This window comes from Cryptomeria japonica, chromosome 3 (assembly GCF_030272615.1).
Source record: "Cryptomeria japonica chromosome 3, Sugi_1.0, whole genome shotgun sequence".
Classification (NCBI taxonomy): Eukaryota; Viridiplantae; Streptophyta; class Pinopsida; order Cupressales; family Cupressaceae; genus Cryptomeria; species Cryptomeria japonica.
Genome location: NC_081407.1, coordinates 335,452,282 through 335,524,370, shown reverse-complemented (window position 1 = coordinate 335,524,370; position 72,089 = coordinate 335,452,282).

The following is a 72,089-nucleotide window of genomic DNA, read 5'->3' as shown; positions in this document are numbered from 1 at the left end:
ACAATTTTCTAACCGCTTAATCTCCTTGATCACATATCCCATGATCAATCATAGCCATCAGATCTTTAAACCTGACCAGGTTCAATGTATCCTTCAATCTGAAAGTGTTTTACCTCGCCTTGGAACTTGCATACATTTTTTGGAACTTGTGCTAAGGTATTGTGGTTCAATCTGAGTTGTAGATCTTTCTATCGATCTTCTATTGCCATAGATTCTTTTAACAAACTTCATGCACGGCATACCAGTCATTTAATCTAATCCAGTTTATCAACTTCCTTCATTAAATAACACTTTTAATCATTTAATGCATTCTATTACAGCTTAGTTGCAACTCGATAAATACTAAACTTCACTCGGTAGACATTTCGCCTTCATTAACCGATAGTGATAACCTTAGGGTTTACCGACTAGGTTCCTTAGGGTTTACCGACTAGGTTCCTTAGGGTTTACCGACTAGGTTCTTTGCTCAGTAACATAGTATAGTATTAACCTTTCAATCAATAGCATATGTAGGATATCAAAAATATCTAAACATCATGATCTCATCATTGTCTAACCCGTTAATAGTTGCCCATTGAATAACTTATTTCTCCCCTTATTCATCACAATCTTTCTGTGTCTTTTACCGACATCTTTATACTCATCAAATCATACTTCTTAAGATATGGCAATATCATACTGAATTAGAAAATCAATTTCTTGACATCAATGACAAAATAATAATATTAAGACAGTAAACATCCTTAATTAGTTATATCCATAATCATCAACAACCTTCTCAATATCCTAATTGAAATGCCAACAATCTCTTATTGTCTGTTATAATGCCAACAACTTGATGGAACAAATTACACAATGAGGAAGATTCAAATGAAGACTCATCTGAGATGTCTTGGCAAGGAGATTTGGGAGATCACATAGAATGGTGTCACACCTTATAATCCGAGATCCGGCAACCCTCCTTCGACAAACTTGGACAAGGATCTTGAGAATGATTCTAGAGAAAGAGAAGTCCTCTTGTATGCACGTTATGATCAGCAAATAATGTGATTAACCGACAAATCATCTGGAAAGGCTATATGGGATAAGTTGGAGAGTTTTAAGGAACGTGACCCTATAGTGAATATTCCTAAACTTAATGGTTACCGGGTGACATATGAAAACATGAAGATGGAAGAAGATGAAAGGATTACCGCATTCATGGAAAGCGAAAATGAGATTTTTATGGGAATTCAATATTGTTGTGGAACTCTGAGCGAAGATGAAATTGTTTCTGAAGTCCCAAGAGCCCTACCACCAACTTACAAAATGAAGGCTACTACTATTATTAAAATGAGAACAATGGCTAATATATATGTCAATAGAGATTAATTTGGCTGGGAAACTATCTTCTTTTGAGCTTGAAGAATTTGGACCTTCTGGAGCTGTGAAGTCTAAACCTGTTTTTCATACATCTACATATGCAACTGGTATGCAAGACTGGAAAGCTTTGTATGCAAAGGAATTAGAAGATATGAAGAGAGAAGATGATGATTTTGATAAACTTGAAGAACTATTTGCTAGAAGAGTACCTAAAGGATCCGTAGGAAGTATGTATGAAGGAAAAGCACCTTTTAAATGTTTTGCATATAATAAGATTGGCCATTTTGCATCTACATGTCCTGAAAGTAATTCAAGATTTGAAGAAAGAGTTAGAATATCATTTAAGCCTAACCCTAGATATCAGAACAAGTATAAGTACAATAAAAATAGAGATAAAGCATGCTACATAGCGGATGAGGAAGGCATTATTGATTCTGATGATGAACTAGTAGAAGACTTTGCTAGTGGCTCAACCAATGGGAAGGATGGGTGTTCCTTGAAGGTGTGATGAAAGAATAAGGATCCGGTCAACTATTGAGAGGGGGGGTGAATCAGTATATATAAAACTGATATAAACTTTCACCTATCTTTAAAACAACCTCTCTAAACAAACTCTAAACTGACAAGTTAAACCAGTGAACTACAAATGCAATATCACTGTCAAGTTAAACCGGTTGACTGTTATAATAGACTAACAGTACAACAACTTGAAACTTACAAACATCCAAATACTTTACAAACATAAATAAAACTTCATTTTAGATTGTTGTCAGTTAACATAACATATCAAAGTGGATTTAGCAGTTAAGCAATTCAACCATAGTAAACATAACCACAAAAAAATTCACCACTTGACACAATATTTTTGATGTGGAAACCCAAATGGGAAAAACCATGGTGGAGATGAATACCCACAAGTATTCTGAACTCTTCTGAAGTTTGCCCTGTTAGGAGCCAAGCCTTTTAAAGCTTTACAATAAGTCATGTTAAGAACAGATCCTGTTAGGGACCACCCGGTTAAGGGATTGACTATAATTCCCTATTAGAAGCAATACCTTGTGAGGAGTAACCTCGATAGAGGATTTGAAATCCAAGCTAATGGACCACCTGGTTAGAGGATTTGAATAACACAAAGCTTGTTAGAGCTTACCCGGTTAGGGGATTTTACTATTGTAATTGTTAGAAAACAACAGGGGTTTGTTGATTTGTTTGAATAGAAATACACTTGCTTGTTCAGATCCTTTTCATGCTCTTATTTGCCTTTACACAAACTGCAGATACATCATCTATTTCGTCAACCACACTCTCACTCTCAACTTCAAATTTTGCTAACTCTGAAACAAGACAACTCATCGACCTTATAAACAAATCAATAGGTTGGTAACACAACACAAACCTAATTCTCTTATAGATATTACAAACAAGTCAGTTCAAGTATGACCGTTAGATTACATAACAATCTCTACACATCATTCAAGATAGCCTCAACCGCTCCTTGATCACCGTTTCATCAAACTTTGTAACTCATCATGTGGTTTGCATTACATACAATATACTTTCTCATTCCCAAGATAAAAATTGTTATCTCAATGCGCCAAAAACTATTTGAAACTCTTCTCATACAACATGCATATGTGTCATAATCATTACCGCTCATCATCAAATCATAAACCAATACAACCAATTCACCAAACTTAATTGGTTAGGGTTTATCATATAAACAGGTAGGGTTTACTGGTTGATCTCTCCAATATATAGCAATATCGGTTCACTCCACAAACTCACCTACCTGTTGCAATTCCCTTCACTAGCTCTTCCTACCGGTTACCAAACAACATTATAACAACATCATTACCAGTTAATTGACATCAATGACAATATAATGTTTCATTAATGCAATCTTCATGCAAATGCCAACATTCTTGGCTATCAAGGAAGATGATCCAACACTGGAAGAGAATGTAACTAAAGAGAAGGCACTTGCTGCTAAAATTGAAGACAAGGATGAATGGGTGATTGATAGCAATTGTTCACATCATATGACTCGAGATAAAAGGAAGTTTCTATCTTTGCAAGAATTTGATGGTGGTCTAGTTAGATTTGGAGATGACAAAGCATGTAAGATCAAAGGAAAAAGAACTATATCATTGGATGGTAAGAACAATACTAACAATGTTTATTATGTTGAAGGTTTGAGGCATATTCTTTTGAGTGTATGACAATTGGTAGATAAGGGATTTCCATTACAGTTCAATGATGGAAAATGCAAAATCATTAACAAATCTGGTTTGGAGATTGCAACCGGTACACAGACAAAAGGTAATATATTTTATTTGAACTTCGGTGAGAAGACATGTTTGATTACACAGATTGATGAGAGTTGGATATGGCATAAAAGGTTGTGTCATGTGAATTTTGATTGCATTATGAAGATCAGTTCAACTAAGACAGTTAGGGATATACCTAAGATTATGAAGCCCTATAATCCGGTATGTAAAGAATGTCAAATGGGTAAACAAGTCTGAACCTCTTGTAGGAGTATACAAGATAAATCAAATGATGTTCTTGATCTTATTCATAATGATTTGTGTGGCCCTACTAGAGTTAAAAGTTTTCAAGGTGATAGATATTTCATGCTAATCACTGATGATTATTCTAGAATGATGTGGGTTACTTTTCTAAAAGAAAAGTTTGAAGCATTTGAAAAGTTTAAAATCTTTAAGGCTAAAATGGAAATTGAGACAAGATTGAAGACTAAATGTTTGAGGTCAGATCATGGTGGAGAATTCACATCTGATGAGTTTAATAACTTTTGTGAGAAGCATGGTATAAGAAGACAATTTTCTGCTCCCCAGACACCTAAGCAGAATGGAGTTGTGGAAAGGAAGAATAGAACTATCTTGGATGTTGCTAGAACAATGATGATGGAAGCTAGTCTACCTCATATCTACTAGAGAGAAGCAGTGAGCACAGTGGTTTATACATTCAACAAAGTACATATCAAAGGAGAAACCAGTAAGACACCTTATGAATTATGGTTTTGCAATACACCTACAGTTAAGTATTTCAAAAAATTTGGTAGTAAATGTTATATTAAGAGAGATGATATCACTGGGAAATTTCATCCTATATGTGATGAAGGCATATTTCCTGGTTATTCTAATGAAAGCAAAGCATATAGATATTATAACAAGAGATTGTAGAGAATTGTGGAGAGTGCTAATGTCAAAGTAGATGAGCTAAACAGAAGTTAAACTAGAGTTTATGAGAAGGAACCGATAGTGGAAATAATTATATCTAAACCAGTAGCACCTTTACCAGAATAGAGTGTTGAACCAGTTACTCTGACAGTATCAAAGAATTCTACAGTAACTGAAGAACAGGGAAGAGGATCAGAAAGTCGGAAGACTCCTAGGTATGTGAGATTGAATCATTTAGAGGATCAGATCATTGGGGATAAGAGCAATGGAGTTATGACAAGAAGAAGACTAGCAACTAATGAGGTATGTTTAATTTCACAAGTTGAACCGGTATCAGTAATTGAGGCATGGAAAGATTAATATTGGTTGAAAGCTATTGAAGAAGAATTAGATCAAATTGAGAAAAATAACACATGGACCTTGGTTCTTCGGCCCAAAAATAAAAATTCTATTGGAACTAAAATGGGGTTTTATGAATAAATTGAATGTGGATGGTCAAGTTATAAGGAATAAGGCTAGATTGGTTTGTAAACGATATTCTCAGAAGGAAGGAATTGATTATCGTGATACTTTTGCACCTATAGCTAGGATTGAAGCTGTAAGATTATTTCTTACCTATTTATTTCTTGCCTATGCTACTTATAAAAACTAAAAGGTTTATCAGATGGATGTTAAATGTGCATTTTTTAATGGGGATCTTGATGAGGAAGTTTATATTGCTCAACCTAAAGGTTTTTCACTATCAGATGATACAAATATGGTTTGCATATTACTCAGACTGACAAAGGTATTTTCATCTGTCAAACTAAATATGCTAAGGAATTGTTGAATAACTTTGGTATGGAGATTCTAAACCGATAAGTACACCTGTGGTTACAAGTGAGAAATTGACAAGAAAAGATGTTTCTGCACCGGTAAATCCTACAAGATACAAATATATGATTGGAGGTCTGCTTTATTTGACTCAAACTAGGCCTGACATTATGAATGTTGTTTGTATTGTTTCAAGATTTTAGAGTGATCTTAGAGAAAAACATGAGATTGTGGTGAAAAGGATTTTTAGATACTTGCAAGGTACATTAGAATATGGCTTGTGGTACCCTAATGATGATAACTTTTTACTTTATGTGCATATACAAATGTTGATTGGGCTGGAGATGTTGATGACCGAAAAAGCACTTCCGGTGGAGCTTTCTTTCTTGGAAAGAAGTTAGTTTCATGGATCAGCAAGAAATAGTCATGTACTTCTTTATCTATTGCTAAAGCTGAGTATCTTTATACTACTACTAACTATACACAAGTTTTATGGATGAAGAAAATGTTGAAGGATATAAAGGTGGATTGTGATGCACCGGTAGTTATTCATTGTGATAACTCTATTGCTATTAATATATCAAAGAATCCGATATTTCATTCTAAAACAAAGCACATATCTATCAAGTATAACTTTTTGAGGGAAAAGGTGGAAGCAAATGAAGTTAGATTGGTTTATGTGAACACTAAAGAGCATATTGCAGATATTTTCACTAAACCTTTGCCCAAGGAATCATTTGAGTACTGACAGACAAATTGGGAGTTTCTACCCCTCCAGTAAAGACTTGATTGATGTAGTTTGGCATCAGTCTGGCATGCACTATCAGAGATACTATTCATTTGGGCACTGATGTGGGATGCTACTACTTAGGGGGAGTAGTCAGCTTTGTGATTCAGATGTTTATGTTTTTGCTTTGATATTTTTGTCATATTTTTGGCATTGATGTCAAAGGGGGAGAGATGTTGATGTGAAAAAGACAAAGAAAGAAAAATTCAAAGAGGGAGAGATATTGGCACTCATAAGTTGTATGTGGGAGATTGTTGATTGTCTTCTATTGGGGGAGACTTGTTTGGCATTTCTTGATACTTTGATGTTTTTCACATCTAGTTTTTCTATCAAAGCCAAAGGGGAAGATTGTTGGCCATTTGGTGGAATTTATTATGTGTTGCATTAATGTTTTATCATTGATGCCAACACTAGCTGTTTGGATGCTTTACTGGCACCCTTCTGGTCCTGGTAGGTTGAGTGGTTTCTGGTTGATTTGGATCCGGTAGGCTTCGGTACTATTTGGTGATGGAATTGGCTTTTTCATGATACTCATGCTCATATTCGGTTTGTTGGTTTTGGTCTGGTGATCGGATGCTATCCTTCTTGCTTAGAAGCTTAGTTTATGGTTTCAGCAAGGGTTTCATTGGTAGAGCTTTTGATGAAGATCTTTGATTAATTGCATAAGTGGTGTTGGTGTAGCTTCTGGTGGAGTTTCAGGATGTTGTTGGTGATCATGTTCAATATTTGGCGGTAGGAGATCATTGTTGTAGCGTGTGGACCTATACTGGGTCCCAGTTGATTTAGGTTATGGATTGTCTTTAATATAACATGTGGATTGGACCTCTCGATGTATTTCTGGGATGTCTTATGTATTGGATATTATTTGTTTGGTCTTAGGCCAACATGGTTTGTAATTATGTAATTGGTTTATTATCTAGTGGTTGACCTAATTGTTTATGGTCGAGGGTTTGTATATATAGATGTAAGATCTCATTGTAAATCATCATGGCTATGTTAGAGGTCATGGTCAAAGAATGTAATGTGCGAATAATGTAATATCATTCAGGAAGAGGAGTTGGTCAATATTTGGAGATCAAATTGGGTTTATATAAGAGGATTTAGTCCTCTAGTATTGAGCTTAACCGAAACTGTACTCAGGCATAGGAGATGCTATCTTTTGCAGTTCAGCACTTCTCTGGATTGTAGTCTAGATTTCTATGTAGTCAATGAAGCTCCTTTTGTGATGAGCAGTGCGCTCTAGGCTGTTGGCCTTCCTCCAAGTGTAGGCCCCTCAATTGTAATTCACATACTTATTGCAGAAGTATTATCTGACTATGGGTAGGCTTCCCACCATGGTTTTTCCCTTTACCAAGTTTTCCACGTATAAATCTTGGTTTGTCATGTGGATGGATTTCTTTCTGTGACTATTGTTTATGCTTAATTGGTTTAACTTCTATTCTGGTATTTGGTTTAAGCATTCTTGTATTAATGTTTTGGCTTCCAGTATTAAAGTTATAAATTGCTAATAGTTCCGGTAATCTGTGACAACTGATTCACCCTCCCCCCCTCTCAATTGTCTTTCGGTTATTTGAACTATTTAATAATAATCTACCCTTATTTTAAATTTAAGTGGTATCCCCTTGACCCTAATTTTCAAATTCCAATTTCCTTTCATTCATTATTTTTTGGAAATTGTGTCATTTTCTTCTTTCAACAAAGTTCAAATTGTTTAATCATTATTTTTCTCAAATTTTTCATTATTCAATTTTGTAAACTTTGACGAAGAATTAGAATTGAGTCTTCCCAAGGTTTAATTACCGAGGAGATGGAGCCTAATTTGGACAACTTCTTTAATGAGGATAATGCTAATTCTTCCCATCCTAATCATGTCCCTATCTATCCAAGTGATGAATCCCATGATGAAGAAGAAGCTTTGACTAGAGTTTCCATAGATCAACTTTCAAAATTGGACAATCAATTTGATAACTTTCAACAATGGATGTCCCAAGAATACCCTAATAGTGAGGCTCTTCCATTAATTAAAGGCCTTAAACGCATGATTCAAAGTGATAAGAATGGAATTGATTTATTGTGTGACATTTCTCATATTGGTGATTCCAATGTCATGCCTATAAAGAGTTCTGCCTAAACCCTAGGTTATTCATAACCTTCAACACATGTCAATCCTTCTATTCCTTTGACTACTCCTATGACTAGTATTCCTACTTTTACCTCAAACATCATGGCTACATCAACTCAAAATATAATTCCTACAACAATTAGTCATGGGGGCAATCCCTCTTCTTCATTTAATCCTCCATCTTTTCCTATGTCTTCAATAAGCATTCCTATTGTCCCTCAACCAATCAATGTGACACAAGGGGGCAATTCTTTTAACCATTTTATTCCTCCTTTAAGTGTCTCATTTCCTACTCAATCGTCACCTGTGCCTATTTATCATAATTTCCAACCACCTTACTCTCAATCAATGTCTTCCTTCAATAATATTACACCACCTTCTCAATCAACTATTTCTAACATCAATTCTTCTATCGAAGTGACCATTAACAATCTTGCCCAAACCGTATCTTCCTTACAACAATAAATTGCTTCCATGAGTCAATCCAAGTTTAGAGTGCCCATATTTGATGTTGTGAGCCAACTTTCTCTTGATATTGTTAAAGTTGTCCCACCTAAACATGTTGAGGTTTCTCAATTGGAAATCTATAATGGAAAAGGTGATCCTCTAACGCATGTCAAAACATTTCAAACCTTGTGTACTGATTTTTCTTATGATCAAAGATTGCTTGAAAAATTGTTTACAAGAACACTAAGAGATAAGGCTTTACAATGGTATTGCTCTTTGCCTTCTTATTCTATCACTTCTTTTTAATAATTAGCAAATGATTTTATTCAGAAATTTTAGAACAACATTGGTCCTAAAATCACTTTGACTGATTTAATGCATTGTAAACAAGGTGTTAAAGAAAAATTAGCTGATTTCATTGGTAGATATAAGCATTTGTGTGCTCAAATTTCTTTTCTTGTAACTGATAATGATATTCAAATAATTTTCCTTTCTAATCTATAAAAAGATATTAGGGAAAAGCTTCCTTTGTCTGACTTTACTTCCTTTCTGTAGTTGTGCGCAACACTCCATAATTATCAACTACCTATGAGTCAAATAGAGAAATCTACTCCTATGGCTCTGAGTGATAAGGGAGAAAGTGTTCAACAATCATTTGCGAATTGCAAACCAACAAAAGGTTTCATCAAGTTCAATGATACAATAAACAACAACAATGTGAATGCTAGAACAGGTGTGCTTCTTTTTTCTAAATTTTTCAAAAGAGAAAGATAATTTACTCCTTTGAATGAATCTTTCCATGGTATTATGTCTTAGTTGTGTAGCGTCCTAAAATTGTGACACTTGCAATTTCGATTGCATTTGGGTCTTCACGATGGCGATGCAACACAGAACCTGAATGGAGACCCCAAAACTTGTTCATGACACCAAAAACTGCATTTCTCAGCACCCTGGCCTGATCCTCCTTGCACCCCACTGTCCCTGGAGGTGGGACCATGGCGCCCAGTGCCCTGGTCCTTCAGGACTAGGGCGCCCAGTGCCCTGGTCCCCCAGGACTAGGGCGCCCAGTGCCCTGGTCCCCCAGGACTAGGGCGCCCAGTGCCCTGGTCCCCCAGGACCATGGCGCCCAGCGCCCTGGTCCTTGGCCCTATTTTGGGCCCGGTCTCCTATGGGACTTCGGGTCTTTTTGTTTGCAAATTGGAAAATAACATTTCCTGGTGGGCCTAAGGTCAGGAAAATCAGTCTTTTAACCCTAATTGACAAGTATATAAACTACATTTCCTCTCCCATTTGGGTAAGATGCAAAAAAGGCGGAAACGATATTCAAGCATTCAAGCATTCAAGCATTCCTTCAAGCAATTGAGCATTCTAAGTCTTCATTCAAGGCTAGGTGTTGCATTCAAGACAAGGATTCAACCATTGAAGAGGAGATCACTTACAACACATTACATACTACATACATTACACCTTCGCATGTAAGAATACAAACATTCTTACAACAAGGTATCAGTACTTGTTTACATTACAAATATTTACATTTACAGCATTCTCATTTCTTGGTTAATTCCAAAATCGAGGTTTGACCTAAGGGCAAACCCCTCATCCCTAACCCCCCAATCGTCCTCTCTTTTCTGTGTGTAGGTTGCAGGTACACGGCTGTAATTGAAGATCTGGAATCCTTGTGCAGAGACGAACAGATCCACCTTCGTTTCGCGGATTTTTCGGAGGACCGTGTGCACGTCGGGCGCCATCGTCCTGTCAACTTTCGCTCAAATTTGCAGAATAGCACCGTCTTGACATTTTACTGCTAATTCCAGGTCCGCAGCTTCATACCATATCCTTATTTCATTTCTGTTTATAAATGAATCTTTCCTATTTTACATGCATTCCTAGTTCAATCTTTCTATCTACATTTCTTTACAAAAGAGGGTATCCTTGCTATCACAACCCTTGAAACTCATATAGAATCCAATCTTGCATTGCGTGGGATTGGATCTTGTGGGTTTCAACCCCTCTTTTGAATGTAAAGTCTCTCCTAAGTGAAAACCATCAACCCTAGTGACTCTCCTTTCTCTCTCCTTGGAGTTGGGGAGGGGAGAACAACTAGGGTTCGACTTTTCTTCTTTACATTTTGGTGAACCCGACGTGAACATCCTCATTCTGATTATTCATGGTTAGATCTGAAAATTTTGCCTTCCTAAATTTCAATGTTTAATCTTTTGCAAATTTTAGAGGTTGATTGCATAAAAAACCCTAAAATTTTCTTTTAGTAATTAAACTTGTGAAATGTTTAATTGTTAATGCTTGTTTCAGATCTACCCTTCTATTGCAAATTGTCAACTCATATTTGTGCTTTAATTCTAAAAATTAAGTGGTTAAATGTCAAAACCCTAATTTTTAGAACCTCCTTGATTCAACCTTTGACTGATAATTTCACTAATCAAAACACCTCCAAATCGGCTGTAACTTTGGATTCCGCAATAAAATCACAATATCTTTCATCCCTGAAAATTTGGAAAAAAGTTGCGAGGACCGTGTGCACCCCGAGCGCCATCGTCCCCGACATTTTTTCTGAAATTTCGGGAGCTAGATCTTACTGTATTTTCCTGCTAAAATCTAGAATTTTGGCTGATTTTATCAATTTTAACACCTTCAAAATTAAAGTCAAAGTTGGTCTAGCGATTGCTTGGATTGAGGCTTCTAATCATTCAAAAATTGTTGAAATTGAAATTTGTGTCAAAATTGTGTTTCTTGCTGTCCTAAATCTGAAAAGTGTGTTAGCATTCATTCGAAATTTCAGTGTTTTATTCAAATTTTTGCAGTTTGTGACTTTTGAAATTAAGTGTTTAATTGCAACAAGTTTGATTTCCACTTTCAAAATTTGAATTTTGCATGAAATCGAGTCAATTTTTAAATTTCAAAACTTGCATTGCTTTCAGTATTCCTTCTAAAATCATAAAATTCAAAATTTCAGTTTCCCTCTCTTTTTCAAAATTCAAAATTTTACATTTTTCAACAATCTTGGTAGGGTTCAATTTTGAGATTTCAACTTTAATTTGGCCTATCTACAGATCGTAAAATCACTCAATTTTTTCAGATTAGCTTTAAAATCATCATTACTTTCATCCCTGAAAAATTTCAAAAAAAGTTGCGAGGACCGTGTGCACTCCGAGTGCCACGGTCCTGGACATTTTTTTCAAAATTTCGGGAGATTGTCCTGATTGCATTTAACAGCTTAAATCTAGGAGATTGGCTGATTTTATTGAAATTTGCTACCTCTAAAATTCAAAATCTTCTCTCTTTCTTTAGTGCATGAGTTTTACAACAATAAGCCCTACTTACACTATTCCCGTTAGACGAAGCCTTAGAATTAAGTCTTTCCAAGGTGTAATTACTGAGGAGATGGAACCTAATTTGAATGGCCTTTTTAACGAGGACATGGGTAATTCCTCCAATCCTCTTAATGATGAAGAAGCTCTCCATGAGGTTTCTGTAGAACAACTTTCAAAATTGGATAACCAATTTGATGATTTTCGACAATGGATGTCTCAAGAATACCCCGATAGCGAAGCTCTTTCATTAATTGAGGGTCTAAAACATATGGTTCAAAGTGATAAGAATGGAATTGATATTTTGTGTGGTATTGCACACATTGTGGATTTGAATGTGATGTCTATGAAGAGTTGTGCTGAAACTTTGGGTTATACACAACCTCCTACTCAAGTCAATCATTCTATTCCTTTGACGACTCCTATTGCTAGTATACCTACTTTTACATCAAACATAATGACTACTTCAATACAAGACATTCCACCTATGATCACCAGTCATGGGGGCAATCCCTCTTCTTCAATCAACCCTCTTCCTTCATTCAATCCAACTTCTTCATTCATTCCTTCAGTGAGTGTTCCTATTATATCTCCACAAATGAACGTGATGCAAGGGGGCAATTCATTTAATCATTCCATTCCTCCTTGTAGTGTTCCTCCTGTCCAATCATCTCCTATGACTAACTATCATAGTTTCCCACCACCTTACTCTCTACCTTCTTTCAATAACATAACACCTCCATCACAATCTAACACATCTAATATGAACTCTTTGACTGAAGCGACCATTAACAATCTTGCACAAACTGTCTCTTCTTTACAGCAACAAATTGCCTCTATGAATCAATCTAAGTTTAGTGTGCCCACATTTGATGTTGTGAGCCCACTTTCTCTTGACATTGTTCGAGCTATCCCCCCTAAACATGTTTAAATTCGGCATTTGGAACTTTATAATGGTAAGGGTGATCCTCTAACACATGTTAAGACCTTTCAAACAATATGTACTGATTTTGCTTATGACCAAAGGTTGCTTGCAAAACTGTTTACTAGAACATTAAGAGATAAAGCCCTACAATGGTATTTCTCGTTGCCTTCCTATTCTATTTCTTCTTTCGAACAACTTGCAAATGCTTTCATTCAACAATTTCAAAACAATATAAGTCCTAAAGTTACTTTGATTGATTTAATGCATTGTAAACAAGGTGTTAAAGAAAAAGTGACTGATTTCATTGGTAGATATAAGCATTTGTATGCTCAAATTTCTTTTCTAGTGCCTGACAATGATATTCAAAGAATCTTTATTTCTAATTTACAAAAAGATATTAGAGAAAAACTCCTGTTTTCTGAGTTTACTTCTTTCCAACAGTTGTGCGCAACTCTTCACAATTATCAACTGACTGTGAGCCAAATGGAACAAGCAAATCCTATGGCTCCGAGTGATAAGGGTGATAGTAGTCAACAACCATTTGGGAAGTTTAAACCGAACAGAGAGTCCATTAAATTCAATGAAAACATCATCAACAACAATGTGAATGCAGCATTAGGTGTGCCTCCTATTTCTAAGTTTTTCAGGAAAGAAAGAAAGTTTACTCCTTTGAATGAATCATTGCATAGTATTATGAATAAGTTATTGGAACAAAATGTGCTTACTCTTCCTCCTATAAGGCAAATAGATCCTGCAAAGATTAACTCACCCTATTTTGATAACAAATCTTTTTGTCAATTTCATCATCATCCTGGGCATGATACTGAAAAATGTTTTGCTTTAAAGGGTAAAATTCAAGATTTGATTGATAATAATACTATCTTTGTTTCTGGTGTGAATGATAAAGGCAACACATTTGTAGCTCCTCCTAACCAAAATCTTCAGATTTTTACTAATCCATTGCCTTCTCATAACTCTAATGCGATTGATACTACTGATTCCTCTATCTCACCTGATGATCTTGTGTCTATGACTCCGAATGTGATTAACTTTGTAGAGCAGCAGAAAATCCCTAAAGAACCTTCCATCACATTTGATTCTAGTGAAACTATCAGGGCACCTGATGGTCCTTTATATATAGTTGCAAAAGTCAAGAATACACCTTGCCGTGGAGTGCTTATTGATCCTTCTTGTATGGTTAATGTCATTACTGAAGAATTTCTTTTTACTTTGCAATTGAATCAAGTGATCTATGACGAAACAAATGTGGTTGTGAAATTATTTGATGCATTTTCTTCTCCTGCAATTGGTTCTATTACATTACCTATTGAGGTCCATAACAAATCCCTTGATGTGGACTTTGCTATTATTCCATCATCCGAACAATTTCATGTGAAGCTAGGCTATCCTTGGTTGTCTTCCATGAAAGCTATTGCTTCTCCTATTCAAAAGTGTTTGAAATTTCCCCATAATGGTGAAGTTGTTACTGTCAATCATAGTCTCTTTAAACCAGCTGAAAGAACTTCTAGCGTTCCTATTGATTACTTTTGGCCTAAACAATTCCAATCTCTTCCTCGACGAAGTGATCATCTTTTTAAATCTTATCAAAAGTGGAAGAAAGATATGATCCTATCTCTAAGTGAACCTAGAACACCCAAACTTGACATTCCTATCGTTCTTGAGAAGGAAGTTCTTCCTTTGAAAGATAAAACTAATGTCTTTCCTCAAGAAGATTCCCAACCCATCCCTATGGATGTGACTATGCCTATGATTAATAAACTTCCTAAAAGTAGACCTATACCTCCTCATCATGATGGACTTGGTCTCCTTCCTAAACCAAATATTCCTCCTTTATATGGAGCAGTTCCTCCTCCTTCCTCTTATGGAGAGAAGAGATCTTCCTCTTCTCCTATTGTTCAACCTAAGAGACCACAACCTAAACACCCAAGTGATAAGGATGAGAACATTCCTCCTCCTCAATCTTCGCAACTTCCTAATAAGACTAGACGAAATCGTTCTGCACATGAACGCCGATGAAAGCGTCGTCTTAGAGCTCAGGCAGCTGCTTCTCAAACCTTGCAATCCCCAAAAACACCTTCAACTAATATTATTCCATTTTCTCCTCAGTCGACGATTGAGCCGAAATATCCTAAACATAAGATGCATGATGGTCTTGATCCTGTGCGAGTTAAAGATCCTATTTTTATAAATCTTGATGATGATATAGATGAAAATGTTATTCATGATGAAAATATTACTCCTGTTCATTCTGATAGTGAATATGAATATGTTGATGTTGATAACTATTTATCTAACGCATTTTCTAAAGCACTTATCCTAGCTCCTAGACAAGAACACCGTGGCTTGGGATATGAACATAGCCCTTGTTTGGATCTTGCGATAGCTCCGTCTGTTGTGTTGGATGTTCCTCCTCTAGCATGTTTCCTACCTTCCCGAAATATTGATCAGCAAGATCGGGGGGTAGATGACGTGCTAGACTAGTTCATTAGCATAGCAGACTCTCTCCTCCTCTCTTTTGTTACTTCTTCTATGTGTTACTCCCATTCTTCTATTTGTTGTCCTTAGTGTTGTCTACTTGAGGACGATGCAAAACATTGAGATCTCTTTTGGTCTCTCTCATGTTGACTCAAAAAACACATGTGTTCCCTTCTTCTAGGTGACCTTCCTTGATTGGGGAATGAAGAACAATTATGCATACATACATATGATATACATGAATTATCATACAGCATACTGACCCCAAGGAAGGCGAAGTCACCTTGTGGTTTGTGTTTTGTGTCTATTATCCTTGGGTTTATCTCACACTTGGGGGCTAAATCCTTGTGATAACGTGCTCCTTTCTCATTTCTTATATGTATCACTACCTTAAAGCAATCACCCCCGGTAAGGCGTGTGCGATCACTTTAACGTAGGGGGGCATACATCCCGTTCATATCTTTTCAAGATACTTGAAAATTTCTTGACAAATTTAGCTTTGCCTTGAAAATTTTTGATATCTTTCTTGCATGACTCATAGTGAGGGAACCTTACTACTGACAGTCATGGTTCTCCCTCGTGATCTTCCCTTTTACTTTGTCAATCGAATTCGTAAGATCCTTAGTCCACTGGGGGCTTGGTGTATCTTGCCTCCTTGACGTGGTGAAAGTTTTTCAATGTTGTTTCCTTGTACTTTACCGGAAGTATTGGCGTACGCTTATACTCCCGCTAAAGTGGGGGCTAAATGTAGCATCCTAAAATTGTGACACTTGCAATTTCGACTGCATTTGGGTCTTCACGATGGCGATGCAACACGGAACCTGAATGGAGACCCCGAAACTTGTTCATGACACCAAAAACTGCATTTCTCAGCACCCTGGCCTGATCCTCCTTGCACCCCGTTGTCCCTAGAGGTGGGACCATGGCGCCCAGTGCCCTGGTCCTTCAGGACTAGGGCACCCAGCGCCCTGGTCCCCCAGGACCATGGCGCCCAGCGCCCTGGTCCTTGGCCCTATTTTGGGCCCGGTCTCCTATGGGACTTCGGGTCTTTTTGTTTGCAAATTGGAAAATAACATTTCCTGGTTGGCCTAAGGTCGGGAAAATCAGTCTTTTAACCCTAATTGACAAGTATATAAACTACATTTCCTCTCCCATTTGGGTAAGATGGAAAAAAGGCTGAAACGATATTCAAGCATTCAAGCATTCAAGCATTCCTTCAAGCAATTGAGCATTCTAAGTCTCCATTCAAAGCTAGGTATTGCATTCAAGAAAAGGATTCAACCATTGAAGAGGAGATCACTTACAACACATTACATACTACATACATTACACCTTCGCATGTAAGAATACAAACATTCTTACAACAAGGTATCAGTATTTGTTTACATTACAAACATTTACATTTACAGCATTCTCATTTCTTGGTTAATTCCAAAACTGGGGTTTGACCTAAGGGCAAACCCCTCATCCCTAACCCCCCAATCGTCCTCTCTTTTCTATGTGTAGGTTGCAGGTACGCAGCTGTAATTGAAGATCTGGAATCCTTGTGCAGAGACGAACAGATCCACCTTCGTTTCGCGGATTTTTCGGAGGACCGTGTGCACGCCGGGCGCCATCGTCCCGTCAACTTTCGCTCAAATTTGCAGAACAGCACTGTCTCGACATTTTACTGCTAATTCCAGGTCCACATCTTCATACCATATCCTTATTTCTGTTTATAAGCGAATCTTTCCTATTTTACATGCATTCCTAGTTCAATCTTTCTATCTACATTTCTTTACAAAAGAGGGTATCCTTGCTATCACAACCCTTGAAACTCATATAGAATCCAATCTTGCATTGCGTGGGATTGGATCTTGTGGGTTTCAACCCCTCTTTTGAATGTAAAGTCTCTCCTAAGTGAAAACCATCAACCCTAGTGACTCTCCCTTCTCTCTCCTTGGAGTTGGGGAGGGGAGAACAACTAGGGTTCGATTTTTCCGCTTTACAAGTTGTTACAAAGAAATGTTATTAAACTTCCTCTTGTAAAACCAATTGATCTTTCTAAGCTTGCATCCCCTTATTTTGATAACAATTCCTTTTGTCAATTCCGTCATCAACCTGGTCATGATACTGAGAAATGTTTTTCATTGAAAAGTAAGATTCAAGATTTGATTGATAATAATACTATATATGTGGCAGGTGTGAATGATAAGGGAAACAAATCAGTAGCTCCTCCTAATCAAAATCTTAAGATTTTCACTGATCCTTTGCCAACTCATACCTCTAACATGATTGAGACTGAACATACCTCTTTTTCTCCTAATGACTTCACCTCTACAACTCCAAATTTGGTGAACATGATAGAGAAACAAGTGACACCGAAGGATCCTTCTATTACATTTGACTCTAGTGAGACCATTGGAGCACCTGATGGCCCTTTATACATAGTTGTGAAGGTTAAGGATATACCTTATCATGGTACTCTTTTTGATCCCTCTTACATGATTAATATCATCACTAACAAGTATCTTTTCACTTTACTATTGCATAAACCAATATATAATGATTCTAATGTGGTTGTGAAATTATTTGATGGATTCTCTTATTCTACCATTGGCTCTATTACCCTTCCTATTGAATTTCACACTAAATCTATGGATGTCAATTTTGTGATCATTCCCTCTTCTAAGGAATTTCATGTAAAGTTAGGCTATCCTTGGCTATCTTCCATGAAGGATATTGCTTCTCCAATCTATAAGTGTTTGAAATTTCCTGACAATGGAGAAATCATAACTGTTAACCATAGCTTATTTCGACCATCTGAAAGAAGCCCTAGTTTTCCCATTGATATTTTTTGGCCTAAGCAATTTCAATCTCTTTCACCAAGGAGTGACGCTCTTTTCCAATCTTATCAAAAATGGAAGAAAGATATGATCTTATCCTTGAGCCAACATAGATCCCAAACACTTGACACTCCTATCATTCTTGAAGATGAAGTTCTTCCCCTAATGGATAGAACTAATCTTTCGCCTAAGGAAGATCATCTACCTATTCCTATGGATGTGACTATGCCTTCTCCTAAGAAGAACAATGATATTCCTCCTAAGGTTAGACCTGTACCTCCTCCTTCCTATTATAGAGAGAAGAGGCATGCTTCTCCTCTTGTTCAACCTAAAAGAACTCAACCTAAACCTTCAATTATCAAAGACGAGAATATTCCTCTTTCAACAAATCTTCCTCCTTCTACCCAACCTTCCACTAAGACTCAATGAAATCATTGTGCAAGAGAATGTCGACAAAGATGTCGTGCTTGAGATGGTGAAGTTGTCCCTCAAAATATTCAATCTCCTAGAACTCCAATAGTTGACATGATTCTCTTTTCTCCTAAGAAAGATGTTTAACCTAAATCTCCAAATCGTAAATTACAAAAAACATGTGATGGTTTTACTTCTATTCATGTGAGAGCTCCTCTTTCTATAAATCTTGATGAGGAAATAGGTGAAAATTTTATTCATGATGGAAATATAACTCCTAATGCTTCTTATAGTTACTATGAATATGTTGATGTTGACAAGCATTTATCAGCAGAATTTTCAAAAGCCCTAATTCTAGCTCCGAGAGTCGAAGAAAGTGACTTACCACCTGAGCATAGTCCTTGTTTAGATCTTGTGATAGCTCCATCTATTGTGATTGATGTCTCTCCTCTAGCATGTTTCTGGCCTTCCCAAAATAGTGATCAGCAAGATCGAGAGGTGGATGTCGTGCTAGATTAGCAACATTAGCATAGTAGATCTTCTCTCTCTCTCCTTTCTTGCTTTTTTGTGACTATTCTTATATGTGTATCCTTCTTCTTCTATTTTTCTCTTAATGTCTATTTAAGAATGATACAAAGCATTGAGATCTCTTTTGGTCTCTTTCATGTTGACTCAAAAGACACCTTTCTATTCCCTTTCTTCCAAGGAAGTTTCCTTTTTTTGGAAAATGACAATTATTATATGCACATACATATATGATATACATGAGTTATCATACAACATATTGACCCCAAGGAAATCAAAACTAACTCATGTTTTGTGTTCATTATCCTTGGGTTTATTCCTCGATTGGGGGCTAAATCCTTGCGATAACGTTATCCCTCTCTCTTTCTCTCTCTTGGGTGTATCCTACCTTAAAGAAATCACTCTTGATAAGGCATACACAATCTCTTTAACATGGGGGCATACAATCCACACATATTTTCCTTCTTGATACTTAAAGTTACCTAGTGAACTTGGCTTCGCTTTGTAATTTTGGTATCCTTGCTTTTCATGGCTCATAGTGAGAGGAACCTTGCTACTTGCAGTCATGGTTTTCTCTTCCCGGTCTTCCCTTTTACTTTGTCAATCAAATTCGTAAGATCCTTAGTTCACTGGGGGCTTGGTGTATCTTACCTCCTTGACGCGGTAGAAGTATTTCAATCTTGTTTCCTTGTACTTTACCGACAGTATTGGCGTATACTTATACTCCTGCTAAAGTGGGGGCTAAATGTAGTGTCATAAAATTTTAACCTTTGCAATGTTCAACCACATTAGGGTCTTCATGTTGGCGAATCGAATCCCCAATCCTGATCGAAGACCTGAGACTTGCTCAATCCCTAAAGAATGCTCTTTTTCTGCCCTCCGCATGTCCTAGAACCTTCTTTATGTCCTAGATAAGGGCAGGACAGGGGTGTGGTGCCCCTGTCCCTGCCCTATCTTGGGTTCCTTTCTTTCAAACTATGCATTGAACTTTGTGATTAAAGCGGGAAAACTTTCCATGTGTCAGCCTATGACGAAAATCAATCCAATTAACCCTAATTAACAAATATATAAGTTGCATTTTCCCTCCTATTTGCATAAGTTGAACAAGGTGAAAGTTTGCATAAGTGATCATTCAAGAGAATTCAAGAATTCCTTTCAAGTATTGAGCATCTCAAGTCTCCCTTCAAGGCTAGGTGTTGCATTCAAGTCAAGGATTCAACCATTGAAGAGGAGATCCCTTTCAACATTAAATTACACACAAGAAATTCCATCTACATTCCTATTCCAACCTCCCTTGAGGTGATTTACATTTCAATCTTTCATTTACATTTACTTGTAAGTACTTTCTTTCATCATTTGGTTAATTCTAAAACTAGGGTTTGACCATAAGGCAAACCCCCAATCCCAACCCCTTTTCCTCTCTTTTCTATGTGTAGGTTACAAGTGCACAGCAGTATTTGTAGATTTGGACTCCATTTACAAAGTCGAAAAAACCCTTTTCATTTCGCATATTTTTCGAAGGACCGTGTGCACTTTCAATGCAGTCCCAACAACTTTCCCTCAAATTTGCAGGGCAGCTTCATCTCGACATATTATAACTAGATCCAGGTGCACAACTTCATCCCACGCTTCTATCTTGAGTTATAATCAAGGTAACTTTTAATACATACATGAACTTAAGCATAATAATAGCTAAAGTGCTATATCCATTTATGCAACAGAAGCATTAAACTGCATTGCATAAGATACATCCTCTAAAGCTTCATTCATAGAATACTTGAAAACATAGATTATTACAACATATAAATAATGAATGATAAACATATTTAAGTTACATAAGACCAATGTTTCCAATAGTTGATAATAAATACTACCAACTAAGTCTCATTTCATATGCATCAAGTTTACATCATAATGACATCATAGTTGCATCATGATTACATCCCTTCCTATGTAGGTGTGTATATACATAAATTACATAGGATAAATATAAGTACATATCACAGCTATAGAAATCTTCATCTAACTTGCTGAACTGGCCAAATCTAAGAGAGCAATCTGGAACAAGTACGAAGCCAATCCATGCAAAACCGGTACAAAATCCCTGATGGAAGAAGGCAACTACCACCCAACTATGTGGATCCAAAAGGTCCACCCCCCATGCTAGGAGATAACATAAAGCCCTCATGAAAACAAACAAGGAAATACAACACATGGTCTAAACACACTTCCACCGAGTAAAGTCACAAACAGGGTACACAAAGACAAAGCTCTAACAGGACTACTCTAGAGGTTACAACCACCAAGGCAGGACTCTAGTGCTCACAAGCAGAGAATTTCATCGCATAGTTTGATATGGGTTATCTTGGCAAGTCTCCATGGGTCTCGAGCCCCATCTTGGGTTATTCTGGCAACCTCTCTTGACCCCCGACCCCCATTCAAATCTCATATGAAACCAACATACCTTTCAAGAGGAAAAGGTAGTTGATCAAGCCATTCTAGGCCTTCCACACCTCATCTTGAGCCTAAACGAGCACTCAATCCATAAGAAAAGCATAATTAATCTTGTTTAATGTGTTATACTACCCAACCCCCTAATTATTTAATTAGGTTATCACTTATTAGGCGCTACTTCCAATGGATTATCCTGGCAGCCACTTTGGGCTTCGACCCCCACTTGGAAGCCACTCCCCCTTATGACACTAAGCCTACCCCAAACCAATTATCAACAAAAAATCATCATAAATAATCTTAAAAGTCTCATGAAGGATCATAACACCATAGGCCAGATAATGAGTTCCAACCAAGTCCGGAATTACAATGCATCTCAACCACATAAACATCTATTTCAAAATCTTCCAAAAGAGCACAACATGACTCAATCCCATAAGAAGAGTAAAACTATAATACCAAGATACTAATAAGCCACCCTAGCCATTCATAAATAAAACCCAAATGTATAGAAATAAGAACATAACATTTGTATCAATAAAGACGAAGCTTAAAGACCAACCTTTGGAGCCTCCAAGACATACAATCAAGACAACAAGGAAGACATGATACCCTGACACGCATTGGTTTAGATTACAAAAGCATTAAAAAACAAAAATTTGGTTTAATTAAATATCAAATTGATACCAAAATCCAAAAATATTAACATCAAGGCATAAAGTATCGTAGGCCCAATATACATCACAAAGAGTTTCAAAGCACCTTTGCTATACACTTGGCCACTTCCAACCTCCACAAGGGACAAACAAAAAAGAGGTGATACAATTAACAACATGGGTCAACTCACATTACAAGACAACTTAAAGGGATAAAATAAGTATCAACATAACAATCAAAACCATAACATACAATACTAGTTAATCTCCTAAAGCCATAACCTTATTAAATTAAACATTCAAAACATAAAGCTCAAACATTTCCCTATATAATATTATTCCAATAAATTTCCCAAATACATAATTTAATCAATAGCCATCCAGCCCTCATTTGCAAATTACACCAAATTAATTCATTAACGAATTAAATACCCATTCTTACAAATTACACTTTCAATCATGTATTAATCTAAATACATATATTATAATCCAAATATTTCTTATTCACCATATACTTCTATATTTAACCAAAGATAACTAAATTAATCAAAATATAACTATATTAATCATAACACAATTATACATATCAAATTATAATCTTAAATATATATATATATATAAAAGAAAAACATTAAATAAAATTGTTTAACAAAAACACCAGTTGCGGGCAGTATCACAATGTTGTGGATTGCTCTTACCATAGCCATGGGAAAGCCTACGACTACCCATAGCCATGGGTACTACCCACATTGTGGGTGGAGCTCCCCATAGCCATGGGTACTCCCCACGGTGTGGATGGAGCTCCCCACAGCCATGGGTACTCCCCACGGTGTGGATGGAGCTCCCCACAGCCATGGGGTTCCCACGATGTGGGTTGAGCCCCACCAAAAAATAAAAAATAATTTTTTTTATAAATGTTTTTTAATTGAAGACAAAATTCCAATTTAAAGATCTGTAAATACAATTTTATAGAAACCAAATAAATATATAAGAAAATTTGATAATTAAAATTATAAACTTAAAATTCACCGACATCACATCTATAAGAAAAAATTAATAATCAACATGTAATACAACTAATACACAGATTTACAAATTTTCCAGATACCCCAATTGGAATAGAATTTTTTTTTAAATTGAAAACCCTCATACAAGTTCATTAACAAAATTGAAATTATAATTTTCAAGTACCAAATCTAAACTAAGACCTGGAATTCCAAAATAATCAATCCAAGTTCCATAAAACATTAATAGGTAAATTCATACTTTTTTTTTTTTATTAAAACAACATCTAATTTATTTTTCAGTTTTCAAGAAATTCACAAGCAAAAAGGGATTAAATCCCTACCTCTGAATGCAATCCAGGAAGATTGTTTGTAGGGGAAGCTTCAAAATTTCCAGCACTCGGCAACACACATGCAACCAAAAAGAAAAACCCCATCCTTTAACCTCTGCAAAATCTTCCTTGTCGAGAACTTCCTTCCCAAAATTCAAGGATGAAAATAGTAACAACAACAACCCAATTTCTCCTGAAATCCAATTCCCATCTCCTCAGTCTAATTTCCAGAAACCCCCAAAAAGCATGAAAAAGAATCTAGATCCCCCTTCTTGAAATTTTTCCCCAATAAAAATGTGTCGCTTCCCCCAAAATTGCTCATGGGAAAAAGGAAACTTCCCCCAAAATTATTCCTTTTCCTTCCCAAAAAGAAACTTGCTTTAAATTCTATTACTTCAATAGTAATCATTTTCATTATTAATTTCTATTTTATTTAATTAATAACTTTCCAACAATAAATTTATTTATCTAATAATTTCTTTTATTTTTATCATATTTATAAATTTGATAATTAAATAATATGGTAATACTATCCACCCACACACACACACACACACATAATATTTTATTTTATTTTTATACACACAAACATAAGTATTTAAAATAAATTACCATAAATTAAACAAAACCTTATGATAAAATTTAATAATTTATAATCTACCAAAACACAATAACAAATTAAACCCAAATGCATCACAAACACATACACACATGCAACATGCCAAAGGCATCGGACTATTGCCTATGTGGCATTACGATCAGGTAGACACGAGATAGGAAACATTGCTCTAGAGTCGAGCAAAGGCTAGGGTTTGAAAACGGGCCTAATTCTATTTCCCATGACTTCCATCAGGATTATGTAGGAACGCTTCGACCTGTGAAGTCAGATGGAGTCGATGCCTTGTACCTGCAATCCTTCATCACCAAGAAAACATACATACATATATCCAACATTTGCAGGCACACTGATGGAGGAGAGTCGTGACATTTCGTGTCTCTCCAAAGTGAGTGATGGAAGATCATTCGCTCACAACCCATACAGATGCATACACATACATGAAAATGAACACATAATATATCTCATACATAAAGTAAATATGTCAATCCATGATCAATACATAAGCATAAGATCTAAAATCTAAACATCCATAAAGATATAATGCATAACCAACCTTTATTAAATCCAAAACATCATAGCATAGTGTCATGATAAAAGTCATCACAACATAGAGTATCATCCAGCCACATAAACTACAGAAGAAGAAAAAAAGTCAACCAAAGTCAAACTAGGTAAAATAGAGTCTGATCAAGGTAGAGGAATTACATGTAATGAGATTACTAGCAACTAGCTTATGTAATCGATTCAAATTTTGTGTATCTCAAATAACTTATGGACTCTCCTAAGAGCTTATTTTGGAAAGAATTGTGTATAAGTATTCCTATATGTACTTTAATAATTTGCAGCCCCATTTATGTATAAGTATTCATTGTAGTGTCATAAAATTGTGCCTCCTGCAATTTTAACCACATTTGAGGTCCTCACCTTGGCAACGACATCCTCCTCCCTAGTCAAGACCCCTTTCTGCATTTTCACCCTTTTCCCCTTCATGTTTGAGCCTTGAGATAGCCTCAGGACCCTATCCGGGCCCCAAGATATGGCAGGACAAGGGCATGGCACCCCTGTCCCACCCTCTTAGGGTGGCCCCAAGATAGGTTCCCCTCAGCCCCATCTGCACTTCGGGATCCTAAATCTCCCCAATGTCAGCCTTTTATGAGATGAATTAATCTTCAAGAGGCATGTAAAAAAGGGAGTTGGTTTTCTCATTCGCATAAGGAGGGATGGGAAGCTAAATTTAAGCAAAGTGGATCATAAGTAAGCATAGGCAAAGATATACATCATCAAGCATTCAAACATTCAAGTCTTCTTCATTCATCCATTGGAGCAACAATACAACATTCATTTGCAAGCATGTATGTGTGTTAGGGTTTTCTCATGTCACATGCTACTCCATGCAACGCTTTTGATTACATTCAAGAAGCAAAACAATCATCATTAATAAACTGCATATCTACAAGGTATACATTTCCATTGTTTACATTCAATAATTTGCAATTAATTTCTTTCAAGGTTGATTCCTCAACCGAGGTTTGACTAAGACAAACCCCTATCCACAACCCCTTTTCCTCTCTTTTATGTGTGTATGTTGTAGGTGCATAGTTGTAACTGCAGGTTTGGGCTTCATTTGCAGAGATGGGAGAACCCTTTTCATTTCGCGGATTTTGTGGAGGACCATGTACATTCCCGCCACAGTCGTGATGACTTTTCTCCAAATTTGTAGGGCAGATCCGTATCAATCTAATTAGCTCATATCTGAAGTTACAGTGCAATCCCAAACTGGTAGCTCCTCATTTCACTCATTTCCTCTCTCTTTTCCGCATAGTCAACAAGTCAACTTTCTCATTTACAAAAGAGGGCAAATCAGACTTCAACCCTTGCAATCCACTTGGCATTCATATCCTTGTTTCCTTTGGATTTAGATCTAGTGGATTCAAGCCCCTCTTTTGAATGTAAAGATCCTCCAAGTGAAAATCATCCTAGTGGCTTCCTTTCTCTCTCCTAGGTGGGGAGTCGCTAGGATCCAATTTTCCACTTTACATTTTGGTGAGCCTGTCGTCTTACACTTTAATTCTGATTTCTTATTTGTTAGATCTAAATAATTGCAATTTGAATTTCAAATTTTCATTTCCAAGTTTGATCTATTTGCAAATTTTAGAGGTTAATTGTATAGAGAACCTACTTTTTCATTTTGACAAAATTAAGCTTGTGAAGTGTAAAATTTTAATTACTTGTTTCAGATCTAATTTCTATTTCAAAATTGCAATTCAAATCTGTCTCTTTATTCTAAAAATTTAGTGGTTAAATCATAAAACCCTAATTTTTAAGATCTTTCTATTTTCGACCTTTGACTGCAAATTTGATCGATCTAGACATCTCCAAATCATCTGTTTTTTTGGATTCCACAATAATATCATAATACCTATCATCCCTGAAAATTTTTTAAAAAGTTGGTCGAACCGTGTACACTTTCGCCATGGTCCTCGGCTTTTTTCCTAAAATTTTAGGAGACAGAATTGATTGTGTTTTTCTACTTAAATCCAAAAAATTGGCGTACTTTTTTAACACCCTCTAAGGTCAAACACAATTCAAATTCAAATTTCAAATTTGCAGTTCAAATTCCATTTTCCCTCCATTATTAAATTTTCTATGCATGTATGGGGTGAGCATTATTCTTGTTTGATCATCAATGAATATGGAGTTCTTATCTTATTTTGCTAATTCAATTTTGAGTTGTGTTAAAGATATTCATGATGTTCCCTTTCATGCATATGATTATAATTTAGTTCTCCCTTTCATTCATAGCTATGATTTACCTTCTCCCAAAGTTTATCTCATTAATGAGGGCACATTGGTGCAAAAAGGGAATATGGACACTTCTTTCAAAGATCTCCCTCCTAAAGATGAATCTTTGGATATTTGTGTTCCTTCTTCTCCTAAAAAGTATCTCCCTCATAAGGATTATTTGGTGCAAGAGGATGATATGTTGGCTACTTATCCTAGTGATACCATACCTTCTTTTAATGATCTTCCCTCTAAAGATGAAGCATTAATTACATATAATAGTCCTTTTTCTAATGAGTGTCTTGAACATAAAGATACCTTATAACAAGAGGACAATATTATTTCTCATCATAATTCTCTCTCTCTCCCAAAAATCAAGAGCCTAACAAACATCAAATCAACTTCATTCATGTTCCTAGGAAACCAAAAATTCTTCCTGATTATCATGTTGTGCCTTACACATATACTAATGAGGTAATTGATGAGAACATAAGTGAAGCATCATATGCTTTCTTAGTTTCTACAATCCTCTCTTCAATTCACTCAAATAACTCATCTCCTACCAAATAAGTTCCTAAACAAGAACTCTTAGAGGATGATTGGGGGTCCTTAGATTTCACTCCTACCATTTCTAGAAAGTCTAAGATTCCTGACTTTCACATTCCAAATTTTTCTCTTAACACAAATCTTGAAATTGATTGGGTCTCTTTAAACTTCAATCCCATTCCCCCTAAGAGTGAACCCTATTTTGAACATACACATGGATGCAATGGCCAAATGTTTGAATGTGAGTGATCAAGTCTTGAGAAATTACCTCAGCATCTTCTTCTCCATTGTCTTGTAAACCCACACCTTCTCATTCAAATTTTGAGTTATAACAAGAATATGTGTTGACCAATCTTCTAAAATCCAAATTCATATCTCCTCTTTGTCCTAAATGAAGAAGAAAACATAAACAACATTCTCAAAATTCTTGTTTTTATAAATATCATCAAACCCATGGCCATTATACTAATGAGTGTCAAGCTTTGAAAACACAAATACAACATTTCATTGTTTCAGGTATTTTAAAAATAATATCTGACAATGAATGGCCTATTCATCATGATCATTTAAAATAACATTCAAGTTTCTATTATGTTGCTCCTCACTATGTGACATAGTTAGCCTACTTATTAGGGGCTCCTTGCAATTCATGGTGGTATAATTCCAAGTGCAATCATACTTATTGAGCAACATAATAGTCTATTTATTTTTACCTCTATGCTTGGGGGGCAAGAATATTCCTTTTCCTCTTTCTAAGGTTTCACTATTTTCTTTATGGGGTACATTATTCATAAACTTGATGTCCTTTCTTGCATGGAGTTTTCCTTCATGTGAGTGCATGTTTGTTCCGTGAGTGGGATCTTCTCCTTGCTTGAAACACTACGTCTATTATGAATAATCTCTATTTAGAGAACCTTTGTGAACCTTGTTCTTCTTTCTTTCTCTTTGACAATTACCTCTTATATGGAGTTATTCATAACTTGATGTCCTTTCTAGCATGGATTATTCCTTCATGCGAGCGCATTCTATTCCATGAGTGGGATCTTCTCTTTTGTTGAAACGGTAAGTCTATTATGAACAATCTCTTCTTAGAGGACTTTTGTGAATCTTCTTATTCTTCTTTATCTCTCTTTGAAAATTACCTCTTCTATTGTGTTATTCATAACTTGATGTCCTTTCTTGAATGGAGTTATCCTTCATGCAAGCGCATGTTTCTTCCTTGGTTAGGATGTATTCCTTGCTTGAAATGGTACATCTTTTATGAGTAATATATCTCTATAAGTTGTGAAATTCTTTTTATTTTCCTACACTTGGGGGGCAATGATCTATATCCCTCTCTTTCTCTAAAGGATCCACTTTTCCCTATTGTGTGGATGGTGTGAGCTTTATTACTTGATGTCATTACTTGTGTGAAATTGTTGGTTGTTTTCTCAAGGATTATCTCTTATACAAGAGGTATAAGTCCTTGATTACAATCTCTTTTCCACTTGGTAATGTACATATATGATAGATTCACCCATCCCTCTGGGGGCTAAACATGAGTCATCCTTCATCAAGAATCTCTTTCACCTAGGAATAGGAGGAAGGATTGCATTCTTGTTCTCTCTTTTCTTTGTTATAGAAGATATTATATTTGTCTAAGACAACTCCTCTGGGGGTAGATGTCTTTTGAACAAAGATCTCTTCTCCTCCAAGGATCACCTTTACACTTACAGCAAGATATCTCTTTTCAACCATCTTATCCTTGCTTGAAGAGTATTCCCTCTCTTGCTTGGATTTATGACATTTTTGCATAATGGATATCTTATTTGTGATGAATGTAGGTATCCTTGTTCTACTTTCCTTAAGATATCAACATCAACCTATGTTGACATCTTAAGGAGGGGGCACCCACACTGCTCCTTTGTGCTATACTTCTCTCATGCATTGTACAGTGGGACATTCTTGGAACCAGAGGGAAGCCTCTTAGAGAAAGATGTCATCACTTTTCTTATATAGTGGGAGATTCTTGGAACTAGAGGGAAGCCTCTTAGAGAAAGATGTCGTCACTTTTATCTTGCCCAATGGGTCATTCTCAGAACCAAATCATAGCCTCTTGGAGAGAGATGATGCCACTTTTTGCAGGGTGATTATTCTTGGAACCAAAGCATAAACTCTTAGGTAGAGATATCATGTCTTTCTTGACACTTTTACTATACATTTTATACAGGCTGTAGCGTACTCGGTCATAGACTCCTATGAGGCTCTTTGAACCTCACTTGCACACACGCACTTGAGGTTGGGTGGAATTAACGGTGTTCTCACTCTCCTCCCTTACATGGATCACCCAGACAGGCTCTGGGGGATATATTTCCATGTCCTCTCCATGGATCACCTATTTTTAGGGGCGATATGTCCATGGTTTCTCTCGTGTTCGCCTTTCTTCTCATGGATCACCAAAGTATGTATTCATGTTCTCTCTCTTCTTCCTTTTTTTTTACTATTGATGGTTCATGGATGATGTTAGCTTTTCTATTTTATGTGATCACTTGTGTTTATGTGATGGAATTGGTTCTTGTGCCCTGATTAGTTGTTGAGACATCTGATTATCGACCTGTCTCTTTGGCTAGTTGGTTTGTCATCTTATGTCTTGTGTTTGTTGTGTGTCTTTTGTTTTATGTGTCTTGTTCCTCTCTCTTTTTGTGTGTTCTCTTGCATATTTTTGAGTGAGTTAATATCCTAATATTGGGGGCTTTGTTCCTCAAGATTAGTGACATCTTATAGTCCTTATGGTATTGCTCTACATATCTCAACTCCATCTCTCTTTTCTTCTACTTTACTGGCAGGAGTGGCATAAGCCATACTCCCGCTAAAGTGGGGGCTAAATGTAGTGTCATAAAATTGTGCCTCCTACAATTTAAACCATATTTGAGGTCCTCAACTTGGTGATGACATCCTCCTCCCTAGCCAAGACCCCTTTCTGCATTTTCACCCTTTGCCCCCTTCATGTTTGAGCTCTGAGATAGCCTCAAGACCCTATCTGGGCCCCAAGATAGGGCACGATAGGGGCATGGTGCCCCTTTCCCCCCTATGATAGGGCCGTAGTGCCCCTATCCCACCCTCTTAGGGTGGCCCCAAGATAGGTCCCCCCAGCCCCATCTGCACCCCGATGTCAGCCTTTTATGAGATGAATTCATCTTCAAGAGGCATGCATAAAAGGGAGTTGGTTTTCTCATTTTCATAAGGAGGGATGGGAGGTGAAATTCAAGCGAAGTGGATCATAAGTAAGCATAGGCAGAGATATACATCATCAAGCATTCAAGCATTCAAGTCTTCTTCATTCATCCATTGGAACAACATTACAACATTCATTTGCAAGCATGTATGTGTGTTAGGTTTTTGTCATGTTACATGTCATTCTATGCAACACTTGTGATTACATTCAAGAAGAAAAGAAATCATCATCAAAAAATTGCAGATCTACAAGGTATACATTTCCATTGTTTACATTCAAGCATTTGCAATTACTTTCTTTCAAGGTTGATTCCTCAATTGAGGTTCGACTGAGGCAAACCCCTATCCACAACCCCTTTTCCTCTCTTTTATGTGTGTGCAGGTGCGTAGCTATAATTGCTGGTTTGAGCTTCATTTGTAGAGACGAAAGAACCCTTTTCATTTCGTAGAATTTGTGGAGGACCATGTGCATTCCCACCACGATCCTAACGAATTTTCTCTAAATTTGTAGGGCAGATCCGTATTGATCTAATTAGCTCAGATCCGAAGTTACAGCACGATCCCGAACTGGTAGCTCCTCATTCACTCATTTCCTCTCTCTTTTCTGCATAGTCAACAAGTCAACTTTCTCATTTACAAAAGAGGGCAAATCACACTTCAACCCTTTCAATCCACTTGGAATTGACATCCTTGTTTCCCTTGGATTTGGATCTAGTGGATTCAAGCCCCTCTTTTGAATGTAAAGTTCCTCCAAGTGAAAATCATTCTAGTGGCTTCATTTCTCTCTCCTTGGTGGGGAGTCACTAGGATCCAATTTTCCACTTTACATTCAAGTATATACTTTAATAATGGTTCACAAGAGATGGTTTCTTGTGAACCACTACTCATGAAACATGGGTCACTGATCTTGACTCAAAAACATGGGTCTCTGTGGTTAAGCATACTTGAGTTGGAGTAGTATTGGGATGAGTGCTAAGTGGACCATTCATTATCAGTTAATAAATAGTTTGGATCATCCTTCAAAATTGTAGATTTTAATTTAAAATCATTTTCTCTGGACTTGAATTAGAATAGCTTTGCATATTTAAACTTGGGTCCAATTCACTTGACATATGTGTATGAATGTGTATATGTGTGTGCAGACCTGAATTAAGAGAGCAATTTGTACAATGGGGACTAAAATGACTATATTATGGAAGTATAATTGAATAAAAGAGACAAAAAAAATGAGATACAACACCTCCTCAAGAACAACCCATTGATGAGAAAGTTACTGCAATTCAGGTACAACAAGAAATTCATCCTAGTCAATCTAGATTTTTTTTCTATGGTATGGAAATTTTGATAGAAATGGATGAAGATTATCTTTTCAATGAAAATTGAATTGAAGATATGATTCTTAAAAGCACATTAAAATTACGCTGTAAAAAAATTGGGATGAATATCTTCAAGATAAATCTCTAATTGGAAGAGCACAATTATGTGCAAAGCTATTTAGGAGAAAATAAATGAACCCCAGTTTTGGATTTGTTGGGTGTTGGTAATAAGAAAAAATCATCAAATAAATTAGTAAGTCAAACAATAATTGAAAATTTACAAGCACTAAAATGTATTTAGAGCACAAATCGAGAAATTGATTTAAGTGTTTCACATAGAGCATTGATGACTATGACTTATACCAAGAAATTATTGCATAGAAGACAAGTTGAAGCAACATCAACAGAAGATGATATGTTGCCATGGCTGTAAGGATCATAACTATTAGATCATGTACCCTTCGTAGGAGGAATTCTAGAATATGAATATAACAAATATCTCCCAACATGACCAGATGACATCTGATCAACTTGAGTCACAATAATCGCAATGTTAGAAAAAATGTCTCATCTAGTATCATCAGCTACACAATTTGTTGCAAGTGCTAGTTTCAAACATTTTGCAAGAACCAAAAGGTTTATACCAACTAATTCTCACTTATTAATGGGTGTTGACGAATAAAGTGGTCTAAACCTATCACAAAACCTAACTCTCCCCTACCCAACATGTGATGAAAAATATGTATAATCTACATCATACTGTAAATGAAACTCTACATATAATTATTTTTTAAAATAAAGTGGCAACTCATCCTTTTGCGGTTATCTATGATGAGTTTCCAACCATCTAGGATATATGAATGGTACCACAAATACATGAGTGATCCTAGTGATGAGGTAAACTTTGACTCTATCTTTCCTAAGATAATGGGGGAACGTGCTATGAACATGAGAAGTAGAAACATCCTTAGAAATGGTTTTCCATCTTCTCCCACCAACAACACTACAAGAAAGAGAACTATAAAAATAATCAACACTAATAACATCATAGGGAATATATGATCGAACAATGGCAATCATAGTTAATAGTGTATCCCTAATACTAAGTGCCCTATCTCTATTTGGTAGGACAAAGGTGTTCTATAATTTTGGTCAAGTTGTTGTAATGCACGTTATAATGTGTCAATGGTTTTGGCATAAAGTAGAGCCCTTGAATGATTATCATCAATGGGTAAGTGACCAGACTAATTATAAGTCTAGTCATTGTCACGATGAATACTACCCTTAGATTGATCAACCATGTGAAAAATATCTACATGTAATTAAAAAGAAAAAGAAAAAATTATATATTTAATTTAAACTAAAAATTTCTAATTTAAAATTTAGCTATAAAAAGTAATTAAAACATTTATCAGAAATAAATAAGCATTTGAAACATAGTACAAAAATTCTTGAAAACTATATTATCTAATCATTACATTACAACGGGCTCTTTAAAAATGTGTCTATTTTTCAAGAAAACTATCTAAGGTCTATCTATATTTCATATTTTTTCCATAAAAAATATAAAAATGAGAAATTGTTTTTTATTTAAAAGTTAAAATTATAATTTTTATCCAAATTTCACAAATAATTAGTTTACTTTATTTAAAAATTCTTAATAATTTACTTGTTGTAATTAAGAGAAAACATGCATATATTTTTAAATATTTTGATTTCATTGACTCACTAAGGACTATAAGGTACAATTTATTGTGTTGTCACCTATCAATTTGTATTTGAAAATAAATGAGTCCTCCAAGACATTCTTGAGAAACATCAATTATATGAAGTTTCTACTCTATAGTGGCCCTAATCTTAGGGTCCACTTTAAACCCTTTAGATGACAAAATATGACCTAGAGGTACTCTGCTTCTTTAAGTCCAAATACACACTTGGATGACTTTGTGCTAAGTCATCCAAATGTGTATTTGGAGTTAAAGAATTAGAGTACCTCTAGGTCATATTTTGTCACATAAAGGGTTTACGATGTGTAATTCCCGCCAAAATACCCTAGAGAAATATACATAAACTAACCACAAATAGAGAGTATTTTTTTTAACATCTACTAAACAACATAAGAAACTATAAACAACTACTATGAACATACCAATTATACCATTTACTATCCACAGCAATACATAGTACATCATAAACAAGATAACGCAATCATAAATAAGATAACAAAACATACATTCCCCTAGGGTATCTCAACGTCCCTACTTAATAAGTAACATCTCCATAACATACTATGTTAGTTTCCATTTATCCTCAATTCTCTAAGTTATTTTTACTACACCAAACCAAATGTGCCTAATTATTCTACTTACATTAATCATCCAACACAATATAAATTCACATTTCCATCTCTACAAATAGGACTAGTTCACATCCTTAAGAATTACATTCCTTAACATCAAGATTGCTACTCTTATGCAAGTACATGTATTATAACCACAAGCATTATCCTTTCCTAATCCATCTAGGTTACTTATAAAAAGTCCACCTTAATCTATACATAAAGAGGTTTCATAACATAAAGCTTATGAAGTAACATCTTCTTATTACATTCCAAATCATAGTCTTATAACATTATATTACATGATATTACAATTACAAGAGTACATAATCTTATTTGCATTACAATGTCATCATGAATACAAAGTTATTTCCAAATACATAGAATTCAACTACAAGTCTGCTTGCATAATGATGAATAATAGAATCCATATCCACGATCTCTAACACCAATTAAGAACATCCCAATGGAAGAAGGCATCAAACCACCCTACCATGTATAACCAAAGGAACCACCCCTTGTGCTAGGAGATGACATGGGGTTCCAACTCACACTCAAGACCTAGGATGACACCTACTAACCAAGGGAACAACATGACATAACAAAGATATACAACATAACCATAACCAAATCACACCACATGGATAAAACAAATCAAATAACTGTCCCAGAGGCGTAGTAACAAATCAAGGCATAAGAACCATGGTCATATGTAGAAGTGGAGTTCCATCACATGCTATCATGACAAAGAAGGGAATATGGCCAACCTTGATAGACACGTCACTACATGTTATCCTCACAAAGAAGTTAAATATACACCCATAGTAGACATGCATGCTAGCCTCACATAGAAGAGTAATCCATACTCTTGATATACATACAAGCTACTCTCACACAAAAGTGTAAAATCAATTTGTGATAGACATGTGGAGCCATCTCAACCTATGTGAGAAAAAGGGAGATTCGCCTACCATCTCAATGGAATAAATCCAATTATTATTATCTTATTAAGTGAATCCCAGCCCAGTTAATTTAATAAATAAAGTTATCAATTGTTTTAAATCAAGGAAACTGTCAATTTGCCCTAGCAGTCTAGGTGTTAAACAACCTATGTCATATGACCCCAGTCATCACATGAAAGCCCACTCCCTCTATCATATTCCAAGACCTTAGGGTAAAACAATATCCAATAAAATCATAAACACATAATGAAGGCTCACAAGAGACATAAAAAAATTCTCATAACAAATCTGAGAATAAACTGAACATAATAGGATACATAAGGCCACATACAAGGCAAGAGCCTTCACCAATGCATAAAAATCAAAGAGCCAAAGCATGATCATAATCTAAATCCTCAACAATGAGGCAAAACACATCCCATTGGGGCTATAATAAACTCTCCTCAACAATAAGAAACTCTCCCTCTTGCTGGAGCAATACAACACATATATGCAATCTCCTCAATGGTAAGGCTCAAAACTACTTATCAGAGCATAAAAAATCATAATAACATTAAAATTAAACCATTAACATCACTAATAACCTCAAATAAATCATGTAAAGCCTCTAGAAAGACCCCAAAGTCAAACTGACAAAACCTAAATCACGAAAACCCTAAATTCTGCAAATTGCCACTGTTTGGTACATTCAAAACACACTCTAGCACATTTGACACATAAATTGGTGCCTTTTATATTTTTTTGTAGTTCCTTTGATAGATTTTGTGGTGCATTTGATGAATTATGTGGCACCTTTGAAATATAGAGCAAAATTGGCATAAAATGAACCCAGAACTTGATGGAAACGCCTTGTTTGGTTCTTGGGTTTGAAAATAGACTAAGTTCACACCTAAGAGGTGCAGAAGGAGGAAAATAATAGTAATAAACCATTCTTAACAAATATCATAACAATCCAAGAGAATTCAACAAAGTTACATGATCATATCTGCACTTAGAAGAGCACAGGAGAGTACCTAGCTCTCACAATGACAAAAGAGACACAACAAGGAAATAATGAAAGAAAAGAAGCAATAAAAGGGCTTTCCCAATCTGGTAACATATTTCATTATTCTCACAAGAGAGAATAACCAAATATTGCAATCGTGGGTGGTCAAAACCAAACACCTGATAACCACAAATTTCCACAAAATGATAAATCACAATCACAGAGTCTGGGAGTTGTAGAATACAACTAGGAATTATAACACAACCTCCAAACATATCGAATACAATTTATAACACAAGGATCTGAGAATAAGAATTAAACAAAGGAAGACACAGCGAATGTACTCCCGGCAATCACATCCAAATTTTCCAAAAATCAAATACAAATTAATAAATCCTTTTCTCCAAATCTTCCCCCAAATCTAAAATTGATTCTTAAAATCAAATATAAACTCCCCAACAATATATAAACAAATTCCAAAAGACAATCTTTGAACAAACACAAAGTAGACACTTTCTTTCTAGAAATCAAATTCGAAAGATGAAGAAGTCAACCTGGAAATTGCAATCCAATAATGGTAGACTCAAAGAAGAGGAACAATCGAACACGCCAAGAAAATCCAATATTCAACCAAGCTCCCAATCAAACTCAGAAAACCAAAATGCAACTCAAAAACTTACGGATGGTAACCCGGTCGTTCTCACGGAATGCTCAATAAATAAAAATCAAACCTCAAACTATAGAAAAATTCTGACCAATCAGAAAATTCAGAGAAACAATATTTCATACCTACCATTCCAAAATTTGAGGTAAATATTATTTACTTACCCATTCAAAAATAACCAATCAAATACAAGGGTAGGTAACTTTATATTATATATGTTTATACAAACAATACTAATGTAACAATATAATTACAAATAGATTATTAATCAATGATAAATAATTCAATAATAAAGCAATAAATAGATAAGACAACTATATTAAATCAAATAAATTAATAATTGAATAAATCAAAATAAATAAATCATAAATAAATAATAAATAAACCATTAAACAATAAATCAAAATAAATTAATTAAATTAATCTCAATTAAATAAATACAACCTTCATCAATAAATAATTATCAATAAAATAACCAAAAATCATACTATAGGATAAATTACCTTATCCCACTAATTAATTAAATATTGATCATACACTCACATACTCAAGCAACCCGACGAAAAGGGAACATCAATACAAAACTAGCCACCAACTTATGCCACAACACAAGTGCCAAGCTGAACAATTAAGCCTAGAGTGAGTGAGGGAAACTCATGCGATCTCTGACAACTTGTCATTGGGATAGGACACGCTCAGACTAGTGAGACCGGGTGGAGTCGATGTTCGGTTCCTGCCATCCTGTAATCACCATTGAAACACAATACAATACATATACAACATATATAAATCATGATAAATAGACAAGTGAAAATAGAATCGCAACACCTTATTATGCTCACAACGAGTGATAAGGCATCGTCCCTTTCACAAAGATAGTCACATAGTACAACATCAACACATTGCATAATACCATAATCACGAAATAGGGGTTAGAATCATCTTAACATCATAAATCATATAGTCCACATAGGAGTATCTAGTGCATATAATCCATCCATCAAGTAATCTAGAATGTATCATCACTCTCATGAATCATCAAATAATAAATCAAAATGTGAGTTTAGGAGGGACACTACATCCTCCCCCGCTTTGCCTAGGCTTACTCCTGGAAGCCAGAGAACTAATAGGGGTACAAATCTCTCATATGTGTAGCATCCTCCCATGTCACCAAAGAATCATCACTTGGGTCCCATTGGACCCTTACCTACTCTATGTCCTAACTCCTGAGGGTCAACCCTCGACATTGAAAAATGAGCAGGGCTCCAAAGAAAGCTACCCATCCTCAACCTGTAATGAATGCCAATCCAAAACATGCGATATATCAGGATGATAAAGTTTCAATACAAACACATGAAACAAATCATGGATACGGGATAAGATAGGTAGCAAGGAAGGCCGATACACTACAGGACCAATCCGCTCCAAAATCTCAAAAGGTCCTACAAATTGAGGCACCAACTTAGAGCCTTTTCTATAGCGGATAGGACTCTTTCATGAATGCACTCTCAGAAACACCTTATCTCCAACCGCAAACTGTCTGTCCACACGATGCGCATCAACATATTTATTTTGTCTATCATGTGCCACTGCCAAATGTTCTCTGATGTGTCTCACCTGCTTCTCCATGTCCTGCAACATCTCTGAACCAAGGAGTACTCTATCCTCCAATCTATCCCAACTCAAGGGTGTATGACATGGTCGACCATATAATGCCTGGAAAGGAGACATGCCAATATAACTATGATAGCCATTGTTATAGGAAAACTTCACCAAATGAATGTACTCCTCCCATCTGGACTGTTGATCCATGACGTACATTTGCAACATGTCCTCCAACACCTGATTAACCCTCTATGTCTAACCATCTATGTCTAGATGATATGTCTAATTGAATTTTAGTTGTGCTCCTAAATCATACTGAAGGTTTGTCCATAATGCTAAAGTAAACACTGGATCACGATCCGATATAATACGTCGAGGAATACCTTGTAACCTTACAATCTACTCCATGAAAATACGAGCCCCTGTCGATGTTGTGTAGGATGATTTGATCGAAAAGAAATGAGCCACCTTGGTCAGCCTATCAATGGTGACCATGATAGCATTGTGACGACATAAAGATAAGGGAAAACCAACAATAAAATCTTTAGATATAATGTCCCATTTCCACTCCAGAACCAAGTTTGATTGCAACAAACCTGTTGGATGTTGGTGCTCTGCTTTCACATGCTGACACTCTAGGAAACATGGCACATAATCTACTATGTCTCTCATCATGCCTATCCAATGATACAGCTATCACAAATATGTATGCATCTTCTTGACACCTAGATGTGCCAAGTAAGGTGCACGATGGGCCTCTGATAAGATCAATTCTCGAAGATCATCTGAAGGTGGAACATATATGCATCCCAAATGTTGAAGAATACTATCGAACTCCAAAGTGTAACCTGTATATCTATCATCCAAATCTCTCTCTGATGAAATCTATGCACTAACCTCGTGATACCAATTGTCTAAAGGAATAGCACTAAGTATCCTGCTCCTCAAGTCAACACTAAGAGACACTACTAAAACCTCATGCCTCTTGCAACTCAAGGCATCCACAACCACATTCTCCTTACCCTGGATGTATCTCACCTCAAAGTCGTACTCACACAATAATTTCATCCAACATCACTTCCTATAATTCAAGTTTGGTTGTGTGAATATGTACTACAAACTATGGTGATCATTGTGCAGCTCGAACCGATGCCCAAGAAGGAAATGCCTCCAACAAACCAAGGCATGAACCATAGTTTCTAGCTCTAAATCATGAGTAGGGTAATTTAACTCATGATCTTTGAGCTTATGTGACTCATGATCATGATTCTTTAGATGATAAATGAGATCCATTCCTTTCCTATATGTTTTGACTAAAAAATAAAAGAAATCAAGTGTTTTATATTCATAAGGTATTTCTAGGATATGGTTTCCAAAAAAAAAAAATCACATGTCGAATATGTAAAAAAAAATCATATGGAGCTATCTTAAAGGATATATAAATGGTTTGTTAAGAAAGATAAGTTATAGTTTCTTCAACTTTCAAAATGTGATCTTATATTCATAAGGTATTTCTAAGATATGGTTTCCAAAAATAAATTCATATGTTGAATATGTACAAAATTTTCATATGGAGCTATCTTAAAGGATATATAAATGGTTTGTTAAGAAATATAAGTTATAATTTCTTCACCTTTCAAAATATTTTGTCATGACAACCATCATACAATGTAATGAGTGTTTTTGTCTATAGGATGTTCAGGCATATCTTAATCATTCTTCAAAAGATGATTATTTAATGGGGTAAGATTCTTCTTATCATTGGATGAGACTTTGAATATATATATATATATATAATATTGTTTATTTTGATTTTCTTAGTTAGATTCATTAGATGATGCATGAACACCTTTAAAGGTGTATGTTGAAACAAGTGGATTTGAATATGTACACATTGTGTGATTAAACTATCACTTATTTTGTGTGTCATGTAAGTGTTTTATTTAATATTTTTCTTATTGGTTTGGGTTTCTTTAAATTTATAGAGTAATTAATAGATCTAGGTTTTGAGTCAATGTGGCTTGTAATAATGGCACAATAATGATTCCTAAATTAGTGTTCCAATAGTACCTTATTGAAATCCTAAATGAATCTATTAGTGGCTTGATCGTAACAATGCAAAAGGATCATATTATTTGTCTATTTCAACTTATAGATGAGGGTTTTAGTAATGCAATGCTCTCTATTGATATTTATAGATGAGGGCTTCAGTAATACAATGCTCTATATTAATTTTAAAACACTAAAATAGTCCAAGATATAGAAATACACACATGAATCCAATCATATAACATCAACTCATACACATTTCATAAAACAAGTTACATATCAATTTTTATTTTTATTTTAAACGAAGAAAAATTTAAAAAACCTAGAATTTTCAAAAGAGATTGGTAGGCCCATTTATGGTTTCGGCTGAATTTGTTAAGCAACAAGTGCTAAATGGTGGGAGCTTCAATTTTCCTATTTTTAATAAAAAACTATTTCATTCAAATATGTTTCGGTCAACACATATTCAAATGAAACTATATTTCCACTTCAATGTCACATGTATAGCTCTTGGTTTTGGCCAAAACACTTATGGAAAAACATTTTTCAGCCAAAATATTTTCAACCAAAATTATCTAGTTGGCCTAAAATGTGATGTAGGTTTGTGATTTTACCCTTCAGACTGTTGATTTCAAAAAACATGGCAACTTAAGACCCCCTTTTGGTCCCTCTTCTTGGTGCAATTACCCATAAGATGATCAATTTTGTATTAGGCCAACTTTTAGTTGTAATTATAATTGTGACACATATTTATAAGTGTCCTAGATTCATTTCAAGTGTGTGTTTGTAATGATGAGTGTGTACTTTTGAGGATACAAGTTCATATCATGCGAGTTGGAGAATGAGATCGAGTGTAGTTTCTTGATTCATGTGTCCCACTATCAGAATATCATAAGTTACAAAGGAGAGTGTATGAAGTTTGATTTCATAAAAGGAAAATTGTAAATATTGAAGGTCCTAAAATCATATTATTCATATTCTTGAGATTGAGGTCCTAGTTACCGAGTTGTTTCTTAGAACTAGGCATATGAGATTAGTGTCTCTAGTGGGTTGGTGCTCATAGTACATTAAGGGGATTGGTGTCCCCGGTATGTTGGTGCCTACATAATCTTTGTAAGTGATTAAATATAAATTATGAGGGTAGATTTCGTCAGTAGATCCAAGCAACTATCCCCACTGTGATTTTGCCATCCTAGGTTTCCACGTATATATGGTGTTCATTGTGTGAATGTGTGTTGATTTATGTATTTTAAATTTTTACTTCAATCAAGAACTTAGGTTAATAAAATTTGGTGACTCACATGTTTATTTACTATAGAAGTTATTTATAGTAAATATTGTTTACATAGAAAAAAATTGGATATATTGATTCACCCCCCCCCCCTCTCAGTATGTTGTGTTCCCTTCAATTGATATCGGATTAGGGTTACTTGGATAAAGCTTAACAACTTGAGGTATATCTGAGATGGAACACTTAGTTGCTCATGAAGGTTTATCTTCAAATTATGCACCCTTGTTTGATGGATCTAATTATTCTCTTTGGAGTGGAAGGATGAAGTCCTACTTCATGGTTCTAGGTTTTAAGGTTTGATATTTGTTATAAATGGTTATGAGTTTCCTAGGAATACCCAAGTGATCAAGCTGGCAAGAAAGATTGTGAGAATAATGTCAAGGCTAGGAATGCTATTATTTGTGGCTTGACTAACTCAGAGTATGTGAAAGTGATGCATTGCAAACCAGCTAAGGATGTATTGGTCAAGTTGCATACAATCAATGAGGGTGATGAAAAGGTTAAGGAAGTTAAACTTGAAACTTGCAAATCTTAGTTTGAAATTCTAAGTATGGAGGATGAAAATATTGCTGCATATTTTCTCCAGGTAGATGAGATAGTTTTGTCTATCAGACGACTTCGTGAAGAGTTAAAAGAACTACTTATAGTGAAGATAAATAAGTCCCTATCACCAAGATTTGATCCTAAGATGGTTGCAATTGAAGAAGCTAAAGATATGAACAAGTTAAGTTTAAATGAGTTGCATGGATCACTAACTACTTTTGAGATGAGATTTGTCAATGGCAGATCCATAAGAAAGTAAGTTTCTTTCAAGGTGTCCAAGAAGGAAAATGGGTCAGGTTTTGATGACAAATCAATCTGAAAGTGTAATGCCCCGCCAAGAAACCCTAAAGGATTCAGCTAAAACTCTCGTAAAGAGTGCAAATAATTATTTTTTTAACATTAAAAAACTTAAAGATGCATTAAATTAAATATTGCAATAACATTTGCACAAGCAGAAGACTAACTTAAACACCTAAAGGGTTTCCAATGAAGATTACTCGATTAATTCAATGAACATTAAGGTTTATTAATCCAATTAACAATGACAATTATTAAACCTACTCATGGTAAAATGATTACCACAAGGACATAGAAATTAAATTCCATAAGAGATTTAACTAGCATGATTGAATATATACATCTGACATTAGCTACATTACATCACTAAGTTGCATCCATCATAATCCATATTACTACATTTAATTAATAATCTTATAAATACAATTAAGATTAATATCACATAAATTAAATTATATATTTTAACCATAATGCCATTTATACATCCAAAATTAAAAGGAACTAGATGGATACATACACAATACAACACCAATTGATATCGGAGTTCACACCTAATGGGCTACATCTCTGGGTCTGCTTCAAATGCAAGACCATTCTAATAAATAAAAGGTGAAAATTACATAAGGTTCACATCAATTACATCCTTCCATCAAGGCATACAAAAACCAATAATACATATGACCACATGGGGTTGAAGAGATACATGAATGATCCAAGAAAAAGAAAGAGGATCCATCAGAAACATCGTATGGAGTAAATACAAGAGAGCAACTGGAGCACCAGTGAAACAAATTCTTTACAATCCATCATAAGCATCTCATGGTCTAACATGAATATCAAGTACTCACAAAGAGTATAAAGAATCAGATAAGACTCCCACAATAGTTTTCCAAGCAAAATCAACACAAACTGCAAACTAGTGAACATAAGGGAAGAGTGTCATCACATAGCTTAGTATGGTTATCCTGGCAAGCCTGCATAGGTTCCGGCCCCCATCATGGGTTATCCTGGTAACCTCTCCTGAACCCCCAGCCCCATCCAAGTCTCATGTGGACCCAACACATCCTTTCGTGAAGACAAGGTTCTTGGTTTTCCATTCCAGGCCTTATCACTGCATCTTGAGTTTGTACTAGCACTCAACCCATGAGCGAGGCACAATTATCTTACTTAGTGTTTCATCTACCAAACCCCCTAATAATTTATTAAGTTATCACTTACTTAGACAAACTTTTGATGGGTTATCATGCTTACCACTTTGGGCGCAACCCCCACTCGAAAGCCACTCTCCCATACAACACTTAACCACAAATCAGAGGAACTCCCAAAACCAAGGTATACACAAGAAATAGTATACGGAGTTAAAAGCAATAGAAAACCACTTAGCCAAACAAGCCCTTGCACACAAATAACCAACTGACGATTCTTTGACTAGAGACGTGACCAGTTACGAATCAACCACATGAAAACAGCCAATACTCGTAATCAAGGACTTGCAATTTTTTGAAAGTAAATACGAATACAATAAATAAACTCGCATCTTCGCTAATCTATAATGACAATAATTTTTCCATTTTATTTAAAATATATGTCGACCAAGGTTTTCTAATTTATTTATATTTCAATTTACACCATATAAATAAATTCACCATCTCATTACAAATTTTTTTTTAAAAAAGCAAAATCTCATTTATATAATTATATACATATATGCTATATATAAAAAAATATAATTTAAAAAATAATATTGATATGTATTTTTCCAAATTAAAATAATCATTTCCATTTTCTTTCAAAATAACTTATCTATTCTAATTTATCCAAACCACGTAGATTTTTTCCATATATATATATATATATATATATATATATATATATATATATATATATATATATATATATATATAAAAATAAAAAAATCAATAATTAAAAAACTTTTTAAAACAAAAATAAAATTTAAAACTTTTTTTTTTTGTTTTAAAACAAAAGCTACCCACGTGGTCTCCCATGTGGCCCTCCCTTTTAAAACAGACTCAAAAAATTCTAAGAAAATTAAATTTTCCAGAATCTTTAATTAAATTTTTTTTTAAACTATAAACCCAAAACCAGAATATTCAGAAAATGACAGAGAAAATGAAAGAGAATGCAATTTTTTTTTCAAAATAACTAATCCCTGAAAACTTAAACTAGAAAGATTTCACTAGCATAACCCCATACAGGGGTGAATTTTAACAATTTCCAAACATTTCCCACTCGAATTTTACCATACATAATCTAATTTCTCATTTTAAAAACAGAATTTGAAAGCATCCTTATGAAATTTTTAACAAAAACTCATTGTGAACAGCCACTCCCAATTTCAATTTGAAACCAATTTTGAACAAATAAGAAATTGATTTGGAGATTGGGAATGAAATCAAGGGGGATCTAATTCAAAATTTAATTACTACTCTTCCTTATTTCACAAATTTAAATGATTTTTTTCAAACAGAACATACACACAGATTTCTTTCAAATCAAATAATTTATTTTTTTTAAACAAAGGAATTAAACAAGGAACCAACCTCAATAAGCAATCCTGGAAGTAGTTGGAGAAGAGCCCAACCTGCAACTGAAGAATTTCTTCAAACAAATATGCCCCCAAAATTTCCAATCCAAAAAACATAGCCTCCCCAAATTTCATGAAAAATATAGGTTAAAAGGAAATTTTTGACCTAAAAATCCATTTTTAGGTTAAAATTATTTTTAACCAAATTAAATCATTTCCAATATTCAAAATGCTTATCTCTCCCTCATTTAATTTTCTCAAATTTTAATTGAATCTAATATTTCCATTTTCAAAGTCAATGAGGGAAAAAGATTTTATTATTTTACTTTTCCAATTCTATTTAACCTTTTTACAAAAATGCATATACATAGCTAATTTTCACAATTTCTATAAAAATGCATATACTTATTTAATTCACCTTTTTTTAAATAACCATTAATCAAACGTGCTAGAAATATGAATTAAGCAATTTGATTTATTGATTGATCACACAAAAAAGGGTCTTATTTAATTTAATCCCTTTTATTTACGAATGCGAGATAGACATATTTAACTAATTTATCACTTAAGATTTAATAGTTAATTTCACAAATGCATAACATGCAACTCAAGAAAACCAGATAAACTCATGACCCGCATACCAGACATAGGTAACTGACGGATGACTGACAATGCTCACTATTGAGCTTGGCTAGGGTTAAAATGTAGGGTCTTACGACTATCTCATCCACTTCCATCGGACCAATAAGGCACGCTCAGACCTGTGAAGCCAGGTGGAGACGATACCTTGTACCTATAATTTTCTGCATCAACGAACCACACATGCATATATATACAAACACAGTAGACACACTGGTGAAGGATAATTGTGATGTTCCCTGTCTCACTGAAATGAGTTAAGGAAAATCATCTCCTCACACCTCATACACTCACAAACATGAAACATATATATAATGCAACTCACACATAAAATAAATGTGTCAGTCCATGTCAGTAATCCATTAAAATAACATTTAACCATCATTAAGGGAAATAATGCATAACAGCATACACTGGAACTTAAATCAAGGAATAACACATCATAACATTATGTTTGAGTAAAATATCACAATATAATGTATCTAATAAAAAAAGTCAACTGAAGTCAAACGTGAGTCTAAATAGTCTTATCGAGGGAAGGGTACTACATAATCAACATTCACCAATACACACATCAAGCAAAATACCTAAAATATAACATCACAACATGGTATATCAACCATCCAAGTAAGCTACTAAAAAGTCGACCAAGGTCAAACTAGGTTTAAAAAGACTGATTAGGGAAGGGGTACTACAGAAAGAAACAAACTTTGTCAGAAGACTACAAAGAGGTTTCGATAATTAAAAAGGTATATTACCTTTCAAATGTTTTAACTATAGAGAGATAGGACATTGTATGGCTAAATGCCCATATAAGGATTATAACAATTAAGGTCAAAAGAATGGGAAAAAGTATTTCAACAACAAGAAGTTTTGCATAACTCCAAAAAAATTATTCATGGATGAAGATAGTAGATCATCTAAAGAAGAAGAAGGTCTAAATGCTATCAATAATAGTGGTGATAAATCTCTATCCATGGCCTTAGAGGCTCTAAATAGCAATACTAGAATAAGATTAGATGATGATGATGATGATGGTGATGAAGGTAATCTAGTAAAAGAACTTCTTTGCATTGAGATAAAAGAATTAAAGAATAGAATAGTTGAATAAGTAAAGAACTTGGAGAAGCTAACTCATAAACTTGAAATATTAGAGAGAACATTTATTAAGATGAAAATTGAAATAGAAGAGATGAACAAGATTGAAGAAAAGTTGACAAAGATATTGCAAAACAAAGATAAGGACTATGAAAAATAGAAGAAGAGATAGTTGCATTAAGAAAAGAGCTTGACAAAGCAAATAATAAGCTAAAGATAAAGTTTGAAAAGAGTATAGAGATGGTGGATCATATTACTAGAAATCAAACATAACCGCATATCAAAATCGGCATTAGTTTCACTAAAGAATAAAAGGGAAAGAGTGTAGAGCGATCCTTGAAGACATAACTAGGAAATCCAAAACAAAAAGGGTCTAAAAGATCAAAGTCTAATCAAACTATGATAACTGATGAGATCAAAGAGATGAATGATGGCTTCATTTAGATATAGAGGCAAAATAGAAGATCCAGAAGGCAAGCATCAAGAGGACAAGGTTTCAATACCAGGTTCAATTATTCTTTCTAGTTATTATTTTAGTTGCAATAATTTTTTTCATAAAGTTCTGGATTGTAGAAGAGGTCTAATTAGAAGGAATAAATTTCTTCACAAGAATGTGCTTCGTACATTTATTGATTTTAATATCATTTGTCATAAGTACAACAATTATGGTCACATTTCAATAAATTGTATAAGAAACTTTATGAGAAGTTTTGTACCAAAAAATAAAGGAAATTGTCATGTATCTATGAAGTGTGTACCTGTTATACCTGCAGCTGCAACACAAAACACTCAATAAATCATTACAAGTAATGGTTAGAAAATTAATCAACGAAAAATAAAACCATAGCTAATCGATCTATTGCCTCCTAGTAAATGTGAGTATGAATTTTGCTCTCAGATCTGGTTATGCAAATTCTATTGACTTGACTACACTTAAATGGAGGATTTAAATGATGAAGATGCATACGCTAGCAATGATAGCATGATTAAGCTAAATGATTTCATGATTATTATAGAAAATAAGCTAGAATGAAAATGCAATTAAGCTAAAATTGAACATGATGACAATGCTAAGAATGATTTGCTAAGAGCTATATGCCTATAATAACAATGCTTGAATGCAAATGAGATGGGATCAATCGGGTTCCTTTGAACTCCAAAATGGGGTTTATTTATAGGATTTCCAAAGGCTAGGGGTGAGGTGGCAGGAATCAACGGTCAAGATTGATTTGAAGATATCAATGGTTAAATTGGAGGAGGTTGGCAAAGAGGCTGGATTAAAGAGGACAATTGGAGGTTGGTAGGAGAAGGGGTTGGATGAAAGGGGACAATGTCATCTCCATGGTGACAAGTATCAAGAAGCTTCTAGAAGAGGTTGGATGAAAGTGGACAATGTCACCTCCATGGTGACAAGTGTCAAGAAGCTTCTAGAAGAGGTTGGATGAAAGGGGACAATGTCATCTCCATGGTGACAAGTGTCAAGATGATTCTAGAAGAGGTTAGATGAAAGGGAACACTAGTGACAAGTGTCACAAAGCTTTGCTCATGAGAGGGCAAAGTGTCCAAGGAAAGGGGACATGTGGGTAAATGGAATGGGTTAGGTTTAGGAATGGTTGGGTTAGGTGGTTAAAAGTTAGGAGAATTTCAATTTTAAATTTTAAATAATAAGAAAAGGCTAATTAATTTCAACAACTCATAATTGATTTGTTTTAATTAATTAGAGGATTAGAAGAAATGATTTTGATGGAGAAGAATTAATTAATCAAAGGGGATTATTGAAATGAACTTATTAAATAAATCCTTAGATTTATTAATAGGTAGATGAATGGGAAAATTTAGTTAAATTTCTTAGTGAATTCAATTAAATTGGGAAGGAGGATTAATTAAATAATTGCTTATTCAATTAATTATCTTCAGACCATTTTTAGGTGTATACATTTTTTCCCTCTTTGAAGCGAGGTGTGATGACACGTTGATTCAAAGACTAATTTCTTTTTGATGATGATATTGATTTGATAGGATGCCCCAGCTCTTGATTGATAAATTGCAGTATGATGATGCCCCCTCGGGAGATTAATTGAGATTTGCGAGATTGATGTCCTGATTAGAATTGATTTGATTTCTGCAATGTTGATTGATGAAAATGTGAGTTCTTTGATCTCGATGATACAATTCTGATTAATTGATAAAGCTTGATTTGATATGATAAGATTGATTGAGATTTAGTTTAGTTTTAGGAAGGATACATCTTGTATAAGACAAAGCTGATCAGAGCGTCTAGTTTCAGGAAGGATTCATCCTGTATAAGACTTGATCAGTACGTTTGGTTTTAGGAAGGATACATCCTGTATAAGACTAGATCCAAATATCTAGTTTCAGGAAGGATACATCTTGTATAAGACATAATTAGATAGATCATATGTAATCGATTGACAAAATTGATAGGATTGATTAGATAAAGAACTGACAGTTTGTTGATATCAGGTGCAGGATGATTTAGATTTTCTGATGTTGATGGTAGTTATGTTGAGGGGATAACATAATATTTGGGTTGGGTCGACAATATCTTAAGAGATATGAGTCATCATTTTGATTGTGTATACACTTGTGATGTTGCTTCGCTGATTCCTGTGATATATTTAGCCTTGGATAAGATGAGTTTGTAGGATCCCCTACAAGAATGAAATGCAAGCTAAATGCAAATGCAAATGCAATGACATGCAAACTATGACCGGACCAGTCACTAGATTATTTTTTTTTTGACATCATTAAGATTTTTGAAATGTGGGAAGTGAGTGTAAACATCGATGGTATAATTAAACCATGATGACCTGAGCATTACTTTCCTGGTTTTTGATATAGCAAGTTAACACAAGCATCGAGGTATAATTGAACCAAGATGACCCGAGTGTTGTTTGCATAAAACAAGCAATATTAACCATTTCAATATGCAAATCGGAAATGTCTTCAATGATACTCTAATGATCACGTCCCGAGACAAATTTGCACATATTAATGATTAATTTTTAGATAACAGACAAGAAAAATATCATGTTCCTTCTTTGTTCCTCTAGTCAAAGACATCCTAGAGTCATTCAGAAATCATGATAGCGAAAATCAATTGTAGAAAAGTTGAACAATCATGTTAAAATCATTATCCGAAAGATATGATCCACTAAAAAGGTGTGTGAATGTTCTTAGACTAACTTTGTGATAGTTTGATGGTTGATAATTTGATGTCATGTTCAATATTGGATATGTCACAGTTTTTGCTTGATAAGAGTTATCTGACTATTTTTTCTACCTATTTGATTAAGTTCAAAATGATCAATAATTTACCCCCAGCTAGGTGTAGGGTTTTGCCCCAAGCCTAGAAACAAAGTCGTTATGATATACTCAATGATCCAAACCATGGTGAGAGAGCAGTTGCGATGCCTACGTATGTACAAATGCTTACGATGGATATGGATAGCGTTGATGGAAGATGAATGCAAGCGGAAAGTGTTACTACTTATCAAGTTGCCATTAGTTTTTATATTCAAATTCATACTATATACTCTTGTCAGTTAGCACTACCGAATCATGCAGTCAGTATACACAGAGAAGTCAATATGCACAGTCTAGTATGTTACAGAAGAAAGCAGTCACAGAACGCAGTACACACTGAGCTGTCTACGGAGTAGTAAAGATGACACACCGAGTTGACATACACCAAGTGAAACATGTTACCAGATACATTGAACCTGGACATGCATATGAAAATGTGTTACAAGATCAAGGCACATCGAACCATTATCACATTGGAAATTGCACCAGAAGATTGTGTATGATTTTGAGATCAATCTAACCAATGAAATATTTTGTATAGTTATTCATTCGAGGAATCATTTTTGTAAGATTGAAGCAATGAATTGGATCACCGTCTTAAGAGATCTATGTATACAGCATGAGTTAAGGGTGTATATGTGTGTAAGAAGACTGTTACAGAGACACAGAGGTCATCGAGAAGGTTTTCAGAGAATAGTCAAAGAACAGAGTAAACAGAAGGGTTTACCGAGTTACTATATGGGTTACCGAGGTATGCTATAAGCAAGGTAATCTATTCTGAGCACATAAAATCTGCTATAACATTTCAGATGTAAAGTTGCAAATATTTGTAATGATTTTATTGTAATATTGTGAAGTTGAAAGAGAAACCTTTAGCAGGGTAAAAGACTCTAATCAAGTCTATAAATTGTAAAGCCTCTAACCAGGTGCAGCATTCAGAATAAATGTTGTAAAATCCTTTAGCAAGGTAGATCTAACAGATCTTGTTACTCCTAACAAAGTAAGCTATCATAAATAGCTAAAATGTAGCTCTAACCGAGCACTCTTTATTATTGCAGTAGTGAAGTTGTGGGTGCCATCCCCACCGCAGTTTTTCTCTCTAACCAAGAGTTTCTGCGTAACCAAAATATATGTGTTATGGAGTGAATCATGTATGATTGTTATCTATTTGTTTTAACTTTATTTTATGTTACTGCACTATTATGTTTATGCATAACAGTAAAGTTATTATTCAAGAAAATTTTTGCAGTACTGATTCACCCCTCCCCTCTCAGTACATTAGCTTTCCATATTGGGCCTAACAATTGGTATCAGAGCTTCAATCTTGGAAAAGGGTTTAACTATCTAAAAAGAAAGATCTTATCAATGGAAGGCTACAAACAATCTCGGAGGATTGTATATCTATAAGAAGAGCTGGATCATGCTAATCAAGTGATTGTAGACATGTAAAGGCAAAGGCAAAAATCTCTGAAAGTAAGAAGAAGATTATCTGATGACTTGTAGGATTCTCAAGAGTTAGTGGAACAAATTGAGACATCATCTAGGAATAGTATATCTGAAGAAACTGAAGAAATGATTGGAGTATTGAAAGAAAAGAACAAAGCACTAGCTGATCAACTAAAAGCAATGAAAAGAGAACATGAACATTTCAGCACAAAAATGACTGAAAATTTAGATGCATTAAGGATAGCTAAGGATAAAGCAAGAGATCTACAAAGAGAGAAACAACAACTTGAAGTCTTGGTATCTGATAAAAATGATGAAATCATAAGGTTGATTGGGATTCAACAAAATATGACAGATCAACTAGGTTATGCACATCATGAAGCAATTTTGAAGAATGATGAAAATCAAGCATTGAAACTTGAAGTATCAAGGTTGACCGATGAACTTGAAACAAAGAAGAAATCCAAAGAAACACTGAAGAAGAGTTATGAAGTATCAAAGATGTTGGATGAGCAACTGAATACAAGAAGACCCAACAGAGATGCAGGACTCGGTTACAAAGGAAAAGACTCTACCGAGAAAGGAATTCATACTATCGAGAGAGGAGAATCATCAAAGCAAGCTGGAAAAAGGAATAACATCAAAAGAAAGAAGCCTATTTGCTACTACTGTGGAAATCAAGGTCACACTGCCAACATATGCCAAATCAGAAAAGGTAAGCAACTAAATATCACTAAGTCCAATGGTTATTGTTACAATTGCAATAAATATGGTCACACATTTAATCAATGTAGGACAAAGTCTGTTAACAACTATCAAAAGGCAAAATACAAAGGGTTTTGTAGAAACTGCAATAGATATGGACATAGTACTGAGAAGTGTTGGCTTAAGAAAAAGAACTACATGTGGTTTGCACACTAAGCAAACACTAGAGGTTACCGAACTCACACAAATCCTTACCGACAATATGCAGCAGTACCATGGGATTACAACACAAGGATATGGTGTGAATGTTGTGGAAGATATGGACATATTAGTGCCAACTATTTTATAAGGTTTGGAATGAACAACCGAAGATCATGGAGAAATCCTGGTATGGCATGTTTTCATTGTCACAAAGTTGGACATTTAGCTGGAGATTGCAGAGATCAACCCAGAGGAGACACTGAAGAAATAAAAGAGAAATTAAAGATGATTTGGAAAAAGAAAGAAATTGTGTCAAATGAAGAAAGCACCTTACCTACCGAGTTAGGTGCACCTATTCCAAATTAATCAGAAAAGGTATGAAGGGACTGCATTCTCTGAAGGTTAAAATCATAACAATTCATATTCTATTATGTACCAAATTCAAAATCTGCATAGTTAAGATGCATTAGTAAGTTTGAAATTCTATCAAAAGTACTTTACAGGAAGCCTGTCAAGTCGGTAAATGAAGGAAATTTGGTTACTCGGTTAAAACAAAAAAAGGAGAGTAAATCGGTTAAAAGGTGAACCGAGTACATTTAATATCTTTGACCTAACCCGCACGGAGCCCGATAAGGTATTTTGTGTACTTAAAAGCATTTTCACGGTCATTTACACTTACCAAGTTTTTGAAAGAGCAGAGCAGAGCGATTCCAAGGTGATCAAACCTCATTCTAAGTGAATTCAAGGTATTTACATCAAATCTCATCACACTGTTAAGCTAGCTTACTGATCTTATCAAATTGTTATTATCTGCTGAGTGTGAAGCAGCTATCATTTGTAAACCGTCAAACCCTAAGGATAGTTTGCTAAGTTTTTACCTGAAATCTACAATGGTGCCCAAGATCCAAGATCCCATAGTTGTCAAGAATGTAGAGAAGCCCTCACTGAAATACACTTTGACTCATAAAGTCACCTCTGAACTGGATGAAAAAACCACCTTTTCACTCATCCCGGATCAAGTCTTGTTAGTCAAAGATGTGAGATTCTTCACCAAATGTCATGTTGAAGAACTCGATCATGTTGAGATTAGAGACACCTATGATGAATTATGTACCGATGGTGTATTAAACAACAAGTATGAACACATCAGAATCAAGGGATTGACTGAAGCCCTAACCTACCCTCATGTGTTCAAGCTCCAATGGGTTAAGTTTGTTTTGAGCAGAGTTCATGATGATTTCATGTGGCTAGAAGAGAAACCATTCAAAATCACCAAGGAAATCATTCATGTGATCATCGGTTATCTTATCTATGATCATGCATGAGCTCAGAAGATGATATCACAAAAGGAGTTAATCAGTTTAACCGGAGTAGAATCTGATTATAGAGGACTGAAACTGAACAATGTCACTGATGCAGAACTTAAGTTTGCCATTAGAGTAATTGGTTACTATTTCTTCCAATCTACAAGGGAAAATAGTGTACCCTATGCCGCAGTTGACATAGCTTATAAAATTGTGAAAAAGGGAATAAAAATTGACTTATGTGAAGTGTTACTGAAGAACCTATTTGAGAATCTAAACACAATAAGGAAGCCGAAGAAGAACAACTCGGCAAATACACTAAATTTTGGTTCACTTCTTGTATGCATGTTTTTCTACTTTGAAAAATTCTTTCCATCAATCGGTAAAGTAGTTTGGGAGCTACACCGACCAATCACCCATCAGATTAATGACTTTATCAAGAAGCTAGGTGATAATTTCAATGATATAATGGATTATTATTTCAACAAATTTCAGGAGAAAATGCACAACAGGTACCGGATTCCACCCCAGCTAGTGGAGAAATATAAAGATGATATATGCTTTGAGGTAGATACTAATTACTATTATGTGAATGTTGTGGAATCGAGGACTCAATATTTGCCACCTGTGGGTTACGAGATTGACTTTGATATCACACAACAGCAAATTGATGCATATCTTTCATTACCAAGGCATGATACCGAACTGAGGTATGGAACCTATGAAGAGGTGAAGGGAAAAGTAAAAATGAGCATTGTAGTACCCAAAGCTACAAGGAAAGCAACAAAGATGATAAAGGTTTTAACAGAGAAATTTAGAGAAGAATCTTCCTCCACACCTGTCAAAGGCACTCTTGCCATCACCAAAGAGGAATCAGAAGCTCAAGAGGTAGCAATAACATTGAGCATCGAACTGCCTAAGGGTAAAGTATTGAAAAGAAAGAAACAAGACATTTCAAAGGCCCTACCGACTCCTCCAACAAAGAGACCTAATACAAGAGCATCAGCTACATCACCAAGTAAGAAACAAAAGAGTGTTACTGCTCCCAAGGTAACCAAGACATGCAAGAAATCTACTCAGAGACTCATTCTGGCAAAAGAGTCTAGTGATACAGAATCTGAGGATGCCAACAAATTCCAAATTGTCAAAAGCAAGAAGGTAAATATACATAGTGTTGAAAACTTTTGTGCCAATCTAAAAGAATATGGTGGATTTGGTTCTTTTAGATATGTCAAGTATGAAACAAGAAATAATGATGAGAAGAGACAAATTGAAGAAGTTGTTATCTGTACACTTCTAAAGTTTCGGCTAGCTCCATTGGAACTAGTAAAGTCACTTCCAAATGAACTTTACTTGCATATTGATAACAGGAAGAAATATGCAATGGACTCAGAGAAACAAATCAGAGAAAGAAGTCTAGTCCATCTATTTCCTGATATGTCTGTAGTAGAAATAAAGGAACACTTGACAACCTACAATTCAAAATTTCTTGTCAAACAAAGAGCCTTAAAACTGATGAATGGGCTATATATTGATGTAGAAAATGAGACAAAAGCAAAATGGCAGGAAATCTTCAAAATAAAAGATGTCGGTGCACAATCTAAAGTTGAAATCGTTGATGTCACCGAGAAAGATCCTGATGTCACCGAGCACGGTCCTGGTGCTACCAAGCATGACCCGGCTAACACTATTCAAATTGATGAAGATGTCATGGATACAGAGGAACATGAGTAGGAGATGATAGAAGGCACTACATATGCAAAACTTGTATCGAGTGAATCTGTTTTAGAACAAGTTCAGCCTTATCCACCGATCAATCCACCTGTCTCTATCGAAGCTCCTCAGGATACGGCACTAGGCACCAAAGGTCACAAGTCTACAATAGGAGAACAAACTACTCAAGACCAGACCTCTCAAGCACCCTCGAGCACCAAAAATGTAGCAGTTGAGACACCCAGTATCGAGACACCAAAAGACACCATAGCAGCTATAGGAACCGACCAAAGTGTTGCCTCTATCGAGCAACCTACCGAGGGTCAGCAAGCCTCTCAAGCTATTGTCTTGGTCCAACCAACAAAAGGTAAAGAGAAGAAGGTCAAAAAGCATAGTTTCAAAGTTGATTTATCTAAACCAATAGTGTTGCCCAATGTGGATATATCAAAATTAAAGGGGAAAGCACTCATTGATTTTGGTGAACTATGCAAAGCAAAGGCCGAACAAGAAAAATAGATGGCCATACAAAAGAAGAATAAAGTAGTTCAGAAGGTGAAGACACTGCTATCAGATATGCTACCTACAGCTATAGTGTCAACGATGCAGCCATCCACATTCAACTGGATGAACTCCTTAATCAAATAGAAACATCCGGAGTAGATGCATCTGAGTATTTGAGCAAGCTCAAAGACAAGGAGCTTACTGCAAAAATGATAGAAGAGGTACAAAAAGCTCTAGCTATTGGCAAAGTCAAACTTGTCAAATTCATTACTGAGTTGTCCCCACAACTCAAGAATATTCTTTATTTATTTCAGAAACTTTGTACATTTTCTATATTCATTAAAGACATCAAGAATAAAACTAATGCAATTGAGAAATAGATCACCAATCTCTCAAATAAGTTGACCACTGAGCCCAATTTAGTTCAGAATTTTTATACAAAGCTTCAACAGCTCATGGCTCGACAATTGGAACTAAGAAATGAAGAACACAAGATCAGGATGGATATAATGACACTCCAGACATTATTCCTTCCTCATCTTTCATCAGTTCAAGAACAGATTAACCGAGCTACACGCCTATCTACTACACAAGAGGGAAGCACTCTTGATGGCTTAATATCCCTATTGGCTGATATTCATGCACAAACTTCTTTAATGGAAAGTGTAAAGGATGCACTCTCTGTCGCACTCACTGACGCCCGGAAGAAGTATAAATCTATTTTTGATCAGTTACCACCCCCGGATGGGAAATAAGTTTTTGATATTTGTCAAAAAGGGGGAGTAATATAACATATTGAGTGATACTATATATATTTGGGGCGTAATACAGTTTTTGTGATACAGTTTTGATACAGTATTCGGAGTATTGTATACAGGGGGAGTATACCGAGCAGAGTATGCAGAGTATCCAAGGACAGTAAGCAGAGCACACAAACACAGAACCGAGCATGCAAAAATCAGAGTTATGTACAGTATAATGATAAGGGGAGTATATCTAAATATACTTTTTCATTGACTATTGTATATACTGTCAAATATAGTCATTTTGCAAAGTATATAGATTTTTGAGTTATGACTTTGAAAGTATTTTTTGTCAAACATCTCAACTAATGTCAAAAGGGGAGATTGTTACTACTTATCAAGTTGCCATTAGTTTTTATATTCAAAGTCATACTATATACTCTAGTCAGTTAGCACTACCGAATCATGCAGTCAGTATACACAGAGAAGTCGGTATGCACAATCTAGTTGGTTACAGAAGAAAGCAGTCACAGAACGCAGTACACACCGAGCTATCTACCGAGTATCTTTTTATGGCTACCGAGCAGTAAAGATGACACACCGAGTTGACATGAATCGAGTGAAATGTGTTACCAGATACATTGAACCTGGACATGCATATGAAAATGTGTTACAAGATCGAGGCACATCGAACCGTTATCACATTGGAAATTGCACTAGAAGTTTGTGTATGATTTTGAGATCAATCTAACCAATGAAATATTTTGTATAGTTATTCATTCGAGGAATCATGTTTGTAAGATCGAAGCAATGAATTGGATCACCGTCTTAAGAGATCTATTTATATAGCATGAGTTAAGGGTGTATATGTGTGTAAGAAGACTATTACAGAGACACAGAGGTCACCAAGAAGGTTTTCAGAGAATAGTCGAAGAACAAAGTAAACAGAAGGGTTTACCGAGTTACTATATGGGTTACCGAGGTATGCTATAAGCAAGGTAATCTATTCTGAGCACATAGAATCTGCTATAACATTTCAGATGTAAAGTTGCAAATATTTGTAATTATTTTATTGTAATATTGTGAAGTTGAAAGAGAAACCTTTAACAGGGTAAAAGACTCTAATCAAGTCTATAAATTGTAAAGCCTCTAACCAGGTGCAGCATTCAGAATAAATGTTGTAAAATCCTTTAGAAAGGTAGATCTAACAGATCTTGTTATTTCTAACAGAGTAAGCTATCAGAAATAGCTAAAATGTAGCTCTAACCGAGCACTCTTTATTATTGCAGTAGTGAAGTTGTGGGTGCCATCCCCACCGCAGTTTTTCTCTCTAACCAAGAGTTTCTGCGTAACCAAAATATATGTGTTATGGAGTGAATCATGTATGATTGTTATCTATTTGTTTTAACTTTATTTTATGTTACTGCACTATTCTGTTTATGCATAACAGTAAAGTTATTATTCAAGAAAATTTTTGCAGTACTGATTCACCCCTCCCCTCTCAGTACATTAGCTTTCCATATTGGGCCTAACAGAAAGATACATGAACTAATAGATGGAAGAGCTAGCGAACCAAAAGCGCCTATTTGCCAGGTTTTCACCGTCTATTTTTATTGTACTTTTTCTCATATTTTATTTTTTTATTTTTCATTTTTCACTATTTTTTTTTTTTTGCTTTTTCACTATTTTTTATTTTTTCTAGCTTTTTTTAGACATAAAATTTCTTCAGATGCATGTTATTGATAGATTCCTCGAGTTGATCCCTGTCCTGTGTTGATAACTGATATGCTCTTGATCCAAATACGGTTCTGATCACAAATGGACCTAACCAATTTGGTTCAAATTTTCCTTTCTTTTCTCGCTCTGCCTGGTTGCATGGATTTTCTTTTAGTACTAGTTCTCCCACTTGAAAGACTCATGGTTTGACCCTATGATTATAGCTCTAGCACATTCTTTTGTTTATATACCTTTAAATGATCAAAGACATTTTGTCTTCGTTCCTGGATCAGTTCCATAGTCGACCAATAATAGCCCAAGTGTATGAGTTTTTTCGAAAGGGTAAGACCACTTGAATGAGTGCCATAAATTTTTTTATGGACTTCATGTAAGGCCTTCTCAGATTCTTCTTGTTCAAGACATCTTAAGAGAGTACCATCTAGACCTCGTTTAAACAGGGTATCCACGACGAGAGTAAAATGGGAGGATTGGTGAATAAAGTTTCTCTTTTGATTTTTCGATAAGTCGGGAGGTAAGGTGTTATCTTTGAGATATGTGTAAGTTTGGCCATAGCGGGAGGAATCATGCCCCACAAGGTGATAGATAGTTTGGGAATCAGCACAGTTATGAGTAGGGTAAAACAACTCTTCCACCAGGAATTCATAACGTTGTTGATTTTCCTATGTCTGGAGGAGAGAAGCAAGTGTAGCCATGGCATCTATTTCTTTGTTGTCATTCCTTGGAATCTGTTGGAGAGTTATTTCTGTAGACACCTAAAAATGTCTCATTGATCATGTACTAATTAATCATCTAATTAGTTAAATAATTCTTTAATTATTTCTTACTCTTCTAATTTCATATTTCCTCATAATCTTACTAATTATTCTATTTTCTATTTCTATCATCATTTAATCATTTTAACCATTTTTAAATGTTAATTAAATATTTATTATTTAATTAATTTCGATTAATTCTCAATTTCTATCTCAATCCTATCATCATCTAATCATTCAACCCTCTTCTAAATATTTATTAAATATTTATTATTTAATTAATTGTGATTTAATTCCTTTAAATTAAATAATCTTTATTATTTAATTAAATTCCCTTTTTAAATAATTAAATAGTTTCTTTAAATTATTTAATTAACTAATTAATTCTTCTAATTCTTCAATTCCAAATCCCCAAATTCTAATTTCATTTAATTTCATATTTTTCTAATTTCTTCCAAATTCAATTACATGTGCATGATTTCAAAAACCAAATTGAAAATCAAAGTCAAGCTCTAAATATATTCAAATACTAAATTGAATTAAAATAAATTCAATTATTTGAATTAAATATCATGCAAAGATTAAATTAAAAATCTAAATCTAAATGCAAGCACATGCTAAATTAATTAATTAAATCATTATCTCTCCAACTTCTATTTCCATCTTTCAGTTAGCTTTTTCTAAATTAAGCTTTCTGTGTCATCTTCTTTATTTCCACCAATCATTCTTTTTCTTCCCTCAATCACATGAATCAGTTGATCTATTCAATCTATTGAATTTCACTCCTACAATCAGTAGTTCAACTATCAATTTTCATGTGAGCTCACTTGAGTTCCACCTCTTGATCAATATGTTCCACCTTTCAATCAATCTTCTCCAATTTTCTATAAATTGAGCATCCAATCTCCATTTTCAATAATCACGAACTTCGAATCTTTGTGTCACTTACAAGTTACTAGTCCAATATCTGAGAGCCATCATACCACAGAGAAGAGAAGAGAAATGAAAGCGATATGCAATCTTGGAATAGGGAGTTTCATTGAATTATTATAATTCTTATTTCTTGATATTTGCATTATTTCATTGTCTTGTTTGTTAGATTCTTTGATTAGATATAGGGATTCGTGATTTCCCTTGATTTCTAATTAATTGATTATTGTTTTGAATAAGATGAATTTTACATCAGTACACATTTTGGTGAACCCAATGTGAACTAACAGTAATTTAACCTTTTCTGTGTTCTGTGTGATTTTTGCAGATCGTACGGATTTTTTATCTTTTTTTGCAGGTTGCATGAATTTCGAGAAAAGATTTTCCATCACACAATCAAGCTTACATTGTCACGCAATTGAATAGATAGAATTACGCATTCAACCCTTCGTTGTCACACATTCGTTCTGACAAGGCTACGCAATCACCCTGTCCAGATCGTGCAATTGCCCTTTCTGCATCACGCATCTGTAGGGTCAATTGTTGTTTAAATTTTTCTTTCGTCTGTTATTTCATCTATCTAATTATGTCTCAAATTGGGTTAATCAGGGATCAAATTACTTTTTTATTTGATTATAATAGTTTATGGCAAGAAAAGTACAATTCAGGATTTCAGGTGCAAGAAGGACGAAACAACAAAGAAGAGAAGCCAAACGCTATCAAAAGGTTCTCCGGGAAAAAAAATTGATACAGGATTCAGAAGAGCAACTAGCCTTAGATAGATATAATAGCCTAGTTCTTTCTTATACAATTAAATATGATCTAATCAATATTGAATGGATGATGAGAGATTTGGCTAGGGCTTCACAATTGGTTTTGCAGGTTCCTGATTGGCTTTAGTTTCTTTTCTTTTTTTTAGTTTTTAACTTTTGTTGTTGTCTGCCTTATGTCACGCAATCGCCTTGTTGGTGCTACGCAATCTATCAGTCTTCATCACGCATTCGGTCTGTCATTCGTTCTGTCAGGTTCATGCATTCAGTCTGTAAGTATCATGCATTCGCACAGGTAGGATTACGCATTAGTTTCTGTCAAATTTTGAGTTTTTGTTTTCTGTTGTTTGGACTTTACTACCAATCTTTTGTTTACAGCCTATGGTGGATTTGCAGAGATGATTAGATTAGTATTTTTGCATGCACACTTTACACTTCATTTTTGGTGCTTAAAATCAACAATAGTTAAAATGGACATGCATGGATAATCTCACACTTCGTTGTTGGTGCTTTAAATGAACATGGGCTAAAATTGACATTCATGTATCTCACACTTGGTTTTTGGTGCTTAAAATCAACAAATGGTTGAAAATTGACATGTATGCCTTCATATTTCAATTTGGTGTTTAAAATAGACATGCACATGCGTATCTAACACCTATATTGAGCTATAAAATGAACGTGAATCAAGCTGCATTACATTAAATCATTTGTCTTTTTCTTCAGGTAAAGAATTTTTATTGTGTCTGGGGTGGACCTACTATTTCACTAACTAACTTTCCACCCACCTTCGGGGTCTTGGGAGAAAGGAGGAAGGTGACAACGACATCCAAATTTTCTTTTATTCTACGTAGTGAGGGGTATCTTTGACTGGGGATTTCATCACCCCACAGAGGTACTTCAAATTGGGATGCATTGAGGATATCATCTCTCCCAGTGTACTCTCAAGCGGGTTTTTCGAGCCGCTATATAAATATATTGGTCAGGCGGCTAGAGTGTTGAGTGAATTCGACGTATGTGGGGGCCTTCCCTGTGCCGATAAGCTCAACTAAAGTCTTAAGTGGCTTACTCTGAGAATCCATCATTGGATAGGGATCCCTCGAAACCTAATATTAAGAACCAATTTAGTTGCCAAAAAACCTACATTCAGTGATTCCAGGAGTGCGGATCGTACCCCATAGATACCCTTCATGTACCTTACACTATGATACAAGAATCCCTCAGCAATAAGATCTTTGGATCTTCGGGGTAAGAGAGACTGGCATGCCTGAGAAGTGTGTGTCGTGGAGTGGAGCCAGTGCTGCCAGACTCTCTATCTGTTCATTTTGTCTTGGTATTTCATAAGGGCCTCATTGAATGGTGTCCACTATCCAGCCTAAGATTGTATTTTGTTCTTTTTTATGTATCATTGTGCTAGACCAGTATTGAGTCAGTCCCTTGGGCTATTTCAGGCCCTATCCCACGTATCTCTGAATTTTTTGAGATTGTATGAAAATTGAGTTAGCCAGCTATACATACCTACCAGCAATTGTTCTCATATTTGAAAAACTACAAAACATTATCCCACACATGAAGTTACAGAAAACAGTCCATTTTGAAACCAAAACTCAATAGTCCTTACATACTTGTGACCCTAGGCAGTCTTTTACATAGTCCTTGCATAGTCCCACTTACGTCCTCATTATCGTCCTACGTGTTTTGCATAGTCCCACTTACGTCCTCATTATCATCCTACGTCTTTTGCATAGTCCCACTTACATCCTCATTTACTTCATTATTATCATCCTAAGTCCTTGCATAGTCCTTACATAGTCCTCATTATCATCCTCATATATGTTTGTCTTGTGTCATCATCATTTGCATAATCATCCTAGAAAATCATACCCCAAACATCCAAAACACAATTAGAGGATCAATCAAACTCAACCTCAACTCAAACAAGTTGGTCAAGTTCAATCAAACATTGTCACATTCAGAGAAATGGAGAAAATATCTTACATGTTGTGATCCTAGGTCCAAACCAAACAAGCAAACATCATGGACTGGCATTATACATTTTGTAGGGAAGGTGGACGATTCATCCCTTTCATTCCTATTCCATCGCCATCCATAGAAACCTTAGCTCAATAGATCAAGACTTTACAACAACAAGTGACAGACATGGCTAGTCCTGACAACCATAGGGGATGGTTAGAAAACATGATGAGAGAAGTGATGGCCACAAGGAAATCAGTGTCAGACCAACATTCTTATTCTTGTGAGACCATTCAAACATGCCAACCTTCATTCTTCAACAAAATTGTTCCTACCTCACTTCAACCAACATTAGAGTCATGCAAACCTTCTTTTTCTTTAAACCCACTATATCAATCATACCAATCATATCAACCCAACAATCAAACCCTTTTCAACCAAAATCAAACCCTATTCAACCAAAGTCCAAATCAAAATTCATATCAACCCAACATTCAAACCTCGTTCAACCAAAATCAAACCCCATTCAACCAAAGTCCAAAACAAAATTCATATCAACCCAACATTCAAACCTCTTTCACCCAAAATCATACCCCTTTCAACCAAAGTCCAAATCAAAATTTATTCAACCAAAATCAAACCTTTTTCAACCAAAATCAAACCTCTTTCACCCAAAATCATACTCCTTTCAACCAAAATCAAATCCCTTTCAACCAAAGCCTAAATCAACCATATCTATCAACCATTTCATCATCCCCTGAAGTCACGCAAGACCAATCCACACCATCTTTATCTAATAACACAACCTCCCAAGGGGTATCCATAGCACAAAACCAATCCAATCCAAGTCATGATTTAGAGAGTCTCATTCAAAATCCTTTCTCATCAAGCCAAAATGTTGAAACATTCCAACAATATCCCATGCATTTCCAAACTCCTTCCCCATGTCAAGAGGATGATCCAAAATCAAAAGAAATGAGTCTTGAAATAAATAAAGATCAAGAACAACCACTTCCATCCTACCCAATTTTTTATCAAGATCCCACCTACCAAGAATCTTATGATGATCCCCTCGCTCTTTTCTATTCCATTCATAATCAAACCCTTCCATCTCAAGAACAAAGTGTCATTTCAAGTCCCATCCAACATTCGCCTCCTAAACAAGATCAAGACATCCCTTCTATCCTTCATAGTAATCCCTTTACAAACCAAGATCAAATCATAACTTTACCTTCATGTCCTAAACAAGATCCCATTATTTCTCCAAACCCTGATCAAGGTTCCTCCATCCCTTCATCTCCATGTCATAATCCTCCATGTTCCTCACAATGTTCCCTCTCAAATAAACTTGTCATTTCTCCTCATGATCCCAATCCCTCTACACAAGTTGTTCATGAACCCCTTATCAATGAAATCATCAATCTAGATCATACTACACAGAGAAACTTGTCAACAATTGTATGTGAATCATCATCAAATGCTAATGTAGTGACAAAAACAAACATAACACCAGCTAATAAGATCAACACCTAGTTGGTTTAATCATCCTCTTCAAGTGCATCAATAAAAACAGGCATAACACCCGCTTATGTCACAACTTCAGAGCTAGATTCAATTTTCCTCATACACCCATACTTGATAGACTGGGGGCAAGAGAACCTACCACAATTGGATGTCTTTGAAAATAATGATGCTATAGCTGAATTCATGGGTTCTAGAGCTCGATTTCCATCTGATGATCCACAGAATCCAAAAAATAAGAAAATCAACATTGGAGAAGTTGAACATATACACCCAATTGAGTCCTTATATCCTATTGAAAAAGACATCTTTATCTGACTCTTCAAACAAAGACCAATGAACTACCTACACAAATATTATATATAAGGGTTGGTTTAGTTTAGGTTTTACTTTTCGCATTGCATATCATTTTATACAAAGCATTGCATCACATATAGTCTCTTTCTAAGCACATCATATTTAGAAGTTGCATTCGCAAAATTTCTGCATTTTCATATAGCAGCATCAATAAAACAAGGCAACTATTCAAGTTTATCATCTATTTGCATCTAAGAGAAACAAGGGTCATTTCCTTTCTTAGATATTCAAACATGAAGTCTTTGAGATCCTAAGATCATTTATTTTCAACATTACCCTATGATGACGCTTTACTTATGGTTGGGTAGTGATTTCACTATTTGAGACTTGTTAACCCAAAATCTATCAATTGTTATATCTCAAACACAATAAATCTCTAATTGACTCGAGACACCTAGTTGATCATATGACTAGTGAAAAATCTAAAATTTTACTTCAGCGCCACTGTAATTGTCACACCCAAGTAGGTTTCATTACTTACAAGTCAAGGCAAGAAAATAAAAAGAAAAAGAGCTATGCCAAATATCCATCTCAAGGCAAAAGAGCAATGATATATAACTGAAATATCACGCATACGAGTGTGCCAAAAAGCTTGACTATGGGAACATGCAAGTAACTCCATCAGGGCTATGAACACCTACTGGCAATGGAGCAATATTTGATAAATTACAGTCTATAACCTCGTCAGAGCTCTCAAGGCTTGCTAGCAACAAGGCTCTATTCAGGATGCTTTTGAAGATAGGATAATCCATGTAGCTAGTCATATAGGATGCTAAGGATCTTTAGTGAACACAAGAGAAAGAATTAACTCATTTGCACACACATGGGAAAACGAAGATCAAAGTTTCAAGAACCAGTGGGGAATTTTTCCGCATCTCCATTTGTAAATCCTAATCACTAAGTGTGTTGATTTGAATGTTCCAAAGGGCCTTAGGGATCGATTGATCGCTTATCTATGAAATGTTTTTGTACCTCCATTTCAATTGATGAATTACAAATGCTACAACAAACACAATCAACCTTTTTTGAATAGGAAATGCATCTTCATCCTGCATATTGCATTCACATAGGTCATGTCAAAAATTCATTGTCTCCACGTGAATTCTGCAGATCATCATGTCATACATGTCTACACACTGGGAGCATAACTGAAAAAATCCTAAAAATCATACAAAGTCCTGAAAAAATCATTCAAAAACATTCAAATACGATCCTGAAAAAATAATTCAAAAACATTCAAATACAATCCTACAAAAATCAACCAAAAACATTCAAATAAGATCCTAAAAAAATCAATCCAAAAACATTCAAATGGCAATCTACATAATCCAAAAACATCGAAAAATCTTTTGGAAAAGAACTAAAAATCAAAAATCAATCAATTAAAAAACTTGCAATAAAATGTCTCGTGAGAAACAAATACCCTAGCAGATATCCAGCAAACACTTCGCACGAAGTTAACAAAGGATATGACTATCCAGTCAAACATCTGCAATCAACTGATCAAACTGTCTTATCAATCGTATCATATCCATATCAACGTGGTCATTATCTTGTCTTAAACAGAAGAGGATACACTCGAAATCAGACAGGTCAGTCTTAAACGGGGTCCGTAACTTTCTGAGATCAGACATTATCAACTATCACATCAAGCAACTGAGAACGAAGGCACAAGGTCAAATATAGCTGCTGAATTTTGTCTGGGTCAGTCTTTATCTTTTATCATTTGGCAACAAATTATGTTCCTATGCTACTCAGGGATGTCCACAAGTGACTAGAGGAGCCATGATGGGCATTATCTTTTTCTTTGTTTGTTGCTTGTCTACTATGTGTTTGTTTCTTCAATGAGATATCTTTACATCTTGGTTCCTTATACCCTGATGTGCAAAGCTCCATTGTTCAATAATAAGGCTCAATGATGAATATATTCCGCAACAAAAAAATAATGACACGGGTCCATGATTCATTCAATTTCATTCTCAATCATCTTCAATTGCTTCTAATTCTCATCTAACATTATTCTATTTCATCAATCTATTCTCTCATATTCTATCTCAATATCATCTTCACATCACCTATCTCTATCTCTAATCAACTAACCACTCTTTTATCTTTCATCTCACATTCTTCTTTTTCTAAGAGATCATTCATGTCTTTAATGCACAAACAATCTCTCGAGGGGGCATATTTAGACCCTAAGTGTCATCGGGGCATACTGGGGCATAAATTTTTCGTTTTCTTTGAAACAACGTCGTTCTGACATTATCTCAAAGAGGGGCAAATGTAGACACCTAAAAATGTCTCATTGATCATGTACTAATTATTCATCTATTTAGTTAAATAATTCTTTAATTATTTCTTATTCTTCTAATGTCATATTTCCTCATAATCTTACTAATTGTTCTATTTTCTATTTCTATCATCATTTAATCATTTTAACCATTTTTTAAATGTTAATTAAATATTTATTATTTAATTAATTCTGATTAATTCTCAATTTCTATCTCAATCCTATCATCATCTAATCATTCAACCCTCTTCTAAATATTAATTAAATATTTATTACTTAATTAATTATGATTTAAAACCTTTAAATTAAATAATCTTTATTATTTAATTAAATTCTCTTTTTAAATAATTAAATAGTTTCTTTAAATTATTTAATTAACTAATTAATTCTTCTAATTCTTCAATTCCAAATCCCCAAATTCTAATTTCATTTAATTTCATATTCTTCTAATTTCTTCCAAATTCAATTATATGTGCATGATTTCAAAAACCAAATTGAAAATCAAAGTCAAGTTCTAAATATATTCAAATACTAAATTGAATTAAAATAAATTCAATTATTTGAATTAAATATCATGCAAAGATTAAATTGAAAATCTAAATCTAAATGCAAGCAAATGTTAAATTAATTAATTAAATCAATTAATTAATTAAATCATTATCTCTCCAACTTCTATTTCCATCTTTCAGTTAGCTTTTTCTAAATTAAGCTTTCTGTGTCATCTTCGTTATTTCCACCAATCATTCTTTTTCTTCCCTCAATTATTTTTTTCTCAATCAGTTGACTCAATTGATCTATTCAATCTATTGAATTTCACTCCTACAATCAGCAGTTCAACTATCAATTTTCATGTGAGTTCCACCTCTTGATCAATTTGTTTCATCTTTCAATCAATCTTCTCCATTTTTTTATAAATTGAGCATCCAATCTCCATTTTCAATAATCATGAACTTCGAATCTTTGTGTCACTTGCAGGTTACCAGCGCAATATCTGAGAGCCATCATACCACGGAGAAGAGAAGAGCAATGGAAGTGATATGCAATCTTGGAATAGGGAGTTTCATTGAATTATTATAATTCTTATTTCTTGATATTTGCATTATTTCATTGTCTTGTTTGTTAGATTCTTTGATTAGATAGGGATTCGTGATTTCCCTTGATTTCTAATTAATTGATTATTGTTTTGAATAAGATGAATTTTACATGCATATACAATTTCTAAAAATTATTTCTTGATATCATCAACCATCTTTTTATAAGGCATCAATTTTTCATCTTTTGTTTGATAGTCATCATTAATTTGATTAATGACGAGCTGGGAGTCTCCAAAGACTTGAAGTTGTGTAATGTTTCATTCTATAGCCATTTTGATACCTGTAACCAAATCTCCATACTCTGTTGTATTGTTGGTGCATGGAAACCTTAATTTGTAGCTTTTGGGATTGTATGACCTTGTAGTGTGATGAATAGAATGCATGCTCCTGATCCGTGTTGTGTTCTATTATTGATGTCTGCTCCTGGACTAATATTTGGGTGATGTATTGTAAGATATGGATCGTACCCTGAAATGTCTGTATATGAACAGGTAAAGTTGATTTTGCAGCTTTTGAAGGGTTCCAAATATTTATGCCTTGCTAGATTTGATAGAGAGATTGCTAGATGAAGATCAGTTGTGCCAATGATAATTGCCTCTGTTGGTTCTATCAAAATGGATGAACTTTCTTGATAAAATTCAGGTAAGGTGTCAAATCTCCCATCTTCCGGCACCCCAAGGAGGTTTTCACCGTTAGATTCGTCCTTTATTTTTACTTTTTCTAGGTCTAATGTTGCCAATAAATGGTTTTCAGCATTATACCTAATATTTTTTTCTTGATTTTCACTTTTGCGACTAGGAGATTTAACACCCACTTGACTAGAAGATACATTAGCAGAATCCTTGGTGAAAGTTGTTGTGGGTTTGATTTCATTGAGATATAAGGAAATGGCACGGTCATTAGGAAAGGTATCAATAGTAGTAGGTTCTTCATTTTCCCAGTCCATAGGTTCAGGATAGATTAACGATAAAGGATCTTCAGGTTGAGATGTTTCAAAGATATTAGGGGTCATGATAGAGATGATGGAGCTTTCGATATGTATGTCGATGTCTAGAACGGTACTCTCATCAGAATGACCTTGCATAAGAAACTCCTGATCATCTTCGTTTAAGTCCATGTCAACTGAATGTGATTCTGATTCAAGTAGGCTAGTTCCTAAAGTTTGTTCTGCATACTGTGAACTACATCTCTTAGTTGTATTTGTTTTTTCATGTTTGACAAAATTAATGCAAATGATTGTTCCTTGGATTGTGTGCTTGAAGTTGCTACCTCTTTGTTATGTGAAACAACGACCTCTTGAGCTGATTTCAGATTATTACAACACTGCAATGATTTGAGTCTGTTGATATTGTGATTTCATGTCCATTGTATGGAAATTTTAAGCACTAATGACATGTTGATGTAATAGCTTGTATGTCTTGAATCCATGCTCTCCCCAAGAGTATATTGTATGGTAGGTCCACGTCTATAAATTGGCATGCTATGTCCTTCTGCAAAGGTCCCACTTTAAGGGGTAATGTCACCATTCCTTTAGATGAATGCTCTTCTTCATTATGTGCTTTGATTTTTATCTTTTTCCGGGGATCAACTGCATCTTTTGAATAGCCTAGAGCACAAACAAGATTCATGGAGAAAATGTTCAAGCCAGCTCCCCCATCTATTAGGACACATTTAACAAGCGTTCTATGAATGAGGACTTCAATTTGCAAGGAAGCGCTATGTGGGTGTTGCAAGGAATTAATGCTTGGATATGAAGGAGATAAGATTTGAATAGGATCCTCTGAAATAGGCTTGATGGATATATTGTTTGGTGAGGATGCTATGGAAGGTTTTTGCAAGCTTTCAAGAGGTGTAGGAATAGATGCCTTTGGAGAGTCAATTTGCTTATGGGGGGATGAGCCATTGCTAGACATAGGTGCACGATTTTGATCTTCTTTAGCCAAGTCCTTTAGGGATCTTTTTATGAGTTGCATAAAAGAGCCACCTTTCTTTTGAGATGTATTTGATTCCTTGTGAGGTTTTAAAATAGTTGGATTTTGATTTTGAACTTGTTTGATTGCTCTGATATATTGACTTGTTACTTGTATTTTGCTTTGGTATGTCATGTTGATATGGTTTTCAACTATTCCAAATGTTTTTGTTTTCGTTTCAAGGGTTCGATTATCTAAAAGTTTTTTTTGATAAGTGATCAATGGTCAATGTCAAGGCAATAGAGTGATATGACACTAAAAGAGGATTCAAGTGTTTAAAAGTTTGCGAGTTTTTCGATCTTCGGTTTAGGAGTGCAATGATGATGATTTGATAAAAAGAAAGTCTAGTAGGAATGATATATCCTACGATGTGGGACAAGATTATCCTGACCAAACGTTTCAATTTTGTGATAAACGATGATTGATCCTGATGAGAAACTTTGTCTGAGTGATCAGTTTACCAAAAAGGGTGATAATGCACTTTAAGATGTTTAAATTTTGAACTTGTTGAGGGTGAGCACTTGAAAATATTGAGGTGTATATGTTCTAAAGTCTGATTTTGATGGATGATAACTTGACCAAGCAAACCAAGAAGACAATTTAAGCATCGAATGACAGATAACGGATGTTTATGAATACTGAAAATTGATCAAGCAGAATGATGACCTGAAAAAGTCATGCAAGACACAGCTCTGGACTGGCAAAAACAGAGACTCGTACGACACAATACACAACCCCAAACAACAAAAGATACAAGACCAGACGATAAATCAAAAATTTCCTTTGAAAAAGTAGAGACTCGTATGACAAAACTTTATGAACCATACGACAAAACAAATTCCTCGTACGACAAATCACCTGACTTGTACGATAGAGAACTTAACTCATACGACAGATAACATGATAGAGATAAAAAAAAGTTTGTTTTGCCAAATTTTGATTAGTGATTTTGATGTTTTGCTTATGTTTTCCAGTTTTAGATGTCTGATTTTTTTCAATATAGGGATGATTACACAACAAACACATGATATGATAAGTGACTCCAAGCATGCTAAACCCTAAGGAAATTGGCTGAGAATGAAAACCTTTGCTTGCTGACTTAGGTACACACCCAATAGCTAATCAGAATACGACCGCTGAGCCTCACGCAATGGATTCTCAACACCGTATTATCTAACTCCAAATGCTAATGGGGGCACGATATGGAAAGTGTCTTGGGAGAGTTACTATCTCTCTTGCACAAAGATTATCACCCTTTCAGAGGTGAATCGGGTAGCTTCTATTTTAACCGGCACTAGTAAGGGATTTGTTTGGCATGTCGGGGTATAATACTCAATTAAGAGGTCGCCCAGCCTTGAAAACCAAGGTTTGATATACCCGAAGGTACAGAGGAGAGCTATTCTCGAGCACTGCCATTGCTTTGATTTTCATCAAATCATATTTATTTTATAGTGGGTTGGATTACTTGGCGTTATCCGTTCCCACTTAGGTCATTCCCCTCACACCGGCCATAATGGCTTTAATAGTTTTTAGCTCCTTCGGAGGGCAAGCCTGCTAAAGATATGCACTAATGAAAGC